The sequence below is a fragment of the Pseudophryne corroboree genome, unplaced genomic scaffold (genome assembly GCF_028390025.1).
Source record: "Pseudophryne corroboree isolate aPseCor3 unplaced genomic scaffold, aPseCor3.hap2 scaffold_326, whole genome shotgun sequence".
NCBI lineage: Eukaryota > Metazoa > Chordata > Amphibia > Anura > Myobatrachidae > Pseudophryne > Pseudophryne corroboree.
This window is the reverse complement of record NW_026969944.1, coordinates 61,178-130,068: the sequence shown is the minus strand read 5'-3', so window position 1 is coordinate 130,068 and position 68,891 is coordinate 61,178. Positions and strand designations below refer to the sequence as shown.

The following is a 68,891-nucleotide window of genomic DNA, read 5'->3' as shown; positions in this document are numbered from 1 at the left end:
CTGCAGTGTCACGCAGGATGTCCCTTCCAAAAAACCCTCCCCAATCAGCACATGACGCAAAGAAAAAAAGAGGCGCAATGAGGTAGCTGACTGTGTGAGTAAGATTAGCGACCCTAGTGGCCGACACAAACACCGGGCCCATTTAGGAGTGGCACTGCAGTGTCACGCAGGATGTCCCTTCCAAAAAACCCTCCCCAATCAGCACATGACGCAAAGAAAAAAAGAGGCGCAATGAGGTAGCTGACTGTGTGAGTAAGATTAGCGACCCTAGTGGCCAACACAAACATCGGGCCCATTTAGGAGTGGCACTGCAGTGTCACGCAGGATGTCCCTTCCAAAAAACCCTCCCCAATCAGCACATGACGCAAAGAAAAAAAGAGGCGCAATGAGGTAGCTGACTGTGTGAGTAAGATTAGCGACCCTAGTGGCCGACACAAACACCGGGCCCATTTAGGAGTGGCACTGCAGTGTCACGCAGGATGTCCCTTCCAAAAAACCCTCCCCAATCAGCACATGACGCAAAGAAAAAAAGAGGCGCAATGAGGTAGCTGACTGTGTGAGTAAGATTAGCGACCCTAGTGGCCGACACAAACACCGGGCCCATTTAGGAGTGGCACTGCAGTGTCACGCAGGATGTCCCTTCCAAAAAACCCTCCCCAATCAGCACATGACGCAAAGAAAAAAAGAGGCGCAATGAGGTAGCTGACTGTGTGAGTAAGATTAGCGACCCTAGTGGCCGACACAAACACCGGGCCCATTTAGGAGTGGCACTGCAGTGTCACGCAGGATGTCCCTTCCAAAAAACCCTCCCCAATCAGCACATGACGCAAAGAAAAAAAGAGGCGCAATGAGGTAGCTGACTGTGTGAGTAAGATTAGCGACCCTAGTGGCCGACACAAACACCGGGCCCATTTAGGAGTGGCACTGCAGTGTCACGCAGGATGTCCCTTCCAAAAAACCCTCCCCAATCAGCACATGACGCAAAGAAAAAAAGAGGCGCAATGAGGTAGCTGACTGTGTGAGTAAGATTAGCGACCCTAGTGGCCGACACAAACACCGGGCCCATTTAGGAGTGGCACTGCAGTGTCACGCAGGATGTCCCTTCCAAAAAACCCTCCCCAAACAGCACATGACGCAAAGAAAAATAAAAGAAAAAAGAGGTGCAAGATGGAATTGTCCTTGGGCCCTCCCGCCCACCCTTATGTTGTATAAACAAAACAGGACATGCACACTTTAACCAACCCATCATTTCAGTGACAGGGTCTGCCACACGACTGTGACTGATATGACGGGTTGGTTTGGACCCCCCCCAAAAAAGAAGCAATTAATCTCTCCTTGCACAAACTGGCTCTACAGAGGCAAGATGTCCACCTCATCATCACCCTCCGATATATCACCGTGTACATCCCCCTCCTCACAGATTATCAATTCGTCCCCACTGGAATCCACCATCTCAGCTCCCTGTGTACTTTGTGGAGGCAATTGCTGCTGGTCAATGTCTCCGCGGAGGAATTGATTATAATTCATTTTAATGAACATCATCTTCTCCACATTTTCTGGATGTAACCTCGTACGCCGATTGCTGACAAGGTGAGCGGCGGCACTAAACACTCTTTCGGAGTACACACTTGTGGGAGGGCAACTTAGGTAGAATAAAGCCAGTTTGTGCAATGGCCTCCAAATTGCCTCTTTTTCCTGCCAGTATAAGTATGGACTGTGTGACGTGCCTACTTGGATGCGGTCACTCATATAATCCTCCACCATTCTTTCAATGGTGAGAGAATCATATGCAGTGACAGTAGACGACATGTCCGTAATCGTTGTCAGGTCCTTCAGTCCGGACCAGATGTCAGCATCAGCAGTCGCTCCAGACTGCCCTGCATCACCGCCAGCGGGTGGGCTCGGAATTCTGAGCCTTTTCCTCGCACCCCCAGTTGCGGGAGAATGTGAAGGAGGAGATGTTGACAGGTCGCGTTCCACTTGACTTGACAATTTTCTCACCAGCAGGTCTTTCAACCCCAGCAGACTTGTGTCTGCCGGAAAGAGAGATCCAAGGTAGGCTTTAAATCTAGGATCGAGCACGGTGGCCAAAATGTAGTGCTCTGATTTCAACAGATTGACCACCCGTGAATCCTTGTTAAGCGAATTAAGGGCTCCATCCACAAGTCCCACATGCCTAGCGGAATCGCTCCGTGTTAGCTCCTCCTTCAATGTCTCCAGCTTCTTCTGCAAAAGCCTGATGAGGGGAATGACCTGACTCAGGCTGGCAGTGTCTGAACTGACTTCACGTGTGGCAAGTTCAAAGGGCATCAGAACCTTGCACAACGTTGAAATCATTCTCCACTGCGCTTGAGACAGGTGCATTCCACCTCCTATATCGTGCTCAATTGTATAGGCTTGAATGGCCTTTTGCTGCTCCTCCAACCTCTGAAGCATATAGAGGGTTGAATTTCACCTCGTTACCACTTCTTGCTTCAGATGATGGCAGGGCAGGTTCAGTAGTTTTTGGTGGTGCTCCAGTCTTCTGTACGTGGTGCCTGTACGCCGAAAGTGTCCCGCAATTTTTCAGGCCACCGACAGCATCTCTTGCACGCCCCTGTCGTTTTTTAAATAATTCTGCACCACCAAATTCAAGGTATGTGCAAAACATAGGACGTGCTGGAATTTGCCCATATTTAATGCACACACAATATTGCTGGCGTTGTCCGATGCCACAAATCCACAGGAGAGTCCAATTGGGGTAAGCCATTCCGCGATGATCTTCCTCAGTTGCCGTAAGAGGTTTTCAGCTGTGTGCGTATTCTGGAAACCGGTGATACAAAGCGTAGCCTGCCTAGGAAAGAGTTGGCGTTTGCGAGATGCTGCTACTGGTGCCGCCGCTGCTGTTCTTGCGGCGGGAGTCCATACATCTACCCAGTGGGCTGTCACAGTCATATAGTCCTGACCCTGCCCTGCTCCACTTGTCCACATGTCCGTGGTTAAGTGGACATTGGGTACAACTGCATTTTTTAGGACACTGGTGAGTCTTTTTCTGACGTCCGTGTACATTCTCGGTATCGCCTGCCTAGAGAAGTGGAACCTAGATGGTATTTGGTAACGGGGGCACACTGCCTCAATAAATTGTCTAGTTCCCTGTGAACTAACGGCGGATACCGGACGCACGTCTAACACCAACATAGTTGTCAAGGCCTCAGTTATCCGCTTTGCAGCAGGATGACTGCTGTGATATTTCATCTTCCTCGCAAAGGACTGTTGAACAGTCAATTGCTTACTGGAAGTAGTACAAGTGGGCTTACGACTTCCCCTCTGGGATGACCATCGACTCCCAGCAGCAACAACAGCAGCGCCAGCAGCAGTAGGCGTTACACGCAAGGATGCATCGGAGGAATCCCAGGCAGGAGAGGACTCGTCAGAATTGCCAGTGACATTGCCTGCAGGACTATTGGCATTCCTGGGGAAGGAGGAAATTGACACTGAGGGAGTTGGTGGGGTGGTTTGCGTGAGCTTGGTTACAAGAGGAAGGGATTTACTGGTCAGTGGACTGCTTCCGCTGTCACCCAAAGTTTTTGAACTTGTCACTGACTTATTATGAATGCGCTGCAGGTGACGTATAAGGGAGGATGTTCCGAGGTGGTTAACGTCCTTACCCCTACTTATTACAGCTTGACAAAGGCAACACACGGCTTGACACCTGTTGTCCGCTTTTCTGTTGAAATACCTCCACACTGAAGAGCTGATTTTTTTGGTATTTTCACCAGGCATGTCAACGGCCATATTCCTCCCACGGACAACAGGTGTCTCCCCGGGTGCCTGACTTAAACAAACCACCTCACCATCAGAATCCTCCTGGTCAATTTCCTCCCCAGCGCCAGCAACACCCATATCCTCCTCATCCTGGTGTACTTCAACACTGACATCTTCAATCTGACTATCAGGAACTGGACTGCGGGTGCTCCTTCCAGCACTTGCAGGGGGCGTGTAAATGGTGGAAGGCGCATGCTCTTCACGTCCAGTGTTGGGAAGGTCAGGCATCGCAACCGACACAATTGGACTCTCCTTGTGGATTTGGGATTTCGAAGAACGCACAGTTCTTTGCGGTGCTACTGCTTTTGCCAGCTTGAGTCTTTTCATTTTTCTAGCGAGAGGCTGAGTGCCTCCATCCTCATGTGAAGCTGAACCACTAGCCATGAACATAGGCCAGGGCCTCAGCCGTTCCTTGCCACTCCGTGTGGTAAATGGCATATTGGCAAGTTTACGCTTCTCCTCCGACAATTTTATTTTAGGTTTTGGAGTCCTTTTTTTACTGATATTTGGTGTTTTGGATTTGACATGCTCTGTACTATGACATTGGGCATCGGCATTGGCAGACGACGTTGCTGGCATTTCATCGTCTCGGCCATGACTAGTGGCAGCAGCTTCAGCACGAGGTGGAAGTGGATCTTGATCTTTCCCTAATTTTGGAACCTCAACATTTTTGTTCTCCATATTTTAATAGGCACAACTAAAAGGCACCTCAGGTAAACAATGGAGATGGATGGATACTAGTATACAATTATGGACGGACTGCCGAGTGCCGACACAGAGGTAGCCACAGCCGTGAACTACCGTACTGTACTGTGTCTGCTGCTAATATAGACTGGTTGATAAAGAGATGTCGTAGTATGTATGTATGAAGAAGAAAGAAAAAAAAACCACGGTTAGGTGGTATACAATTATGGACGGACTGCCGAGTGCCGACACAGAGGTAGCCACAGCCGTGAACTACCGTACTGTACTGTGTCTGCTGCTAATATAGACTGGTTGATAAAGAGATGTAGTAGTATGTATTTATAAAGAAGAAAGAAAAAAAAACCATGGGTAGGTGGTATACAATTATGGACGGACTGCCGAGTGCCGACACAGAGGTAGCCACAGCCGTGAACTACCGTACTGTACTGTGTCTGCTGCTAATATAGACTGGTTGATAAAGAGATGTCGTAGTATGTATGTATGAAGAAGAAAGAAAAAAAAACCACGGTTAGGTGGTATACAATTATGGACGGACTGCCGAGTGCCGACACAGAGGTAGCCACAGCCGTGAACTACCGTACTGTACTGTGTCTGCTGCTAATATAGACTGGTTGATAAAGAGATGTCGTAGTATGTATGTATAAAGAAGAAAGAAAAAAAAACCACGGTTAGGTGGTATACAATTATGGACGGACTGCCGAGTGCCGACACAGAGGTAGCCACAGCCGTGAACTACCGTACTGTACTGTGTCTGCTGCTAATATAGACTGGTTGATAAAGAGATGTAGTAGTATGTATGTATAAAGAAGAAAGAAAAAAAAACCACGGGTAGGTGGTATACAATTATGGATGGACTGCCGAGTGCCGACACAGAGGTAGCTACAGCCGTGAACTACCGTACTGTGTCTGCTGCGACTGGATGATAAATAATGATATAAAAAATATATATATATCACTACTGCAGCCGGACAGGTATATATATTATATAATGACGGACCTGCTGGACACTGTCTGTCAGCAGAATGAGTTTTTTATAGAATAAAAAAAAAAACACCACACAAGTGAAGTCACACGACGAGTGTTTAACTTTTTCAGGCAATCACAATATAGTATACTACTAACTATACTGGTGGTCAGTGTGGTCAGGTCACTGGTCAGTCACACTGGCAGTGGCACTCCTGCAGCAAAAGTGTGCACTGTTTAATTTTAATATAATATGTACTCCTGGCTCCTGCTATAACCTATAACTGGCACTGCAGTGCTCCCCAGTCTCCCCCACAATTATAAGCTGTGTGAGCTGAGCACAGTCAGATATATAATATATACATAGATGATGCAGCACACTGGGCTGAGCAGTGCACACAGATATGGTATGTGACTGTCTTGTACTCCTGGCTCCTGCTATAACCTATAACTGGCACTGCAGTGCTCCCCAGTCTCCCCCACAATTATAAGCTGTGTGAGCTGAGCACAGTCAGATATATAATATATACATAGATGATGCAGGCATGCAGCACACTGGGCTGAGCAGTGCACACAGATATGGTATGTGACTGAGTCACTGTGTGTACCGTTTTTTTCAGGCAGAGAACGGATATATTAAATAAAACAACTGCACTGCTGGTGGTCACTGTGGTCAGTCACTAAACTCTGCACTCTCTTCTACAGTATCAGCCTCAGGTCAATCTCTCTCTCTCTCTCTCCTAATCTAAATGGAGAGGACGCCAGCCACGTCCTCTCCCTATCAATCTCAATGCACGTGTGAAAATGGCGGCGACGCGCGGCTCCTTATATAGAATCCGAGTCTCGCGAGAATCCGACAGCGTCATGATGACGTTCGGGCGCGCTCGGGTTAACCGAGCAAGGCGGGAAGATCCGAGTCGCTCGGACCCGTGAAAAAAAACATGAAGTTCGTGCGGGTTCGGATTCAGAGAAACCGAACCCGCTCATCTCTAATTGTGGGTAATTCAGACCTGATCGCTAGGGTGTGTTTTTTGCATCCCTGTAATCAGGTAGTTGCCGCCTACAGCGGAAGGGAAAATTTGCTGTGCAGGTGTGTAATCACATGTGCACAAGAGCTGCACAGCTCAGCACTTACTCAGCCATTGAGGTGACGTCACAAATCCTCCCACAAAACGCCGGGTCCCTCCAGTGTTTTTCCGGACACTCCCTAGAAACATTCAGTTGCCACCCACACAAACACCCTCTTCTTGTCAATCTTCTTGTGATCTCCGGACCGTCGCACTTACGCATTGTGGCGCATACGCATGTGCAGTGCAGACCAGATTGCCCGCTGGGTGAAAATAAATTGAAGCGATCTGGTCTGAATAAGCCTCAATGTCTATTCACGGGAGACAGAGGGGCTGGGGCATGGCCAGCAGCTCACAGAGCACCTATAATGACAAAAATGGGAGACATGGCTCATGATCGCGATATACCTGCGAAGGTACGCCCTCTACTGATTGACAGGCAGAGGCATTCGCATTTTCTGCGGGGCACCCGGAGAAAATGTAGGCACACGCACAGGATGGACCCTGCGTATATGCCCCCATCCTCTTCATAGTTTTTGCGGTTGGAACGCGTATTACGATCCAAACTGAGTTAGGCCCTATATGTCTTATATACACGAGCAGTGTGAAAACATCAATCGATGGGGGTAATTCCAAGATGATCGCAGCAGGAATTTTGTTAGCAGTTGGGCAAAACCATGTGTACTGCAGGGGAGGCAGATATAACATGTGCAGAAAGAGTTAGATTTGGGTGAGTTATTTTGTTTCTGTGCAGGGTAAATACTGACTGCTTTATTTTTACACTGCAAATTAGATTGCAGATTGAACACACCACACCCAAATCTAACTCTCTCTGCACATGTTAAATCTGCCTTCCCTGCAGTGCACATAGGTGGTCATTCCGAGTTGTTCGCTCGGTAATTTTCTTCGCATCGCAGCGATTTTCCGCTTAATGCGCATGCGCAATGTTCACACTGCGACTGCGCCAAGTAAATTTGCTATGCAGTTAGGAATATTACTCACGGTTTTTTCATCGTTCTGGTGATCGTAATGTGATTGACAGGAAGTGGGTGTTTCTGGGCGGAAACAGGCCGCTTTAGGGGCGTGTGGGAAAAAATGCTACCGTTTCTGGGAAAAACGCGGGAGTGGCTGGAGAAACGGAGGAGTGTCTGGGCGAACGCTGGGTGTGTTTGTGACGTCAAACCAGGAACGACAAGCACTGAACTGATCGCACTGGCAGAGTAAGTCTCGAGCTACTCAGAAACTGCACAGAGATGTCTTATCGCAATATTGCAAATCTTTCGTTCGCAATTTTAAGATGCTAAGATTCACTCCCAGTAGGCGGCAGCTTAGCGTGTGCAATGCTGCTAAAAGCAGCTTGCGAGCGAACAATTCGGAATGAGGGCCAAGGGGGGTAATTCTGAGTTGATCGCAGCAGGGTTTTTGTTAGCAGTTGGGCAAAACCATGTGCACTGCATTTACGAACAGATGATTTTTTTATATAAATTTTAAAATGTTAGTAAATGTGTGTGTTTTTTTCAACCTGGAAGCCCAACATCGATTAAGATCGATCTTAAATAGACCCCTGGGTTTTAAGGATAACCATGGTTGAGTCCAATGGTTAATTCACATTGACCGAAGTTCTAATTAAGTCACCTGTGCTCAAGCATGATATCCTTAAAATCTGGATTGCAATGACAGCATTTTGGAACTATGCCTAAGGGTTTAATTTTTACATTTATCCACTGACAATAAATCTACCTACAATATCCCTGTAACTGTTATGATTACAGTATTTCACTAAATAATTTAATTTGCTGAACCTTCTGTAAAAAGAAATATTAAGCTGCTGTAATTCCCAGATGCAGCAAATTTGTTAGCTAGTGGGCAAAACCATGTGCACTGCAGGGATGGGGGGGGGGGGCAGATATAACATTTGCAGAGAGATTTAGGTGGGTTATATTGTTTGTGTGCAGGGTAAATACTGGCTGTTTTGTTTTTACACTGCAATTTAGATTTCAGTTTGAACACACCGCACCAAAATCTAACTCTCTCTGCACATATTATACACCCCCCCCCCTGCAGTGTACATGGTTTTAGCTAATAAATTTGCTGCTGTGATCAGATCTGAGTTAAGCCCTATGTATTTGGCACTGGCAAAGGGTTAGAGGCCTTGCTGTAGAGCTCACACCTTTCTTATCATGCATTGTAATATTTCCTATGTCCTGATGTTGTGCTCTCTGCTCCATCCAAGTAAACAGCAATGTAGCATGGCTATCAAAGAGCGTGAAGATTGCAGATTTCCTGGGATTAATGCTAAGGAATGCTATTCCAGAGGCTGCTGCTTTAATTCAAGTGTCACTGGGGTTAAATGGTGTTTTTACCTTAAAAACACAGGTAGAGTATATAGTACAGTGGTAAAGTGGGAGCATGTAGTGCTATTGATTACAGATTTGATGGAGCTTAAACATGGATAAGGTCCATGGCTCTAAGAGTTTATCTTGTGTATCCTTTATTCTTAGTCATGGTCAGATAAGATTAGAAAATACCATTTAAGTGGAAATTTCCTGTTAGCTGTTTTTCAGTTTGCTCAACTGTCTGATTAACTGGTCCTAAAAAAGGACCAAAGGAGCTAAATTGCCCTGTGATCTAGCTAAATTGCCCCAGTTAAAAAAAAAAAAAAAACTAAGCTGCTGTAATTCCTGGATGTTTCCTTACTGCATCAACAGGAAGTGACAAGAAACAATGTAATGTGGAACCGTACAGCAGAAGGGATTGCGGCTACCCCACAATAAGTGCAGCGGAATGTAAGAAGAGGAATTGTTGCTTTGACTGCAGCATTCCCGGGGTTAACTGGTGTTTCTTCAAGTCACAAGGTATGGAGCTGCTGTATAGTTACTCGCAAGTCAGTAGTTGTATGATGCTCACACCTGTTAAGCTGGATACACACAGAATGCCCTACACAGGGGGTGAAATGAGCGCCCCCCCCACCCCCCGTACGCTCAGCACACATCACGCTGTGCTGAGCGGGGGGAGAGATGTGTGCTGAGCAGTTCGCTCAGCACACATCTCTCCCCAAAATCGGGCCGTGAATACGGACCTTTAAACTGGATCCACACTTAGATTATCTGTCCAATTTTTTTTTCTAGTTGAAACAAAATTATGCTAATATGTGGCAGCAAATTACAATTGACCATTTGCTCACAAACACTGGAAAACATCCAAAAATGGTCATTTAGATAAATTGGTTAAATCCATTTCATTTAGCTAATTTATCCAAACTACCTTTATTGTATCTTTGTGGGTGAATGATGTGTGGGTCAGTGTTGAGGGTGGTGGAGGAGATGGGTAATAGGCACAGCAGGGTGTGGACAGTCAAATAGTGTGCTTAGAGGTTCAGAGTCATTGTATGAGACTCTGGCAACAGTGACTTGATGAGTCTGGTGTCCATAGGGTGGGACGCATTAACCTTTTTATGCTATTGAAATAGTTCTCCTCCTGACCGACGCAGTTCCTTGCTCCGAGGTTGGTGTATTGTCCTGTTGCAGCGCCTCTCCACTGTGGTCACAGTGAGCTGTGTGGTGTTGCTGGCGCATGCCAATCTCCCCCCAACCTCCCTCTTGCATTTCAGACCTACGTACGCATGATGGGATCTTGTATGATATGCGCGTGTGCTGTAGAGATGAAAGTGGGGGTGAGGAGGCAGATCGTGAGATGGGGAAACTTTGTGGACTGTTAGCGAAGGGGAGCACTGGGCAGTCTGAGTTGCAAAGAGGGCAGCAGAAGAGGTTATTGCATGTGCACTGGTGACAGGTCCATCCTTGGTGGCCAGCCTCAGTGGTAAAGGGGTACATGAGCTAGTGTCCCTTGGCCAGCCATGTACCATGGCCACCTCCCTACCTCCTATATATTCTCCCTGATCTGTCACTTTGTTACGGTCTGCTGCTGGCACTGGTGTATCGTCCTGCAGATGCCGTCTCCGCCCATTGCTGTGACTTCCCCCAGAGTTAGCCACACAGAGTGACAGATCTGGGAAAATATATAGGAGATCATTACTTTCACTTGCAGCCTACCTTATTTTTTGCAGCCTAGCATGCTCCTGACCCCTTCTCTCACTAATACTTATACAACATTCATGAACTCATCTTAAGGTTTCTTTATTATTCAGTCACACTGTCTTGGATCCAAACCATTCCCTGTGGCATTGCAGTCAAACAATTGAGCTATTTACCCTTGCATAGAAAGGTATAATCTAAGCTAGAGAATTCTATTTGGAGCTCACCTTGTACTTTGTGAAGAAATAATCAGCTTTGTGGCTGAGCAGATATATGGAGTGTGTGGCTGCACACTGCATTGATCTGCTGAGTTGCAATGCTAATAATTTTTTTTTTGCAAAGTACCAATAGCTTCATTGTGAAGGTGGAAAGAAGGGTGTTACGGCATGGAATGTACAAACTGCGAGACCCTGCTGGTAGCGCCTTTGTCTATTTAGTAGGAAGGGCACGTAACAGCCGGGGGGCAATGGAGGAAGCCCCTTTAGGGCTGGAGCCCGGCGGCAACTGACTCCGTTGTCTCTGGCAGTTCCGCCCCTGGACTAGAGGAATGGTCAAGAACATGGCAACATTTAATGCCAAAAAATGCAAAATCATACACGTCTCAAAAATGCAAAGGCTAACTATAATATTAAGGACATTATAATGGCAAGAGGAAAGCTATCTAAGTATTACTATTTCAGGTGAGCAATGTAACAAAGCAATAGGAAAGGCAAGTCAGATGCTTGTTTGCATAGGTTAAAGAACCAGTAGCAGAAAAAAGTAATACAGGTTGAGTATCCCATATCCAAATATTCCGAAATACGGAATATTCCGAAATACGGACTTTTTTGAGTGAGACTGAGATAGTGAAACCTTTGTGTTTTGATGGCTCAGTGTACACAAACTTTGTTTAATACTCAAAGTTATTAAAAATATTGTATTAAATGAACTTCAGACTGTGTGTATAAGGTGTATATGAAACATAAATGAATTCTGTGAATGTACACACACTTTGTTTAATGCACAAAGTTATAAAAAATATTGGCTAAAATGACCTTCAGGCTGTGTGTATAAGGTGTATATGAAACATAAATGCCTTCTGTGCTTAGATTTAGGTCCCATCACCATAATATCTCGTTATGGTATGCAATTATTCCAAAATACAGAAAAATCCGATATCCAAAATTCCTCTGGTCCCAAGCATTTTGGATAAGGGATACTCAACCTGTAATGCCACTGTATAGGTCCTTGGTACAGCCACATTTAGAATCCTGTGTTCAGTTCCAGAAGCCATATCTCCAGAAGGCTGTAAATACATTAGGGCAACTAAAATTGTGCATGGCCTACATCACAAAACTTACCTGGAAATACTAAAAAATGTTGATGTGTATAGTTTGGAGAAGGGAAGAGGGAACATACAGTAATAGAAACATTTAAATATATAGGGAGGAATGTAATAGGGTGTGAGAATCAGAAAGTGAGAGATTTTGTGTTTTTTCCTGTTGTTTTTTTTTTTTTTGTTTGATTGTTTGTTTTTAAAGTGGCAATCCTTTACATGGCAAAACCAGGTTGATATTTGCCATGTAAAGGATTGCCACCGTGGGCATGTGTAGAAGGGGCACTGCTACTGTTGGCATTATGTGTGTAAGCTGCACTGATGGTTATGTGTATAAAGGGCACTGCGACTGTGGGTATTATTATTATTATTATTATTATTATTATATGCGGTGTAATGACAATAAGATAGTGCTACTGTGTGGCGTATTTTGATTTGGGGTGCTATTGTGTGGCCATGCCCCTTCCTTGTGATACCACACCTTCTTTTTTTAAGAAGCGCACTGTCCCTTTATTAAGTATTGGAGAGAGGGCCCAAATTAATAGTTTGCAGGGAGGCGCCAAACACCCTAGCACTGGCCCTTTGGTAGGGGACAGGATTTGCTTCTGCTTGTGCACATATGTTATGATTGCCAGCCAACAGCACTGGTTTTGCCTATAACACTAACTATAAATATTTTGAATTGGTCCTGGACCACCAATCCAAGGCACCCCTGCAAGTGTCCTGAGGCACCCCAGGGTGCAGTTTGAGAACCACTGGTCTAGTGAGTACCCAGGATAATTATTGTAGCTGGTCTGCGGGTAACAGCTCTCAGATCCACTTCTAGAAAAAATGCAGCAATGTAATTTGAGTGACAAACTGCAGAGATGAACCCTTTCTGTGACTGCTGCACAGGGATCACACAAACTCTATTCATAGGGCTGACTTCACTTAGGGGAGATGTTCTCACCCCGCAAAGAAGTGCGAGTATATACCGCACTTACGGTACCATTGGATTTACAGATATTTTCTTGCAATACACTATGGGGGTCATTCTGAGTTGATTGCTCGCTAGCAGTTTTTAGCAGCCATGCAAACGCATTGTCGCTGCCCACTGGAGAGTGTATATTCACTTTGGAGAAGTGCGAACACTTGAGCAGCAGAGCGCCTGCAAAATCGTTTCAAAATAAGACCAGCACTGTAGTTACACTTCGTGTGCGTTGATTCTAACAACCGAGGGACGGCTTTTGATGTCACACACCCATCCAGCGAATGCCCAGCCACGTCTGCATTTCTTCTGCCACGCCTGCATTTTTCCAAGCACTCCCTGAAAACGGTCAGTTGCCACCCAGAAACGCCCTCTTTCTGTCAATCTCCTTGTGGCCTGTTCTGTGATTGGAATAATCGCTAGAACTAGTGCAAAACCACAATGGACTTTGTACCCGTATGATGCGCATGCACATTACGGAGCATGCGCATGCACAGATTAGCCATTTTTTTTCAACTGATTGCTACGCAGCGAACAACGGCAGCATGCGATCAACTCGGAATGACCCCCTATATACATAGAAACATGGATTTTTACTGCAGGAATTATGGTTAGTTTAGGGGTATCGGTTAGGGTCAACAGAGGTGTAGCTAGGGGTCCAAGCGCCCCTGGCAAAGTAAGGGACTGGCGCCCCCCCTTTCGATAAAGCATTGCAGTCCATTGGCGGTTACCATGTTGGAGCCACAGCAACTGACCCCCTCCCCCACACGCTGCCCTACATCATCGGCTGGGATTCACTGTTGGTGTGAAGCCACTGGGAACAGTCTGGTAGCATTAGCAGCAGTCTGTGTCATAGATAGGGAAGGCAGAAGGTTAACTAGCTAATAGCAGTCTGTTGGCAGCAGAGGCTGGGCGGGGGGCTGAGAATGAGCCAACGCTGATCAGTGTCCAGTCTGCTTAGACAAAAATATTTTGTGATCAGGGCTGGTTCTAGACCAAAGGAGCCAATGGCAAAAATTTCCTTTGGCACCCCCCCCCCCCACACACATACACACACACACACACACACACACACACACACCAAAAAAGAACATATCCCAGTTTAACATAACGCTATGTGGTGCAAGGTGTGGAGCTGGTTACTTGTATCAGACCTCTGACATTTGCCTTTTCACCCATATTGCATACTTTTTCTTGCAGGTTGTGTCTTAATTCAAGAAGTGTTCTAAGTACTTCAGCTTAGTATCTTTACTGACCCCTCTTTACCTCACACTACATAACTGACCCCTCTATACCCTACACTACATCACTGACCTTTCTATAACCATCACTGCATTACTGACCCCTCTATACAGTACACTGACCTCTATATACCTGCTAGTACATCCCTGATGCCTATATTCCCTAAGCTAAATCCCTGACGCCTCTATTCCCTACGCTACATCCCTGACGCCTCTATTCCCTATGCTACATCCCTGACGCCTCTATACCCTACGCTACATCCCTGATGCCTCTATTCCCTACGCTACATTCCTGATGCCTCTATAACCTACGCTACATCCCTGACGCCTCTATACCCTACGCTACATCCCTGACGCCTCTATACAGTACAATGCATTACTGATCCCTCTAGACCATACATCCTCATTACATCAGAGAGATAGTGAAACACTGGAAAAAATAAGGATAAAGTGGACTACAGAAACTGATGCTCTAAACAAAGGAGAGAGAGAGAGAGAAAAGCACAAGGGAAAGTGGGCAATCGGAACACCATAGAGAGAGGAGAGATAGAAATGCCTGAAAAAGTAAAGGGGGTTGGGTATGGCATCCGGCGCTCGGGATTCCAGCAGTCACATGATACCTAATCCTAACCCTCTGGGGGGGTGGCGGATAGGGCTAACCCTCAGGGGGTGGCAGCTAGGACTAACCCCCCCCCCCTCCTAGTGCCTTCCCTAACACCCGCTCCCCCGGTCCTAACCCTCCCTCCAATACTCGCCTTCGGGATGTTGGCTGTCTGTGTGCCGGCACCAGTCTCCCAAGTGGTGTCAGGATTCCAACATCGGTCAAATGACCGCCGGTATACCGTCTGCCGGGATGGTAAATGTATCCTGAGGACAGGTAGTGAGTGTGGAGGGATAGGTGGTTCAGTAAAATGTAACAGCTCAAACTGCGATCATTCACTGATAAATTGATTTATAGCTCTCCCTTTTTAACCATTGCAGTCATAAAAGCAATGTTTTTTAAACTTTTAAATAAAGCTTGTTAGCATCCCCAGCACACTGTATATGCTGGGAGATGTAGTTCTCAATATGAAAACATTTAATTACTGTATGAACTCTAATTCCCCAACTGAAACCTCTCACAAACACACACTCCTAAATCTAGTACACACACACACACACACACACACACACACACACACATTTCCCCAGTACTGACTCTCATCACTTCCACACACTGACAACTCCCTCCTGCTCCTCTCCCCACTGACACTGACAGCTCCCTCACAGTCACACACATCCTCCACCCCCCCACACACACACTGATAGCACACATGCACAGATCCCCCCCTCCTCGACACTAACTGTCAGGGACTGCTTGGGCAGCAGGGGGCAGGCTCTGACTTGAAGTGCTGAAATTCAACAGCTCTCTCGAACTTGCAAGGCATGGCTGTGCAGCTGTCTCCAGCCATCTCCTTGCCCACTGTGTAATTTGTGGCGTTCTCTGATGTTCCCCGCTCTGCCTCTACAACCGGCACATAATGTACAGCAGTGGTGACTCCTGAGTATGGGCCTGGAGAACTCCGCCTACCGGGGGGTAGGGATTAATAATTTCAAAGGGGCAGAGCTAGGAGTGAAGCAGTGGACAGCAGTTGAGGGGCGTTTCAAACTGTAACAGGGTTGGGACAATTTCAGTATCCTTCCCTCACCGTCTAATTGGTCAGTCCCACGCTGATTGCCATAGCGCCCTTTCGAGACTGCAGAACTCTATCCCTTAGCCACGGTTGGCACAGCTGGATGGTGCCCCTGGCAAGTGCCATCCTGGCCAAGTTGTAGATACGCCCCTGAGGGTCAGGGCCAGCAACAGAAATCTCGGGGCCCAGTGCACTGATATCTCTGGGGCCCCCTCAACCCCCCCTTAACTTGGCAGAGGGATCTTTAAAAAAAATGGAGCCTTTGACTCGGACCGTCAGTGAGGCCGGCAGGTGGTTTTCATACTGGGCTATCCAGCTCTTCGGTGGCGGTGGCAGGGACATTCAGAAAAGGGCCAGCACAGCAACATGCATAATAATGGCAATACAGTATGGACCACAGGGACTGGACAAAGTGATGGGGTAAAAGGAGGGGGGAGGGTTTAGTTGGCCTGTTAATTGTTTTCCTGCTTAAATTGAGCAGTTGGTGGATACACTTTAAAAAGCAATATTGGCACTGTGGCCCCATTATTTCTGTTCTTAATACTTGGAGCCCTGAACAAGTGTCCCCTTTGTCCCCCCTGTCACCGGGCCTGTTCAGGCGTTACCTATGGAGAAGCTGCGACATGACATCCTAGGACACGATACTGCACCATGCATCACCATTATATTTCAGTGTGCCTTGTCAATATTTAAATCTTGTTCTGTGTGACGTGAGTTGTAAATGGTTGAAAATCTCTGTGCTACAGTATCGTCACCATGTAGTTATAACAACACCGCAAAACCACCAAAAGACGTGTTTTGGTAGAGGGACTGCTGGAGGGGCCCATTGGGGCCCCCAGTTTGCTACCCCACCCCAGTATACCTGTGCTGTAGCCAGTGGAAGGGGCACTATCTTCCCGGTGATCTCTTCGGGAAGATGGTGCCGCACATAGAAAGCAAAGACTCTGGCTGCACTCTCCTGCCCTCGCTCTAAGCAAGGTGATCGGGCCACAAAAGGACCCCTGTCGGACCCCGGCCTGTGGGCCACAAAAGGATGCATTGGGGGCGGCATGCGGCCCATGGGATTGACACCCCTGCCCTAGAGTATCAAAATTTGTTTCACGGCACCCCTAGGCCAAAGTTTTTTTTATTGAGAAATTCAGAAAAAAATATAAAATTAAGTAAATTGTGTTTATAGCATGTCATCCTCAGGTTCAGTTATGTTGTGAGGGAATGGTTTTGCCAATTTAATAAAGTATAAATAATTTTAATTGGTCCTGGACCACCAAACTATGCTACCAGTGCAAGAACCCCAGTTTGGAAACTACTGCCATAAAATAAACCTTTTTTGTTTTTTTTAAACTACATGTAATACACCTTAGATCTCAGTTCCTAAAAGGTTTTAAACCCGTGCATACAGTAAACTACACATATTTAAAAATCCTACACCGGGCACAAGTGCTCACGGGCCAATTTCATGGCAGTCTCGGATAGGAGGGCATTGTGGATTCACCAAGGGAATGCTGATGCTGACTCCAAGAAGAAAGGGAGTCTCTTCCCTATGAAGGTGAAGCCTTGTTTGGCGACGGCCTAGTTAATTTGATCTCGGCAGCTCCCGCAGGTAAGTCATCCTTCTTGCCCTATGTTCCCTCTCAACGGATGAAGACGCATCATTATCTGACGCAGTCATTTCAGCCCAATAGATATGCAAGAAGTTAAGATTCCCCTTTCTTTGCAGGTAGAGGAAGGAAAAGAGAGAAGAGGTCTGTAGCCTCTTCAAGATCGCAGGAGCAGAGATCGTCCTCTGCTTCTGCCAAATCCACTGCATGACGCTGGGGCTCTCTTGCAGGAGCCCGCACCAGTGGGGGGCACGTCTAAAACTCTTCAGTCAGTTCTAGATTCATTTGGACCTGGACTCGTGGGTTTTACAAATAGTGTCCCAAGGGTACAAACTGGGGTTTCAAGACGTTCCCCCTCACCGATTGTTCAAATCAGCCTTAGTCAGCAGGGAGAAGGTTTTTATTCAAGCCTCTTCGTGGTCCAGAAGCCGGACGGCTCAGTCAGACCAATCTTAAATCTGAAATCCCTTAATTTCTACCTAAAGAAATTCAATTTCAAGATGGAATCTCTCAGGGTAGTGATCTCCAGTCCGGGGGATAAAGGAGATTTCATGGTTTTGGTAGACATAAAGGATGCCTACTTATATGTTCCCATTTAGCCACTGCATCAAGCTACCTGAGGTTTGCAATTCAGGATTGTCATTACCAATTTCAGACGTTGCCGTTTGGTATGTCCACGGCTCCGAGGATTTTCACCAGGGTGATGGCGGAAATGATGGTTCTCCTTCGCAAGCAAGGAGTCACAATTATCCCGTACTTGGATGATCTCCTGATAAAGGCGAGATCCAGGGACCAGTTGGTGCAAAACATCTACTCTCCCTGACAGTTCTTCAACAACATGGTTGGCTCCTAAACTTGCCAAAATCGCAGTTGGTCCCAATGACGCGGTTGTTGTTTTTGGGAGTGATACTGGACACAGAAGAGGTTTTCTTCTAGTGGAAAGGCTCTGGAGATCCAGAGTCTGGTCAAACAAATTCTGAAACCAGCAAGAGTGTTAATCCATCAATGCATTCAGTTGCTGGGGAAGATGGTTGCGGCCTACGAGGCCATTCAGTTTGGCAGGTTCCATGCCAGAGTGTTCCAGTGGGACCTGTTGGACAAGTGGTCCGGATCCCACCTACACATGCACCGGAGGATAATCCTGTCTTCCAAGACCAGAATCTCACTCCATTGGTGGCTGCACAGTTCTCACCACCTAGAGGGGCGATGGTTCGGGATCCAGGACGGGATCCTAGGGACCACGGATGCAACCCTCCGAGGCTGGAGAGCAGTCACACAGGGGGAAAACATCCAAGGAAGATGGTCAAGTCTTCCTTGGATGTTTTCATCTCCACATAAATGTTCTGGAGTTAAGGGCCATTTAATAACTGCAGACACAGTACGCACTGGGACGGGTGCCCAGCATCCTCTACGGACTAAGAGAAAAGGATTTACCGGTAGGTATTAAAATCCTATTTTCTCTAACGTCCTAGAGGATGCTGGGGACTCCGTAAGGACCATGGGGATAGACGGGCTCCGCAGGAGACATGGGCACTTTAAGAAAGACTTTAGTTCTGGGTGTGCACTGGCTCCTCCCTCTATGCCCCTCCTCCAGACCTCAGTTTGATACTGTACCCAGTGGAGACTGGGTGCTTTTCAGGAGCTCTCCTGAGCTTTCTGACAGAAAGTATTTTGTTAGGTTTTTAATTTTCAGGGAGCACTGCTGGCAACAGACTCCCTCATCGAGGGACTGAGGGGAGAGAAGCAGCCCTACTATCTGAGTTGCAAGGTCCTGCTTCTTAGGCTACTGGACACCATTAGCTCCAGTGGGATTGGTACGCAGGATCTCACCCTCGCCGTCCGTCCCAGAGCCGCGCCGCCGTCCCCCTCGCAGAGCCGGAAGATAGAAGCCGGGTGAGTATGAGAAGAAAAGAAGACTTCAGAGGCGGCAGAAGACTTCATGATCTTCACTGAGGTAACGCACAGCACTGCAGCTGTGCGCCTTTGCTCCCATACACCTCACATACTCCGGTCACTGTAAGGGTGCAGGGCGCAGGGGGGGCGCCCTGGGCAGCAATATAAACCTCTTTCGCAAAAATATAACATATATACAGCTGGGCACTTTATATATGTATAAGCCCCCACCAATTTTACAGTTTAATCGGGACAGAAGCCCGCCTCCGAGGGGGCGGGGCTTCTCCCTCAGCACTCACCAGCGCCATTTTTTCTCCACAGCACCGCTGAGAGGAAGCTCCCCGGACTCTACCCTGCTTATACCACGTTAGACAAGAGGGTTGAAAAGAGAAGGGGGGGGCACATAATTCGCAAATTACATACAGCAACACTACTGGGCAAACATTAAGTTACTGTTTTATTCCTGGGTTATATAGCGCTGGGGGGTGTGCTGGCATACTCTCTCTCTGTCTCTCCAAAGGGCCTTGTGGGGAAACTGTCTTCAGAAAAAGCATTCCCTGTGTGTGTAGTGTGTCGGTACACGTGTGTCGACATGTCTGAGGTAGAAGGCTATATTAGAGAGGAGCGGGAGCAAATGAATGTGGTGTCTCCGCCGACAGCTGATTGGATGGATATGTGGAATGTTTTAAATGCTAGTGTAAACTCATTGCACAAAAGATTAGACAAGGCAGAAGCTTTGGGACAGTCAGGATTTAAACCCATGCCTGATCCTATGTTGCAGGGACTGTCAGGGTCTCATAAGCGCCCACTATCCCAGATTGTTGACACAGATACCGACACGGATTCTGACTCCAGTGTCGATTACGATGATGCAAAGTTACAGCCAAAATTGGCAAAATCCATTAGATTTATGATTATGGCAATAAAAGATGTTTTGCACATCACAGAGTAACCCCCTGTCGCTGACAAGAGGGTACATATGTACAAGGGAAAGAAGCCTGAGGTAACCTTTCCCCCCTCACACGAGCTGAACGAGTTATGTGAAAAAGCTTGGGAATCTCCAGATAAAAGACTGCAGATTTCCAAAAGGATTCTTATGGCGTATCCTTTCCCATCAACGGATAGGTTACGATGGGAATCCTCCCCTAGGGTGGACAAAGCATTAACACGCTTATCCAAGAAGGTAGCCCTCCCGTCCCAGGATACGGCTACCCTCAAAGAGTGTGCTGACCGCAAACAGGAGATTACCCTGAAGTCCATTTATACACATTCAGGTACCTTACTCAGACCGGCAATTGCGTCGGCCTGGGTGTGTAGTGCTGTAGCGGCATGGACAAATACCTTATCTGAGGGGATGGATAGCCTAGACAAGGATACTATTTTATTGACCCTGGGGCATATAAGAGATGCTGTCCTATATATGTGTGTATGCAAACTACAGGTGGTGCTGCAGGGCCCACACCCTTTTACTTGTCTTGTAGAGCAGCTCTGAAGCTGTTACAGTGCCCAGCTGCTGCAAGAAATCAGCTTGAATGCTTCAGGGGCTTGGGCATGGCCAACATGAGCCCCACACCGAAGGAGGGTGGGGGTGTTTAATGCAAACTTGGGGTTATACAAGCGCCGCAAAAGGCCGCCATGCCCTGCATGCCCCTTTTCTCTTTTCATATACAGATGAGGGTTCCAGCCAACTTTGGCCCACTGCTTGGATGACATCACCGTATGCAAATCCGTCTGCTGCAGACCTTCCCCCAGGAATGCTTGCAATAGTTGTTGCATATGGTTTAATGTCTGAGGGTGCTTCAGTATTAGGCAGCCTTCTGCCCTCCCATGTTCATCTGAAAAGATGTGGTCTCCCTGCAGTTGTTGTCCCCAGACGAGAGTTCCCTTGTGCTTCCTCAGTTAAATCTCCTTAACTTGACGGGGGGGTGCCCGAGCAGCCGCCCTCCCCAGCCCTATCCCAACACATACTTATCTTGCATATGAGATCTCTTGATCATGAAGATAGTTCTCACAGGTTGAGGTTCATCCTGGCCCCGCTCCCCGCTGGAGATCGCTGATGGGGACAGCAGCGGGGCTTCAGCAGAAGGGTGAGTATGTGTGGCCAGAGACCTCCCTTCCCATGTGCAGGCCTGCAGAGTCTGCCGCGCAGGATGGGGCATGTGGCACTCTCCCTCCCAGGGGCTCTTCCAGATGTAGCTCCTCAGCAGTATTTTTCCCGGGCTGCGCGGCGCTCTCCCCGACTGGCATCCGCCCTGGAACACTGCCTTCCTCAACGCAACATCAGCAGGGGGCCCTGGCCTCATCACCATCCCAGGTCTTTCTCATGTATGTATCATGTATGTGTGTGTGATATATGTATGAATCATATATGTTTGTGATATATATATATATTCCATAGACAAAAAACCTTACGGTTTCACATGTCCCATTAAGGCTTCTTAGACATGATCGAAATTTCAGAAACCTGTTGTAACTCTTCCACTCAAACTCCAAAAAGCAATGAAATTCCGATCATTAAGGCTGACGCCTTAATGGACGTGTTCCTTGCGCAATACAGATATGGTATGCCATCACAGCCTGTGGGTAAGTGCAGATTCAGCACTCTCACAGAGTGAGATTGCTGTCACTCACACAATGGTGGAGCTGCTAATTCACAGATTTGTGTGCTCATTGGAATACACACATGCAGTCTATGCAACTGAAGGTCTGAGCAGTTTTGTGGTGCTCCCATCCCACACAGTGCCCACAACCATCCCATTCAGTCAACACAACAAAGCCACCTTGTTACAACATCCTTCTAACTCCATACATCCATCTCACTTAGTATACACATTTAGCTCCCTCAAACATCTTGGTTAATTGCTAAACTATAATACCCCATCTACGGTCTATGCATCTACACTTACTTCCCCTATACACCCCCATGCTGCCCGGTCTTCCCCAATCCCTACTGCTGTGTTCTCCCATCTGTGCTAGTCTGTACTAACTTATCTGTACCATCTGTCTTTCCCCACCTGTGCATTGTCTGTACCACCGTTTCCTTCTCTCTGTGCTGCTCAGTGTTTCATTCTTCAACGTCACTCTGCCTCCTCCAGTACATGGCACACTGTCTTCTCTCCCATCTGCACCAGTTTTCTACCCATCCATGCCAGTGTTTTCAACCCATCTGCACCATTTCCCCCATCTGCACCGCTCTGTCTCCCTTCCCATACTTGCTGCTTAATCTACCCCCTATCCACACCACTCTTACCCTATTCATGTAGCTGACATCCTGAAGGTAAATTTAGTGGATCCTGCGCTCTTGGCAGGGGGATAACCGCCACAGCCCACCCCCCAGTGGTCCGGAAACGCCTCCGTTGTGCAGACCATGCCCTGCCAATGGCATTCTAACGCTGTTTGCACGCCCCCCTCCTTCCCCGCAACCACCTCTGCCTATCAATCAGACAGGGTGATAGCATCTCACTGGGCTCCTGGGGTACGCACGCACCTCACAAACTAATTCAGACTGCAATCGCTGCTGCTGCGGTCTGAATTACCCCCTGTGTTTCTCTGTCCCCCCCATTAGTGCTGCTTAGTGTTCCCTCTATCCACACACTTCTGTTCCCCCATCCACACCGCTCTCCTCCCTCCAATCAACAACACTCTTACCTCATCTGAGCAGCTTTGTCTTCCGCTCAGACCTTCAGTTGCATAGACTGCATGTGTGTATTCCAATGAGCACACAAATCTGTGAATTAGCAGCTCCACCATTGTGTGAGTGACAGCAATCTCACTCTGTGAGAGTGCTGAATCTGCACTTACCCACAGGCTGTGATGGCATACCATATCTGTATTGCGCAAGGAACACGTCCATTAAGGCGTCAGCCTTAATGATCGGAATTTCATTGCTTTTTGGAGTTTGAGTGGAAGAGTTACAACAGGCTTCTGAAATTTCGATCATGTCTAAGAAGCCTTAATGGGACATGTGAAACCGTAAGGTTTTTTGTCTATAGAATTTCATCGCTTTTTTTAATTTTTTTTTTTTTTATTCAGAAATGTAAAATTTCACTAAAAGAATAAACATTTGATTTTTTAAATGTTTAATGAAAATGTTCGTATAACATCACTGTTCTGTGCAAAATTATTTTATTAACCAAACCAAATTGTTTAAGGTCCGTACACACTTAACGATTTAATGAGCGACGTCGCTCATTTTATCGTTAAGTGTGTATGCAGCCAGCGACAAACGATGCGCGGCCCCGCGGGTCGGCAACAATCTTCGCTGTCGGTAGGGCATGCAGGAAGGATGTGGACTGTCGTCCACGACCTTCATGCAGGGCTGGCGGGGGCGTGACGTCACTGAGCGATATGAGCGGTCATATCGCTCAGTGTGTACAGTCGGCCGCCGGCCGGCCCGGGAGGGGAAACATTAGACGATGTAGCTCACAGAGCGACATCGTTTAATGTGTACGGGCCTTTAGACTTTGGTCAAAATATTTTGCTGCCTTTGCAGCTGATGCAGGGAGGGGGGTAGGCGGCAGCAGCCTGTAACTGAGGCTGGAGGTAGGCGTGAAATGCATTGCTTGTACGTGTGAGTGCGTGGTGTCAGGTGCTGCGCGTGTATATGTGTGTGTGTGTCAGGTGCTGCCTGTGTATGTGTGTGTCAGCTCCTGTGTGTATGTGTGTGTCTGGTGCTGCGTGTATATATGAGTGTGTCTGATGGTGCGTGTGTATGCGTCAGCTGCCGCATGTGTGTGTGTGTGTGTGTCAGGTGTTGCGGGTGTATATGTGTGTGAGTATCAGGTTCTCCGCGTGTGTACAAGTGTATGTCTGGTGCTGTGCATGAATACGTATGTCTGTGTCAGGTGATGCGCGTGTACATGAGTGTGCGTCAGGTGCTACGCGTGTACATGAGTGTGCATTAGGTGCTGCGCGTGTACATGAGTGTGCGTCAGGTGCTGCGCGTGTACATGTGTGTGCGTCAGGTGCTGCGCGTGTACATGTGTGTGCCTCAGGTGCTGCACGTGTCTATGTGTGTGTGAGTAATGCACTGCGTGTGTATGTGTGTGTCTGATGGTGTGCGTGTATATGTATGTGTCAGGTGCTGCGTGTATATGCATGTGTCAGGTGCTGCGTGTATATGCATGTGTCAGGTGCTGCGTGTATATGCATGTGTCAGGTGCTGCGTGTATATGCATGTGTCAGGTGCTGCGTGTATATGCATGTGTCAGGTGCTGCATGTTTATTTTATTGTGTCTGATGGTACGTGTGTGTGTCAGGTGCCGCACGTGTATATGTGTGTGTGTCAGGTGTTGCGCGTGTATGTGTGGGTCAGGTGCTGCATGTTTATTTTATTGTGTCTGATGCTTCGTGTGTGTGTGTCAGGTGCCGCACGTGTATGTGTGTGTGTCAGGTGTTGCGCGTGTATGTGTGGGTCAGGTGCTGCATGTTTATTTTATTGTGTCTGATGCTACGTGTGTGTGTGTCAGGTGCCGCACGTGTATGTGTGTGTGTCAGGTGTTGCGCGTGTATGTGTGTGTCAGGTGCCGCGCGTGTATGTGTGTGTCAGGTGCCGTTCCCCTTCTTCCCATCCCAGCTCTCTCTGTAGAATACAGCTCTGCACCCAGAGAGAGGGAAAGACTAGGGGGCTGATCACTGCACTGCTCACTTTTTGGTCATGAGTTCGGCCTCCTGTTTCTTCCAGTGCTGTGTTCCTGCAGCCTAGCCCTCCCTGTTGTGCCAGAGAATCAGCCCTTCCTTCCCCTGACAGAGAGAGAGAGCCCGAGGCAGAGACACTCTTCCCGTAGCTGGCCTACCCCCAGTACTTCAGCACTGGCCATGCGGCAGTCAACAAAGGAGACCAGCAGGGGGTTCTGGCAGCATCAGCTGTGGCCGCAGCTGGATCGGGGAGGCCTGCAGTGTCTGAGGTGGGCAACACTTCCTCCGCCGCTGTCACCTTCCCCTGCCGGAGAGAAAGCCAGAGACATACCCTTCCCGCAGCTGGGATACCCCTAGTACCTCAGCGCTGGACAGGCAGAAGTCTATGGAGGGGACCGGCAGGGGTTTCGGGCCGCAGCAGTAGCAGCGGCCGCAGTCAGATCAGGGAGGCCTGCAGGGTCAGAACTAGGCAGCACTTCCACCAACACTGTCACCTCTGTGCTGGGCATGTACACCAGTCCGTACGGACGGAGGTGTCCACAACAGGCAGCAGTATAATGAGTCAGACAAACTCATTACACGCTGCCCACTGCTGCGCCGCATGCCCTCGATGGAGGAAGCCTAGATGCGGTCCCCAGCGGCAGCGAGGGAGAAGGGTGATCACATCACCCTTCAACCCGGCACCTCACAATCAGCTGGGGATCTGCAGTAGCTTCATCTCTCTCTTCCTCTCCCTCTCTGACAGCACAGCAGCCCCTCTGGGTCCCATGTAGCTCTGCCCCCCTGCTCACAGTTCACTCGGCCTCTCCTGATTAAAAAGAAAATAAGAGCCTGACCTGCTGCTCAGATGCGAGGGGACGGGTGGTAGGTCCTCTGTGAGTACACTACACAGTCAAAATTAACTCTGACTCCTCACAACAGTGTGGACTGCAGGCGACGTCAGATGCCAATTTGGGTGTGCTTGCCGCACTACCTGCCCATCAAGCCCAACGTGGCATTTTGTATTAGGAACCCTATAACAGCATTCCGACATCCCTCCCTATGACGCTGCCATCCATACACTGCCGCTCTCATACATCCGTACACCGCCACTCTCATACATCCGCACACTGCCGCTCTCACACAACTGTACACTGTTGCTCTCATACATCCATACACTGCCGCTCTCATACATCCGTACAACCCCGCTCTCATACATCCGTACAACCCCGCTCTCATACATCCGTACAACCCCGCACTCTTACAGCCGCACTCTTACAGCCGTGCTCTTACAGCCGCACACTGCCGCACTCTTACAGCCGCACACCGCCGCACGCATACAGCCGCACACCATCGCACTCATACAGCCGCACACCGACTCAGTTATACAGCCGTACATTGCCGCTCTCATACATCCGCACACTACCGCTCACATCTATACATACATAGCCTCCATACATCTACACATCCAATCCCCGCGCAAGGGAACACTGAAATCACTATCACTTTTCCCCGGGGTGTGACCACAGCCAGCCACTACTCCGGCCACCTTCTTGTGACACCAAAATGCATCTTACCTATCATCAGGGTGGTGCTGCTGCTGGGGGCAGGTTGCTGCCTCAGTCTCCTAGTTGGTGCTGCGATTGGAGGGGGTACTGCTTCCCTGTGCTGCCACTGTCTCCCGGATCATTGTGCCGCTGGCTGAATTGCAGCTTGACGCTACTGCTGCCGGGAGTAACAGCTTCCTGACTGTTGTTGCTGGTGGCTGCCTACTGCTCATTGCCGCCGGAACACTGACCGGCTCGGCAGTGATGCTGGCGGAGGAGTAGTGGCGGTGGGGTGGTGCCTGCTCCCTTCCCTCGAGCATGCCGCAGTGTAAAAAAATAAATAATAGAGAGCATACCAGGGTGAGAGTCTGTATGGATCACAGTGATTACACGGGGCACAGCATAAGGACACCTTGCTGTGAGGGGCTCTGCCCACACAGATTGCTGCACCCTCTCTGATGTCAGCCGCTGCCCTCTCGTTCTCTGGGCGGCCAGTTCCAGTGTGAGGTAGGAGAGGAAGAGAACACACAGGTGTTAGGCGCCGTGGTCCGCGATGTCCTCGCGGCCCGGCGCCTAGCAACTAGGGACGCCGAGCGTGCTAGCCGCCGGCTCCCTAGCAACGCTAGGACGCCGGGCGCGCTGAGCCGCCTGGACCCTAGCAACGGGGACGCCACGGACGGACTGCGCTCCCCTTGCAGGGTCAATCAAGTGAACTACACACACACACTTGTCTTCTGGTCGTGCAGCAAGGCAGCTGCACGGCATTGTGCTAATCAGGCTCTGAACTACTGATTGAAGGACTCCCTGCTAAATACCTTCTCAGTGCTTCACACAGACGCCGGTAATAGCTTCCTGCATGCTGCTTTGGTTTGCTGACGTCTGTTCCAGTTCTGCTGTGTCCGGTCATTCCTGTCCTCAGAGTTCCTGAATCTTAGTGTTGTCATCTCTTCCCAAGGAGTCTTCCAGTCCTCATTTACCCGCAACAGTCGCTAGAGGATCTCGTGTGATTTTCGTGAGTGGCGGCTCTGCCGCGTGCTGCGGCCTAGGCCGCTTTATTTTGTATTCTGTGTTGGTGCATTTGCGGAGGTTTACGCTCCCACACTCCTCTCCGGAACTCGCCGGTGCCGGCTAGAAGAGTGGACAAGTGGGTATTTTGGTTGTCCTTTTCCCTGGCGGTTTTCCGCACATACTCTAGTTTAAAGTTAGTTTTGAGCCCCTGGCTTTGTTGTTTAGTAGAGGGCCCCTTGTTATCACCCTGTCTCGGATTTCTCTTTGTCTCCCATTAAGACCTGAGGGGGCATCGGAGTTGGGCAGACGTAATCCGCCCTTCAAACGCGGCTGCCATGGGCCCAAGCAACCATAGTCTCGCAAGAGATTTCTGACAGCACGGGCGAGACAACGGAGATAGGGCGCCAGGGGCTATTCCCGTTCCCACTCCCTTTCCAAGCATTACGTTCCAGTACTCAGGTCCTTGCTATAAGATATCCCCAGACCAGAGTATTGGAATCATAACAGGAGAGCAGCCCTGATATATAACAGAGGTGGAAGTTCTATAGGCAGCAGAGACGGAGACCAGCCAGCCAGTCTCCCAGTGCCCTGATCACTACACGCCGCCAGCACAGCATTACAGGAGGGTCCTATAGAGCTGCCCTGAGCTAACAGGTGTGTGTACCAGTGTGCTGCGCCCTGGTGTCTCTGAGAGGGGTGAGGTCACCGTGCCGCTTTAGTATATGGCTTTTCCTTAGTACTGTAAGTTACAGCCCTGCACTAGTAGTGGCAACTCTGCCCTATGTGAACCTGTGAGGTTATTTTCCTATTTACAGAATAACCGGGGAGAAGGCGGCCATATTGCGGCTCTCAAGAGAAGGCACTCTAGTACACCCCCTGCTGGCGGCCACTGCGCAGGCACAACAAATTGAAATGCCCGATCTCTATAATGGGGCATATTTCTCTTAATTAAAAAAAACCTGTAACTTTCTGAAAAACCACAACCCCAAAAGGCACTTCACAGGGACATGCTCTATCTAATAAAACAAACCCCAAGTCATATATATATATATATATATATATAATAAGATTTTACTCACCGGTAAATCTATTTCTCGTAGTCCGTAGTGGATGCTGGGACTCCGTAAGGACCATGGGGAATAGCGGCTCCGCAGGAGACTTGGCACAACTAAAGAGAGCTTTAGGACTACCTGGTGTGCACTGGCTCCTCCCCCTATGACCCTCCTCCAGACCTCAGTTAGGATACTGTGCCCGGAAGAGCTGACACTAAGGAAGGATTTTGAATCCCGGGTAAGACTCATACCAGCCACACCAATCACACCGTACAACTCGTGATATTATACCCAGTTAACAGTATGACAACAACGGAGCCTCTGCACAGATGGCTCTCAACAATAACCCTTTTGTTAACAATAACTATGTACAAGTACTTGGGATGGGCGCCCAGCATCCACTACGGACTACGAGAAATAGATTTACCGGTGAGTAAAATCTTATTTTCTCTGACGTCCTAAGTGGATGCTGGGACTCCGTAAGGACCATGGGGATTATATCAAAGCTCCCAAACGGGAGGGAGAGTGCGGATGACTCTGCAGCACCGAATGAGCGAACTCTAGGTCCTCCTCAGCCAGGGTGTCAAACTTGTAAAATCTTGCAAATGTGTTTGACCCCGACCAAGTAGCAGCTCGGCAAAGTTGTAAAGCAGAGACCCCTCGGGCAGCCGCCCAAGAAGAGCCCACCTTCCTCGTGGAATGGGCTTTTACTGATCTAGAATGCGGCAGTCCCGCCGCAGAATGACAGTCCTGTACCACAAATCTGAGGTACTCCTGGTGAGGAGAGTAAATGGGGACATGCAGGTAAGCATCCTTGATGTCCAGTGATACCATGTAATCCCCTTCCTCCAGGCTTGAGATAACCGCCCTGAGCGATTCCATCTTGAACTTGAACCGTTTTATATACGTGTTCAAAGATTTAAAATTTAAAATGGGTCTCACCGAACCGTCCGGTTTCGGTACCACAAACATCGTGGAATAGTAACCCCTTCCTTGTTGAAGGAGGGGTACCTTGACTATCACCTGCTGCAAATACAGCTTGTGAATTTGCCTCTATCACAGCCTCCCTGTCCAAGGGAGATGTTGGCAAGGCAGATTTTAGGAAACGGCGAGGGGGAGACGTCTCGAATTCCAGCTTGAATCCCTGAGACACTACTTGTAGAATCCAGGGATCCACCTGTGAGCAAGCCCACTGATTGCTGAAGCACTTGAGACGGGCCCCCACCGCACCTGGCTCCACCAGTGGAGCCCCAGCGTCATGCTGTGGACTTAGCGGAAGCGGGGGAGGACTTTTGTTCCTGGGAACTGGCTGTATGTATATATATATATATATGCACACACACTCATGTATATACATGTATACACAAATACACGTATGTACATGTTTATGTATGTATAATACACTGAGTACATTATATTTATGAATTAATTGCTTCCCGATTCTGCAGCAGCATCATCAGCACCATCAGTGTTACTCACAGTCACTTCACACTGACTGCTGCACAACACATCACTTAATTTCCGGGCCGCCCGCCACCTGGTGAAGAGACATGGGAGATGAAGGACCAGCAGTGCCACGTTGAGCGGAAGTATTGTGAATTAGTTACCCACACACTCCTTGTGACACCTGCTCCCCGTCTGCCCTCCCACCCGCCGCCTGCCATCCGGAACCCGCACTGACAAGTAAGTCTCAGCAGAATGTGTCTGCCGGCGGCTCCCAGTCCCCCCTAGAGGAACACTGCCAGTGGTGTGGCAGCCGCGGCACACTAGGACTGAGAGACCGCAGCGGGAGGAAAGCACGGGTGGGCGGGAGGAGAGCATAGGCGGACATCACCACGTCACATTGCAAGGTGACACCAGTCCCCCCAGTGAGGCCGCCGACGAATGCACTCAGCATAGTATTAGCAGCAGGCAGAGGGGGGGCGGGCGCAGCGGTGGTGGGAGGTACGGAAATGAGCTACAGGCTAGGCTCCACCGATCACACACTCAGCGATCACTGTGCCACAGCAAGCGTGGCGTGCAGCGGTGCTGGACATTAGGGAGTGCCTGTGCGCACCAGGCACCCCCTGTACGCACGCCTATGCGCTACCACCCCCCATATGCCACACTACATCACTATGCTATAGCCCTCCCATATGCTGCACTTCATAGTTACACTATACCCCCCATACAACATACTACATCACCACACTACACTACTCACAATAAAATTAAAACATCCCAGTTCCTCATTCTTAATGAGCTCACGTGAGTTCTCTCCCCAACGGAGCTCCAGACCAAGTAACAATGAAGACACCAGCAGCGTGTAGGGGGCAGGCCTGGTCCACTTGTCAGGAGAGAGCAGTCACTGGAGGGTAAGAAGGGGGCGGGGCCTAGTACTACAGACGGGAGAGAGCACAGACAGGAGAGAGCAAGGTACAGGGGTAGAAGGGGACGGCTGATGTGAAGAAGGGGGCGGGGCCTATTCTTGCATCCTTTCAAAATTCGACTTTTTAAAATTCGACATTTGACAAATTCAACTTTTCTGCAATGGTACAAATGCGGCAATTCAACAAAAGTATATTCAATTGAAGTTTGTAAATTCGACAACAGTGCTTTTAAACAGTAAATTCGTCATTTTCAATCCGCCACACTTTGCAGGCGGAATCTAATAAAAAATAATATTTTTTTGGGGTAATAGCATATCTATTTATATTAGAAGGGATTAGGTACTTGGTTTGTCTTTTTTGGAGGCACAAGTATTATTTATATATTTTTTAAAAGATTATTATTTTTTATTTTTTTTAAATGGAATGTGAAAAACCCGGAAAAGAAAAATTGTGTGGGGTCCCCCCTCCAAAGCATAACCAGCCTCGGGCTCTTCGAGCCGGTCCTGGTTCTAAAAATCCGGGGGAAAAACGGACAGGGGATCCCCCGTATTTTTAAAACCGCATAATGTGTCGGGGGCATTACAGTGTGTGCATATTGTGTCGTGCATTATTGTGTGCGGCATAATGTCTAAGGGCCATTGCAGTATGTGGCATAATGTATACTGGGCATTACTATAAGGAGGAAAAATGACAAATAATGTAAGGGGCATGAATCAGGATTATTTTTCTTTCCTGTGGTGGCCAACGTATGGGCGTGCAGGTTGCAAAACTGGGGTATAAGGTAGTCTTTTCCTGCAATGCCACGCCCCTTTATGCGAAACCACGCCCACTCCAACAAAACCACGCCCCTTTTTTGACGCGCGCGCCTAAGGCGCGCGCATATTTATCCCTTTCTTGCTCCCAATTATGGAGCATGAAGGGGGGGGGGGGGGGGGGCGCCGAAGAATTTTTTGGCTTGGGGGAGAAAAATTTCTAGTTACGCCACTGGATTGGACATATCCAGTGTGATGCGGATGTAGATGATTTTTGCTGTTTCTAACTTCTACATCAATGAATAAGTTTCAAAATAGAATGCATCAAGAGAACGGTGTTGGTAGTATAAAACTACCTACAGCACCTGGTATTCCCAGGTGGTCTCACATCCAAGAACAAACCAGGCCTAAGATCAGGTGATATTGGGCATATACAGTGCCAATTTAATAAAGTATAAATAATTTTAATTGGTCCTGGACCACCAAACTATGCTACCAGTGCAAGAACCCCAGTTTGGAAACTACTGCCATAAAATAAACCTTTTTTGTTTTTTTTAAACTACATGTAATACACCTTAGATCTCAGTTCCTAAAAGGTTTTAAACCCGTGCATACAGTAAACTACACATATTTAAAAATCCTACACCGGGCACAAGTGCTCACGGGCCAATTTCATGGCAGTCTCGGATAGGAGGGCATTGTGGATTCACCAAGGGAATGCTGATGCTGACTCCAAGAAGAAAGGGAGTCTCTTCCCTATGAAGGTGAAGCCTTGTTTGGCGACGGCCTAGTTAATTTGATCTCGGCAGCTCCCGCAGGTAAGTCATCCTTCTTGCCCTATGTTCCCTCTCAACGGATGAAGACGCATCATTATCTGACGCAGTCATTTCGGCCCAATAGATATGCAAGAAGTTAAGATTCCCCTTTCTTTGCAGGTAGAGGAAGGAAAAGAGAGAAGAGGTCTGTAGCCTCTTCAAGATCGCAGGAGCAGAGATCGTCCTCTGCTTCTGCCAAATCCACTGCATGACGCTGGGGCTCTCTTGCAGGAGCCCGCACCAGTGGGGGGCACGTCTAAAACTCTTCAGTCAGTTCTAGATTCATTCGGACCTGGACTCGTGGGTTTTACAAATAGTGTCCCAAGGGTACAAACTGGGGTTTCAAGACGTTCCCCCTCACCGATTGTTCAAATCAGCCTTAGTCAGCAGGGAGAAGGTTTTTATTCAAGCCTCTTCGTGGTCCAGAAGCCGGATGGCTCAGTCAGACCAATCTTAAATCTGAAATCCCTTAATTTCTACCTAAAGAAATTCAATTTCAAGATGGAATCTCTCAGGGTAGTGATCTCCAGTCCGGGGGATAAAGGAGATTTCATGGTTTTGGTAGACATAAAGGATGCCTACTTATATGTTCCCATTTAGCCACTGCATCAAGCTACCTGAGGTTTGCAATTCAGGATTGTCATTACCAATTTCAGACGTTGCCGTTTGGTATGTCCACGGCTCCGAGGATTTTCACCAGGGTGATGGCGGAAATGATGGTTCTCCTTCGCAAGCAAGGAGTCACAATTATCCCGTACTTGGATGATCTCCTGATAAAGGCGAGATCCAGGGACCAGTTGGTGCAAAACATCTACTCTCCCTGACAGTTCTTCAACAACATGGTTGGCTCCTAAACTTGCCAAAATCGCAGTTGGTCCCAATGACGCGGTTGTTGTTTTTGGGAGTGATACTGGACACAGAAGAGGTTTTCTTCTAGTGGAAAGGCTCTGGAGATCCAGAGTCTGGTCAAACAAATTCTGAAACCAGCAAGAGTGTTAATCCATCAATGCATTCAGTTGCTGGGGAAGATGGTTGCGGCCTACGAGGCCATTCAGTTTGGCAGGTTCCATGCCAGAGTGTTCCAGTGGGACCTGTTGGACAAGTGGTCCGGATCCCACCTACACATGCACCGGAGGATAATCCTGTCTTCCAAGACCAGAATCTCACTCCATTGGTGGCTGCACAGTTCTCACCACCTAGAGGGGCGATGGTTCGGGATCCAGGACGGGATCCTAGGGACCACGGATGCAACCCTCCGAGGCTGGAGAGCAGTCACACAGGGGGAAAACATCCAAGGAAGATGGTCAAGTCTTCCTTGGATGTTTTCATCTCCACATAAATGTTCTGGAGTTAAGGGCCATTTAATAACTGCAGACACAGTACGCACTGGGACGGGTGCCCAGCATCCTCTACGGACTAAGAGAAAAGGATTTACCGGTAGGTATTAAAATCCTATTTTCTCTAACGTCCTAGAGGATGCTGGGGACTCCGTAAGGACCATGGGGATAGACGGGCTCCGCAGGAGACATGGGCACTTTAAGAAAGACTTTAGTTCTGGGTGTGCACTGGCTCCTCCCTCTATGCCCCTCCTCCAGACCTCAGTTTGATACTGTACCCAGTGGAGACTGGGTGCTTTTCAGGAGCTCTCCTGAGCTTTCTGACAGAAAGTATTTTGTTAGGTTTTTAATTTTCAGGGAGCACTGCTGGCAACAGACTCCCTCATCGAGGGACTGAGGGGAGAGAAGCAGCCCTACTATCTGAGTTGCAAGGTCCTGCTTCTTAGGCTACTGGACACCATTAGCTCCAGTGGGATTGGTACGCAGGATCTCACCCTCGCCGTCCGTCCCAGAGCCGCGCCGCCGTCCCCCTCGCATAGCCGGAAGATAGAAGCCGGGTGAGTATGAGAAGAAAAGAAGACTTCAGAGGCGGCAGAAGACTTCATGATCTTCACTGAGGTAACGCACAGCACTGCAGCTGTGCGCCTTTGCTCCCATACACCTCACATACTCCGGTCACTGTAAGGGTGCAGGGCGCAGGGGGGGCGCCCTGGGCAGCAATATAAACCTCTTTCGCAAAAATATAACATATATACAGCTGGGCACTTTATATATGTATAAGCCCCCACCAATTTTACAGTTTAAGCGGGACAGAAGCCCGCCTCCGAGGGGGCGGGGCTTCTCCCTCAGCACTCACCAGCACCATTTTTTCTCCACAGCACCGCTGAGAGGAAGCTCCCCGGACTCTACCCTGCTTATACCACGTTAGACAAGAGGGTTGAAAAGAGGGGGGGGGGCACATAATTCGCAAATTACATACAGCAACACTACTGGGCAAACATTAAGTTACTGTTTTATCTCCTTAACTTGACGGGGGGGTGCCCGAGCAGCCGCCCTCCCCAGCCCTATCCCAACACATACTTATCTTGCATATGAGATCTCTTGATCATGAAGATAGTTCTCACAGGTTGAGGTTCATCCTGGCCCCGCTCCCCGCTGGAGATCGCTGATGGGGACAGCAGCGGGGCTTCAGCAGAAGGGTGAGTATGTGTGGCCAGAGACCTCCCTTCCCATGTGCAGGCCTGCAGAGTCTGCCGCGCAGGATGGGGCATGTGGCACTCTCCCTCCCAGGGGCTCTTCCAGATGTAGCTCCTCAGCAGTATTTTTCCCGGGCTGCGCGGCGCTCTCCCCGACTGGCATCCGCCCTGGAACACTGCCTTCCTCAACGCAACATCAGCAGGGGGCCCTGGCCTCATCACCATCCCAGGTCTTTCTCATGTATGTATCATGTATGTGTGTGTGATATATGTATGAATCATATATGTTTGTGATATATATATATATTCCATAGACAAAAAACCTTACGGTTTCACATGTCCCATTAAGGCTTCTTAGACATGATCGAAATTTCAGAAACCTGTTGTAACTCTTCCACTCAAACTCCAAAAAGCAATGAAATTCCGATCATTAAGGCTGACGCCTTAATGGACGTGTTCCTTGCGCAATACAGATATGGTATGCCATCACAGCCTGTGGGTAAGTGCAGATTCAGCACTCTCACAGAGTGAGATTGCTGTCACTCACACAATGGTGGAGCTGCTAATTCACAGATTTGTGTGCTCATTGGAATACACACATGCAGTCTATGCAACTGAAGGTCTGAGCAGTTTTGTGGTGCTCCCATCCCACACAGTGCCCACAACCATCCCATTCAGTCAACACAACACAGCCACCTTGTTACAACATCCTTCTAACTCCATACATCCATCTCACTTAGTATACACATTTAGCTCCCTCAAACATCTTGGTTAATTGCTAAACTATAATACCCCATCTACGGTCTATGCATCTACACTTACTTCCCCTATACACCCCCATGCTGCCCGGTCTTCCCCAATCCCTACTGCTGTGTTCTCCCATCTGTGCTAGTCTGTACTAACTTATCTGTACCATCTGTCTTTCCCCACCTGTGCATTGTCTGTACCACCGTTTCCTTCTCTCTGTGCTGCTCAGTGTTTCATTCTTCAACGTCACTCTGCCTCCTCCAGTACATGGCACACTGTCTTCTCTCCCATCTGCACCAGTTTTCTACCCATCCATGCCAGTGTTTTCAACCCATCTGCACCATTTCCCCCATCTGCACCGCTCTGTCTCCCTTCCCATACTTGCTGCTTAATCTACCCCCTATCCACACCACTCTTACCCTATTCATGTAGCTGACATCCTGAAGGTAAATTTAGTGGATCCTGCGCTCTTGGCAGGGGGATAACCGCCACAGCCCACCCCCCAGTGGTCCGGAAACGCCTCCGTTGTGCAGACCATGCCCTGCCAATGGCATTCTAACGCTGTTTGCACGCCCCCCTCCTTCCCCGCAACCACCTCTGCCTATCAATCAGACAGGGTGATAGCATCTCACTGGGCTCCTGGGGTACGCACGCACCTCACAAACTAATTCAGACTGCAATCGCTGCTGCTGCTGCTGCGGTCTGAATTACCCCCTGTGTTTCTCTGTCCCCCCCATTAGTGCTGCTTAGTGTTCCCTCTATCCACACACTTCTGTTCCCCCATCCACACCGCTCTCCTCCCTCCAATCAACAACACTCTTACCTCATCTGAGCAGCTTTGTCTTCCGCTCAGACCTTCAGTTGCATAGACTGCATGTGTGTATTCCAATGAGCACACAAATCTGTGAATTAGCAGCTCCACCATTGTGTGAGTGACAGCAATCTCACTCTGTGAGAGTGCTGAATCTGCACTTACCCACAGGCTGTGATGGCATACCATATCTGTATTGCGCAAGGAACACGTCCATTAAGGCGTCAGCCTTAATGATCGGAATTTCATTGCTTTTTGGAGTTTGAGTGGAAGAGTTACAACAGGCTTCTGAAATTTCGATCATGTCTAAGAAGCCTTAATGGGACATGTGAAACCGTAAGGTTTTTTGTCTATGGAATTTCATCGCTTTTTTTAAAAAAAATTTTTTTATTCAGAAATGTAAAATTTCACTTAAAGAATAAACATTTGATTTTTTAAATGTTTAATGAAAATGTTCGTATAACATCACTGTTCTGTGCAAAATTATTTTATTAACCAAACCAAATTGTTTAAGGTCCGTACACACTTAACGATTTAATGAGCGACGTCGCTCATTTTATCGTTAAGTTTGTATGCAGCCAGCGACAAACGATGCGCGGCCCCGCGGGTCGGCAACAATCTTCGCTGTCGGTAGGGCATGCAGGAAGGATGTGGACTGTCGTCCACGACCTTCATGCAGGGCTGGCGGGGGCGTGACGTCACTGAGCGATATGAGCGGTCATATCGCTCAGTGTGTACAGTCGGCCGCCGGCCGGCCCGGGAGGGGAAACATTAGACGATGTAGCTCACAGAGCGACATCGTTTAATGTGTACGGGCCTTTAGACTTTGGTCAAAATATTTTGCTGCCTTTGCAGCTGATGCAGGGAGGGGGGTAGGCGGCCGCAAGCCACAATTTTTTTTCATAATTTTTTTATTATTATTATTTTTTATCATTATTATTTACCACCATATTTTTTTCTATTTTGTTCATTCTTTTCATTTATATTATATCATAATTTTTTCATTTATTTATTCATCACTACACTAACACAGCGCTTAGTCTCACCTATGTGGTAAATGTGTCAGTAAGTGGTGTGTGTGTGTGTGTGTCAGTAAGTGGTGTCTTGTGACATTTATGTCAGTAAGTGGTGTTTGTGTGTGTGTCAGTAAGTGGTTTCTGTGTAGTATGTGCATTTGTGTCAGTAAGTGCTGTGTGTGTCAGTAAGGTGTGTGTGTGTGTGTGTGTGTGTGTGTGTGTGTGTGTGTGTCAGTAAGCGTTTGTGTCGGTAAGTTGTGTCTGTGTATTGTGTGTCAGTAAGTTGTATCTTTGTCAGCAAGGGGTGTCTATGTACATGCCAGTAAGTGGCGTCAGTAAGGGGTGTACTGTATATCTGTAAGTAGTGTGTGTGTTAGTAAAGGGTATATGTCAGTAAGTATCTGTGTCAGTAAATTTGTGTCAGTAAGGTATGTATGTGCCAATAACTGGTGTCTATGTCAGGGGTATTTGTCACAGGGCCGGTTCAAGCCCGCTCGGCACCCCGGGCAGGAAACGGGGCGTGGCCTAATACAGGGGGCGTGGTCAGTTACGCCCCCTGTACATTACTAGCGCCGCTTGACTGCTGAGCGGTGCGCGATGACGTCATTGCGCACCGCTCAGCAAAGGTACACTCCACGAAGGGAAACTAGACGCTACGCGTCTAGTTCCCTTCACAGGAGGCGGGGACACAGCGGGCAGCGGGCAGCGGAGGCGGACGGGGGACACAGCGGGAAGCAGTGGCGGATCTTGCCACGGTGCGGCGCCCTCCGGAAGGCGGCGCCCCGGGCAAAAGTCCCGTGGCAAGATCCGCTACTGATTTGTCAGTAAGGGGCATCTGTGTCAGTAAGAGGTATCTGCCAGTAACTAGTGTCTATGTCATTTAGGGGGTGTCTGTCAGTAAGTATGTATGTGCCAACAAGTGATGTCTGTGTCAGTAAGTAGTGGTAGTCTATCTGTGTCAGTGTGTTTGTGTCAGCGGAATCTGTGTCAGTAAACTTTTTTTTTACATAGTTTTTTTTTTAGGGGACGGTCTCTTTTTGACAGCTGTGGAACTTCTAAGAAGCCACTGCCACACATTTACCTGCGGGGCGGGTGGGTCTGGGTAGTGTGAGGGGGGGGGGGGGCGGCAGTAGGCAGAAGTTTTGCCTAGGGTGCCGAGAAGCCTTGCACCGGCCCTGAGGCTACCTAATACTGAAGCACCCCCAAACAACAAACCAAATGCAACAACTAGTGCAAGCATTCCTGGGGAAGGCCTGCAGCAGATGGATTTGCATATGGTGATGTCATCCAAGCAGTGGGTCAAAGTTGGCTTCAACGCTCGTCTGCATATGAAAAGAGAAAAGGGGCGTGCAGGGCATGGCAGCCTTTTTCGGCGCTTGAATGACCCCTAGTTCGCATTAAACACCCCCACCCTCCTTCAGTGTGGGGCTCATGTTGGCTATGCCCCAGCCCCTGAAGCATTCAAGCTGATTTCTTGCAGCAGCTGGGCACTGTAACAGCTCCAGAGCTGCTCTGTAAGGCAAGTAAAAGGGTGTGGGCCCTGCAGCACTACCTGTAGTTTGCATTGTGCATTGTAAGGCACTAAGTAAGCAGACGGGAGGAGAAGTCAGGATAGTGCACAAGGGTCTAGAAGGGAGGGGCTCAAGAAAAAAGAAGTGGAAACAGACAGCAAACTAGGCTGGAGAGAGACCTGAGACAAAGAGATCTGAATTATATGAGAGCTGACCAGGGGAAACACAAATTATGCAGTCAAGTTCCCCACATTTGGGGAAATCGCAGGAGCAGCACACCCAGAGTGCAATGGGTGATCCTTGCCCTGGGAGAAGCAACTTCATAATCATAGTATCTCACCTGGCAGGTAAATAGGAGTTGGGCTAGAGCTGGGGAGGGTCGCTGCTCGGGCACCCCCCTGTCAAGTGAAGGAGATCCAACTGAGGCAGCACAAGGGAACTCTCGAAAGAAGAACAAGGCTAGAGGAAAATCTGAGACAAATAAATCTGACTTTTACCAGAGCTGACCAGAGGAAAGCACAAACACAGTCCCCCCCTACCACAAATAATGCAGTCGAGTTTCCCACATTTGGGGAAATCACAGGGGTCAGCATACCCAGAATGCAATGAATGAACCTAACCCTGGGAGAACAATCTTCATGACCATGGTATCTCCTATGCAAAATAAGTATGATTTGGGATAGGGCTGGGGAGGGCCGCTGCTCAGAAACATCTCTGTCAAGTAAAGGAGATTCAACTGAGGCAGCACAAGGGAACTCTCATCTGGGGACAACAACTCCAGGGAGAACACAAATTTTCAGATGAAAATGGGAGGGCAGAAGGCTGCCTAATACTGAAGCACCCCCAAACAACAAACCAAATGCAACAACTAGTGCAAGCATTCCTGGGGGAAGGCCTGCAGCAGATGGATTTGCATATGGTGATGTCATCCAAGCAGTGAGTCAAAGTTGGCTTCAACCCTCGTCTGCATATGAAAAGAGAAAACGGGCGTGCAGGGCATGGCGTCCTTTTGCGGCGCTTGGATGACCCCTAGTTCGCATTAAACGCCTCCACCCTCCTTCGGTGTGGGGCTCATGTTGGCTATGCCCCAGCCCCTGAAGCATTCAAGCTGATTTCTTGCAGCAGCTGGGCACTGTAACAGCTCCAGAGCTGCTCTGTAAGGCAAGTAAAAGGGTGTGGGCCCTGCAGCACTACCTGTAGTTCGCATTGTGCGTTGGAAGGCACAAATTAAGCAGACGGGAGAAGTCAGGATAGTGCGCAAGGGCATAGAAGGGAAAGGCTCAAGAAAAGAGAAGTGGAAACAGACAGCAAACTAGGCTGGAGAGAGACCTGAGACAAAGAGATCTGAATTATACGAGAGCCGACCAGGGGAAACACAAATTATGCAGTCAAGTTTGCCACATTTGGAAAAATCTCAGGAGCAGCAGACCCAGAGTGCAATGGGTGAGCCTTGCCCTGGGAGAAGCAACTTCATGATCATAGTATCTCACCTGGCAGGTAAATAGGAGTTGGGCTAGAGCTGGGGAGGGTCGCTGCTCGGGCACCCCCCTGTCAAGTGAAGGAGATCCAACTGAGGCAGCACAAGGAATCTCTCGAAAGAAGAACAAGGCTAGAGGAAGATCTGAGACAAATAAATTTGACTTTTACCAGAGCTGACCAGAGGAAAGAACAAACACAGTCCCCCACTACCACAAATAATGCAGTCGAGTTTCCCACATTTGGGGAAATCATACGGGTCAGCATACCCAGAATGCAATGAATGAACCTCACCCTGGGAGAACAATCTTCATGACCATGGTATCTTCTATGTAAAATAAGTATGATTTGGGATAGGGCTGGGGAGGGACCGCTGCTCAGGCACATCTCTGCCAAGTAAAGGAGATTCAACTGAGGCAGCACAAGGGAAATCTCATCTGGGGACAACAACTGCAGGGAGAACACATATTTTCAGATGAACATGGGAGGGCAGAAGGCTACCTAATACTGAAGCACCCCCAAACAACAAACCAAATGCAACAACTAGTGCAAGCATTCCTGGGGGAAGGCCTGCAGCAGATGGATTTGCATATGGTGATGTCATCCAAGCAGTGGGTCAAAGTTGGCTTCAACCCTCGTCTGCATATGAAAAGAGAAAAGGGGCGTGCAGGGCATGGCAGCCTTTTTCGGCGCTTGGATGACCCCTAGTTCGTATTAAACACCTCCACCCTCCTTCGGTGTGGGGCTCATGTTGGCTATGCCCCAGCCCCGAAGCATTCAAGCTGATTTCTTGCAGCAGCTGGGCACTGTAACAGCTCCAGAGCTGCTCTGTAAGGCAAATAAAAGGGTGTGGGACCTGCAGCACTACCTGTAGTTCGCATTGTGCGTTGGAAGGCACAAAGTAAGCAGATGGGAGAAGTCAGGATAGTGCGCAAGAGCATAGAAGGGAGCGGCTCAAGAAAAGAGAAGTGGAAACAGACAGCAAACTAGGCTGGAGAGAGACCTGAGACAAAGAGATCTGAATTATACGAGAGCCGACCAGGGGAAACACAAATTATGCAGTCAAGTTTCCCACATTTGGGGAAATCGCAGGAGCAGCACACCCAGAGTGCAATGGGTGAGCCTTGCCCTGGGAGAAGCACCTTCATGATCATAGTATCTCACCTGGCAGGTAAGTAGGAGTTGGGCTAGAGCTGGGGAGGGTCGCTGCTCGGGCACCCCCCTGTCAAGTGAAGGAGATCCAACTGTGGCAGCACAAGGGAACTCTCGAAAGAAGAACAAGGCTAGAGGAAGATCTGAGACAAAGAAATCTGACTTTTACCAGAGCTGACCAGAGGAAAGTACAAACACAGTCCCCCACTACCACAAACAATGCAGTCGAGTTTCCCACATTTGGGGAAATCTCAGGGGTCAGCATACCCAGAATGCAATGAATGAACCTCACCCTGGGAGAACAGTCTTCATGACCATGGTATCTCCTATGCAAAATAAGTATGATTTGGGATAGGGCTGGGGAGGGCCGCTGCTCAGGCACATCTCTGTCAAGTAAAGGAGATTCAACTGAGGCAGCACAAGGGAACTCTCATCTGGGGACAACAACTGCAGGGAGAACACATATTTTCAGATGAACATGGGAGGGCAGAAGGCTGCCTAATACTGAAGCACCCCCAAACAACAAACCAAATGCAACAACTAGTGCAAGCATTCCTGGGGGAAGCCTGCAGCAGATGGATTTGCATATGGTGATGTCATCCAAGCAGTGGGTCAAAGTTGGCTTCAACCCTCGTCTGCATATGAAAAGAGAAAAGGGAGTGCAGGGCATGGCAGCCTTTTGCAGCACTTGGATGACCCCTAGTTCGCATTAAACATCTCCACCCTCCTTCGGTGTGGGGCTCATGTTGGCCATGCCCCAGCCCCTGAAGCATTCAAGCTGATTTCTTGCAGCAGCTGGGCACTGTAACAGCTCCAGAGCTGCTCTGTAAGGCAAATAAAAGGGTGTGTGACCTGCAGCACTACCTGTAGTTCGCATTGTGCGTTGGAAGGCACAAAGTAAGCAGATGGGAGAAGTCAGGATAGTGCGCAAGGGCATAGAAGTGAGCGGCTCAAGAAAAGAGAAGTGGAAACAGACAGCAAACTAGGCTGGAGAGAGACCCGAGACAAAGAGATCTGAATTATATGAGAGCCGACCAGGGGAAACACAAATTATGCAGTCAAGTTTCCCACATTTGGGGAAATCGCAGGAGCAGCACACCCAGAGTGCAATGGGTGAGCCTTGCCCTGGGAGAAGCACCTTCATGATCATAGTATCTCACCTGGCAGGTAAGTAGGAGTTGGGCTAGAGCTGGGGATGGTCGCTGCTCGGGCACCCCTCTGTCAAGTGAAGGAGATCCAACTGAGGCAGCACAAGGGAACTCTCGAAAGAAGAACAAGGCTAGGGGAAGATCTGAGACAAAGAAATCTGACTTTTACCAGAGCTGACCAGAGGAAAGCACAAACACAGTCCCCCACTACCACAAATAATGCAGTCGAGTTTCCCACAATTGGGGAAATCACAGGGGTCAGCATACCCAGAATGCAATGAATGAACCTCACCCTGGGAGAACAATCTTCATGACCATGGTATCTCCTATGCAAAATAAGTATGATTTGGGATAGGGCTGGGGAGGGCCGCTGCTCAGGCACATCTCTGTCAAGTAAAGGAGATTCAACTGAGGCAGCACAAGGGAACTCTCATCTGGGGACAACAACTGCAGGGAGAACACATATTTTCAGATGAACATGGGAGGGCAGAAGGCTGCCTAATACTGATGCACCCCCAAACAACAAACCAAATGCAACAACTAGTACAAGCATTCCTGGGGGAAGGTCTGCAGAAGACGGATTTGCATATGGTGATGTCATCCAAGCAGTGGGCCAAAGTTGGCTGGAACCCTCATCTGCATATGAAAAGAGAAAAGGGGTATGCAGGGCATGGCGGCCTTTTGCGGCGATTGGATGACCCCTAGTTCGCATTAAACACCCCCACCCTCCTTCGGTGTGGGGCTCATGTTGGCCATGCCCCAGCCCCTGAAGCATTCAAGCTGATTTCTTGCAGCAGCTGGGCACTGTAACAGCTCCAGAGCTGCTCTGTAAGGCAAGTAAAAGGGTGTGGGCCCTGCAGCACTACCTGTAGTTCGCATTGTGCGTTGGAAGGCACAAAGTAAGCAGACGGGAGGAGAAGTCAGGATAGTGCACAACGGTATAGAAGGGAGGGGCTCAAGAAAAAAGAAGTGGAAACAGACAGCAAACTAGGCTGGAGAGAGACCCGAGACAAGGAGATCTGAATTATATGAGAGCCGAACAGGGGAAACACAAATTATGCAGTCAAGTTTCCCACATTTGGGGAAATCACAGGGGCAGCACACCCAGAGTGCAATGGGTGATCCTTGCCCTGGGAGAAGCAGCTTCATGATCATAGTATCTCACCTGGCAGGTAAGTAGGAGTTGGGCTAGAGCTGGGTAGGGTCGCTGCTCGGGCACCCCCCTGTCAAGTGAAGGAGATCCAACTGAGGCAGCACAAGGGAACTCTCGAAAGAAGAACAAGGCTAGAGGAAGATCTGAGACAAAGAAATCTGACTTTTACCAGAGCTGACCAGAGGAAAGCACAAACACAGTCCCCCACTACCACAAATAATGCAGTCGAGTTTCCCACATTTGTGGAAATCACAGGGGTCAGCATACCCAGAATGCAATGAATGAACCTCACCCTGGGAGAACAGTCTTCATGACCATGGTATCTCCTATGCAAAATAAGTATGATTTGGGATAGGGCTGGGGAGGGCCGCTGCTCAGGCACATCTCTGTCAAGTAAAGGAGATTCAACTGAGGCAGCACAAGGGAACTCTCATCTGGGGACAACAACTGCAGGGAGAACACATATTTTCAGATGAACATGGGAGGGCAGAAGGCTACCTAATACTGAAGCACCCCCAAACAACAAACAAAATGCAACAACTACTGCAAGCATTCCTGGGGGAAGGCCTGCAGCAGATGGATTTGCATATGGTGATGTCATCCAAGCAGTGGGTCAAAGTTGGCTTCAACCCTCGTCTGCATATGAAAAGAGAAAAGGGGCGTGCAGGGCATGGCAGCCTTTTGCGGCGCTTGGATGACCCCTAGTTCGCATTAAACACCTCCACCCTCCTTCGGTGTGGGGCTCATGTTGGCTATGCCCCAGCCCCTGAAGCATTCAAGCTGATTTCTTGCAGCAGCTGGGCACTGTAACAGCTCCAGAGCTGCTCTGTAAGGCAAATAAAAGTGTGTGGGACCTGCAGCACTACCTGTAGTTCGCATTGTGCGTTGGAAGGCACAAAGTAAGCAGACGGGAGAAGTCAGGATAGTGCGCAAGGGCATAGAAGGGAGCGGCTCAAGAAAAGAGAAGTGGAAACAGACAGCAAACTAGGCTGGAGAGAGACCTGAGACAAAGAGATCTGAATTATATGAGAGCTGACCAGGGGAAACACAAATTATGCAGTCAAGTTTCCCACATTTGGGGAAATCGCAGGAGCAGCACACCCAGAGTGCAATGGGTGATCCTTGCCCTCGGAGAAGCAACTTCATGATCATAGTATCTCACCTGGCAGGTAAGTAGGAGTTGGGCTAGAGCTGGGGAGGGTCGCTGCTCGGGCACCCCCCTGTCAAGTGAAGGAGATCCAACTGAGGCAGCACAAGGGAACTCTCGAAAGAAGAACAAGGCTAGAGGAAGATCTGAGACAAAGAAATCTGACTTTTACCAGAGCTGAGCAGAGGAAAGCACAAACACAGTCCCTCACTACCACAAATAATGCAGTCCAGTTTCCCACATTTGGGGAAATCACAGGGGTCAGCATACCCAGAATGCAATGAATGAACCTCACCCTGGGAGAACAATCTTCATGACCATGGTATCTCCTATGCAAAATAAGTATGATTTGGGATAGAGCTGGGGAGGGCCGCTGCTCAGGCACATCTCTGTCAAGTAAAGGAGATTCAACTGAGGCAGCACAAGGGAACTCTCATCTGGGGACAACAACTGCAGGGAGAACACATATTTTCAGATGAACATGGGAGGGCAGAAGGCTGCCTAATACTGAAGCACCCCCAAACAACAAACCAAATGCAACAACTAGTGCAAGCATTCCTGGGGGAAGGCCTGCAGCAGATGGATTTGCATATGGTGATGTCATCCAAGCAGTGGGTCAAAGTTGGCTTCAACCCTCATCTGCATATGAATAGAGAAGAGGGGCGTGCAGGGCATGGCGGCCTTTTGCGGCGCTTGGATGACCCCTAGTTCGCATTAAACACCTCCACCCTCCTTCGGTGTGGGGCTTATGTTGGCTGTGCCCCAGCCCCTGAAGCATTCAAGCTGATTTCTTGCAGCAGCTGGGCACTGTAACAGCTCCAGAGCTGCTCTGTAAGGCAAGTAAAAGGGTGTGGGCCCTGCAGCACTACCTGTAGTTCGCATTGTGCGTTGGAAGGCACAAAGTAAGCAGACGGGAGGAGAAGTCAGGATAGTGCACAACGGTATAGAAGGGAGGGGCTCAAGAAAAAAGAAGTGGAAACAGACAGCAAACTAAGCTGGAGAGAGACCTGAGACAAAGAGATCTGAATTATATGAGTGCCGACCAGGGGTAACACAAATTACGCAGTCAAGCTTCACACATTTGGGGAAATCGCAGGATCAGCACACCCAGAGTGCAATGGGTGATCCTTGCCCTGGGAGAAGCACCTACATGATCATAGTATCTCACCTGGCAGGTAAGTAGGAGTTGGGCTAGAGCTGGGGAGGGTCGCTGCTCGGGCACCCCCCTGTCAAGTGAAGGAGATCCAACTGAGGCAGCACAAGGGAACTCTCGAAAGAAGAACAAGGCTAGAGGAAGATCTGAGACAAAGAAATCTGACTTTTACCAGAGCTGACCAGAGGAAAGCACAAACACAGTCCCCCACTACCACAAATAATGCAGTCGAGTTTCCCACATTTGTGGAAATCACAGGGGTCAGCATACCCAGAATGCAATGAATGAACCTCACCCTGGGAGAACAATCTTCATGACCATGGTATCTCATATGCAAAATAAGTATGATTTGGGATAGGGCTGGGGAGGGCCGCTGCTCAGGCACATCTCTGTCAAGTAAAGGAGATTCAACTGAGGCAGCACAAGGGAACTCTCATCTGGGGACAACAACTGCAGGGAGAACACATATTTTCAGCTGAACATGGGAGGGCAGAAGGCTACCTAATACTGAAGCACCCCCAAACAACAAACAAAATGCAACAACTAGTGCAAGCATTCCTGGGGGAAGGCCAGCAGCAGATGGATTTGCATATGGTGATGTCATCCAAGCAGTGGGTCAAAGTTGGCTTCAACCCTCGTCTGCATATGAAAAGAGAAAAGGGGCGTGCAGGGCATGGCAGCCTTTTGCGGCGCTTGGATGACCCCTAGTTCGCATTAAACACCTCCACCCTCCTTCGGTGTGGGGCTCATGTTGGCTATGCCCCAGCCCCTGAAGCATTCAAGCTGATTTCTTGCAGCAGCTGGGCACTGTAACAGCTCCAGAGCTGCTCTGTAAGGCAAATAAAAGTGTGTGGGACCTGCAGCACTACCTGTAGTTCGCATTGTGCGTTGGAAGGCACAAAGTAAGCAGACGGGAGAAGTCAGGATAGTGCGCAAGGGCATAGAAGGGAGCGGCTCAAGAAAAGAGAAGTGGAAACAGACAGCAAACTAGGCTGGAGAGAGATCTGAGACAAAGAGATCTGAATTATATGAGAGCTGACCAGGGGAAACACAAATTATGCAGTCAAGTTTCCCACATTTGGGGAAATCGCAGGAGCAGCACACCCAGAGTGCAATGGGTGATCCTTGCCCTGGGAGAAGCAACTTCATGATCATAGTATCTCACCTGGCAGGTAAGTAGGAGTTGGGCTAGAGCTGGGGAGGGTCGCTGCTCGGGCACCCCCCTGTCAAGTGAAGGAGATCCAACTGAGGCAGCACAAGGGAACTCTCGAAAGAAGAACAAGGCTAGAGGAAGATCTGAGACAAAGAAATCTGACTTTTACCAGAGCTGACCAGAGGAAAGCACAAACACAGTCCCTCACTACCACAAATAATGCAGTCCAGTTTCCCACATTTGGGGAAATCACAGGGGTCAGCATACCCAGAATGCAATGAATGAACCTCACCCTGGGAGAACAATCTTCATGACCATGGTATCTCCTATGCAAAATAAGTATGATTTGGGATAGAGCTGGGGAGGGCCGCTGCTCAGGCACATCTCTGTCAAGTAAAGGAGATTCAACTGAGGCAGCACAAGGGAACTCTCATCTGGGGACAACAACTGCAGGGAGAACACATATTTTCAGATGAACATGGGAGGGCAGAAGGCTGCCTAATACTGAAGCACCCCCAAACAACAAACCAAATGCAACAACTAGTGCAAGCATTCCTGGGGGAAGGCCAGCAGCAGATGGATTTGCATATGGTGATGTCATCCAAGCAGTGGGTCAAAGTTGGCTTCAACCCTCATCTGCATATGAATAGAGAAGAGGGGCGTGCAGGGCATGGCGGCCTTTTGCGGCGCTTGGATGACCCCTAGTTCGCATTAAACACCTCCACCCTCCTTCGGTGTGGGGCTCATGTTGGCTATGCCCCAGCCCCTGAAGCATTCAAGCTGATTTCTTGCAGCAGCTGGGCACTGTAACAGCTCCAGAGCTGCTCTGTAAGGCAAGAAAAAGGGTGTGGGCCCTGCAGCACTACCTGTAGTTTGCATTGTGCGTTGGAAGGCACAAAGTAAGCAGACGGGAGAAGTCAGGATAGTGCGCAAGGGCATAGAAGGGAGCGGCTCAAGAAAAGAAAAGTGGAAACAGACAGCAAACTAGGCTGGAGAGAGACCTGAGACAAAGACATCTGAATTATACGAGAGCCGACCAGGGGAAACACAAATTATGCAGTCAAGTTTCCCACATTTGGGGAAATCACAGGGGCAGCACACCCAGAGTGCAATGGGTGAGCCTTGCCCTGGGAGAAGCACCTACATGATCATAGTATCTCACCTGGCAGGTAAGTAGGAGTTGGGCTAGAGCTGGGGAGGGTCGCTGCTCGGGCACCCCCCTGTCAAGTGAAGGAGATCCAACTGAGGCAGCACAAGGGAACTCTCGAAAGAAGAACAAGGCTAGAGGAAGATCTGAGACAAAGAAATCTGACTTTTACCAGAGCTGACCAGAGGAAAGCACAAACACAGTCCCCCACTACCACAAATAATGCAGTCGAGTTTCCAACATTTGGGGAAATCACAGGGGTCAGCATACCCAGAATGCAATGAATAAACCTCACCCTGGGAGAACAATCTTCATGACCATGGTATCTCCTATGCAAAATAAGTATGATTTGGGATAGAGCTGGGGAGGGCCGCTGCTCAGGCACATCTCTGTCAAGTAAATGCGATTCAACTGAGGCAGCACAAGGGAACTCTCATCTGGGGACAACAACTCCAGGGAGAACACAAATTTTCAGATGAACATGGGAGGGCAGAAGGCTGCCTAATACTGAAGCACCCCCAAACAACAAACCAAATGCAACAACTAGTGCAAGCATTCCTGGGGGAAGGCCTGCAGCAGATGGATTTGCATATGGTGATGTCATCCAAGCAGTGAGTCAAAGTTGGCTTCAACCCTCGTCTGCATATGAAAAGAGAAAAGGGGCGTGCAGGGCATGGCGGCCTTTTGCGGCGCTTGGATGACCCCTAGTTCGCATTAAACGCCTCCACCCTCCTTCGGTGTGGGGCTCATGTTGGCTATGCCCCAGCCCCTGAAGCATTCAAGCTGATTTCTTGCAGCAGCTGGGCACTGTAACAGCTCCAGAGCTGCTCTGTAAGGCAAGTAAAAGGGTGTGGGCCCTGCAGCACTACCTGTAGTTCGCATTGTGCGTTGGAAGGCACAAATTAAGCAGACGGGAGAAGTCAGGATAGTGCGCAAGGGCATAGAAGGGAGCGGCTCAAGAAAAGAGAAGTAGAAACAGACAGCAAACTAGGCTGGAGAGAGACCTGAGACAAAGAGATCTGAATTATATGAGAGCCGACCAGGGGAAACACAAATTATGCAGTCAAGTTTGCCACATTTGGAAAAATCACAGGAGCAGCACACCCAGAGTGCAATGAGTGAGCCTTGCCCTGGGAGAAGCACCTTCATGATCATAGTATATCACCTGGCAGGTAAGTAGGAGTTGGGCTAGAGCTGGGGAGGGTCGCTGCTCGGGCACCCCCCTGTCAAGTGAAGGAGATCCAACTGAGGCAGCACAAGGAATCTCTCGAAAGAAGAACAAGGCTAGAGGAAGATCTGAGACAAATAAATCTGACTTTTACCAGAGCTGACCAGAGGAAAGAACAAACACAGTCCCCCACTACCACAAATAATGCAGTCGAGTTTCCCACATTTGGGGAAATCATACGGGTCAGCATACCCAGAATGCAATGAATGAACCTCACCCTGGGAGAACAATCTTCATGACCATGGTATCTTCTATGCAAAATAAGTATGATTTGGGATAGGGCTGGGGAGGGCCGCTGCTCAGGCACATCTCTGTCAAGTAAAGGAGATTCAACTGAGGCAGCACAAGGGAACTCTCATCTGGGGACAACAACTGCAGGGAGAACACATATTTTCAGATGAACATGGGAGGGCAGAAGGCTACCTAATACTGAAGCACCCCCAAACAACAAACCAAATGCAACAACTAGTGCAAGCATTCCTGGGGGAAGGCCTGCAGCAGATGGATTTGCATATGGTGATGTCATCCAAGCAGTGGGTCAAAGTTGGCTTCAACCCTCGTCTGCATATGAAAAGAGAAAAGGGGCGTGCAGGGCATGGCAGCATTTTTCGGAGCTTGGATGACCCCTAGTTCGCATTAAACACCTCCACCCTCCTTCGGTGTGGGGCTTATGTTGGCTATGTCCCAGCCCCGAAGCATTCAAGCTGATTTCTTGCAGCAGCTGGGCACTGTAACAGCTCCAGAGCTGCTCTGTAAGGCAAGTAAAAGGGTGTGGGCCCTGCAGCACTACCTGTAGTTTGCATTGTTCATTGTAAGGCACTAAGTAAGCAGACGGGAGGAGAAGTCAGGATAGTGCACAAGGGTATAGAAGGGAGGGGCTCAAGAAAAAAGAAGTGGAAACAGACAGCAAACTAGGCTGGAGAGAGACCTGAGACAAAGAGATCTGAATTATATGAGAGCTGACCAGGGGAAACACAAATTATGCAGTCAAGTTTCCCACATTTGGGGAAATTGCAGGAGCAGCACACCCAGAGTGCAATGGGTGAAACTTGCCCTGGGAGAAGCACCTTCATGATCATAGTATCTCACCTCGCAGGTAAGTAGGATTTGGGATAGAGCTGGGGAGGGTCGCTGCTCGGGCACCCCCCTGTCAAGTGAAGGAGATCCAACTGAGGCAGCACATGGAAACTCTCGATAGAAGAACAAGGCTAGAGGAAGATCTGAGACAAATAAATCTGACTTTTACCAGAGGAAAGAACAAACACAGTCCCCCACTACCACAAATAATGCAGTCGAGTTTCCCACATTTGGGGAAATCATAGGGGTCAGCATACCCAGAATGCAATGAATGAACCTCACCCTGGGAGAACAATCTTCATGACCATGGTATCTCGTATGCAAAATAAGTATGATTTGGGATAGGGTTGGGGAGGGCCGCTGCTCAGGCACATCTCTGTCAAGTAAAGGAGATTCAACTGAGGCAGCACAAGGGAACTCTCATCTGGGGACAACAACTGCAGGGAGAACACATATTTTCAGATGAACATGGTAGGGCAGAAGGCTGCCTAATACTGAAGCACCCCCAAACAACAAACCAAATGCAACAACTAGTGCAAGCATTCCTGGGGGAAGGCCTGCAGCAGATGGATTTGCATATGGTGATGTCATCCAAGCAGTGGGTCAAAGTTGGCTTCAACCCTTGTCTGCATATGAAAAGAGAAAAGGGGCGTGCAGGGCATGGCGGCCTTTTGCGGCGCTTGGATGACCCCTAGTTCGCATTAAACACCTCCACCCTCCTTCGGTGTGGGGCTATGCCCCAGCCCCTGAAGCATTCAAGCTGATATCTTGCAGCAGCTGGGCACTGTAACAGCTCCAGAGCTGCTCTGTAAGGCAAGTAAAAGGGTGTGGGCCCTGCAGCACTACCTGTAGTTTGCATTGTGCGTTGGAAGGCACAAAGTAAGCAGACGAGAGAAGTCAGGATAGTGCGCAAGGGCATAGAAGGGAGCAACTCAAGAAAAGAGAAGTGGAAACAGACAGCAAACTAGGCTGGAGAGAGACCTGAGACAAAGAGATCTGAATTATACGAGAGCCGACCAGGGGAAACACAAATTATGCTGTCAAGTGTCCAACATTTGGGGAAACCGCAGGAGCAGCACACCCAGAGTGCAATGGGTGAGCCTTGCCCTGGGAGAAGCACCTTCATGATCATAGTATCTCACCTGGCAGGTAAGTAGGAGTTGGGCTAGAGCTGGGGAGGGTCGCTTCTCGGGCACCCCCCTGTCAAGTGAAGGAGATCCAACTGAGGCAGCACATGGAAACTCTCGAAAGAAGAACAAGGCTAGAGGAAGATCTGAGACAAATAAATCTGACTTTTACCAGAGCTGACCAGAGGAAAGCACAAACACAGTCCCCCACTACCACAAATAATGCAGTCGAGTTCCCACATTTGGGGAAATCACAGGGGTCAGCATACCCAGAATGCAATGAATGAACCTCACCCTGGGAGAACAATCTTCATGACCATGGTATCTCCTATGCAAAATAAGTATGATTTGGGATAGGGCTGGGAAGGGCCGCTGCTCAGGCACATCTCTGTCAAGAATTTATAAAGTCTATACATATATATAACCAAATGTCAATATATATATATATAGAACCCAGCGCTCCTATCAAAACTTATCTATTTCACCAATTTGTTGCTTATTTAATCTTTATACATCTATTAATTTTCACCATATATTATAAAATGCTGCTCCCATAGGTAGTACTGTTTTACCAATAATAAACCAAATTTTAAAGATAATCACACTTGTTATCAAGGGAGCGCAAAAAATAAAATATACAAGCTCTTTATTTTTAAAAAATATATATAGACAGAAGAAACCCACATTCAATAAAATACAATGGAGTCAACATATATAGGCACCACTATCCATATCTAAATGTAATCAGGATCTATTTCATATTGCCCTTGATGAAAACGGAATGTTTATTAAAGTGTCCAAAAAATCCTCCTGGATACAGCTGTTGTTATTTAATCGTTACTTTCCAATTGTAATTGATACATTAAATTCCTTCTTGTGGATGAACAGCAACAGTTGTAACCAACGCCTCTTATTTACTGCAGTTAAAGTTCATATGTAACTCACGTGAGTAATGAAAGAAAACAGGGGGAGAGCGCTGTGATGGTTGGTGAAACACAGCGGTATGCTACGACCCCCGTTAACCGTGGCTGGATCTTATTGGCACTCGCGGTCGGGATATTTCTCCCTGCCGTGGGGTAGAGACCTCCTTTTGCTCGGTCTCAAATTGCTTTTTCCCCTTCACCGCTGCCTTTACATCAGACGTCCGCCGTGATGTAGCTCGTTCATGAACGGGCTTATATCTCAGCAATCAGAGTGTCCGGTAATCACCTTTCTTACGCGTTTCTCCGCTGTTATCCAAGAGCGGTTTCGTCAGAGGATACATCAGCAGCCTAGCAGGCTCTTTTTAAAATGCACCGGACCAATAGCATTACTAATTAGTTGATTGGATACATACATGTACTAATTGGATGCATACATGTAATGACTCACATATGGAACAACTTTCTAATTGCAATTGCACATATAAAGGCATTTCATAATATAAAAATAAGCAACATGGTGATTAAAAATAATAATAAAATAAGCAACAAGGTGGTTTAAAAAATAACAGAAAATATATAATCTATATACAGATTAACCTATAATCTTTCAATCAATACCTCATATCTATAATCACATATACATAATTCAGAGACTCAGCACTAAGGATCCCCATTTACTTATATAAAACCTTTTAGGGTAACATAAATCCATGCCACTACTAAAGCAGTTCTTGTGGCGCAGGGGAAACATCACCTGCACTCTATGCAGCTAGTCCCATGTTCGAATCCAACCCGCTCAGCTTAACATCCATATTATTTATTTACTTTTAATGGGATCATTCGATCAATTCATTTTTACCTTTAATTTTTGTTAATATTATTTCTATATTTCATTATTTTAACCCCTGGAATAATTACATTGCTGTTTAAACAACAAAAAGAATTGAAGAAAAAATAAATATTAAACAGACAATTTAAGGATTCGAAGATTTAAAGATTTAAAGATTTTAAAATTTAAAACAGGGAGGGGGGGAGGGAGGGGGGCCTTTTGGGAGAATGAGGGAAAAAAATAAAAATAGAAAAAAAAATATATATATATAGAACCAAGAGAAAGTGTAAAAAGAGGATGGAGGAAGAAATCTGATGTTCATCATTACTAGTGGATTTTACTAAAGAACTTTAAAGGAACACACACAACAGGATTATACAGTTTCATCCTAAGAGGAAAGCTGTTTCCAAAATAGCTACTTCTAATAATTTTGTTTATTTATTAAACATACAATAAATGGATATTCAATAAATAATATATTAGGTAAATCAATAGATAAAATCTTCAGAGACTGCCAATGTTGTTCAGTTCGATGCTCTCATTCAGACCATCAGGTGTAAGGGTACCCAATGAAAAAATCCAAAATGCCTCCCTTGTCAAGTAAAGGAGATTCAACTGAGGCAGCACAAGGGAACTCTCATCTGGGGACAACAACTGCAGGGAGAACACATATTTTCAGATGAACATGGGAGGGCAGAAGGCTACCTAATACTGAAGCACCCCCAAACAACAAACCAAATGCAACAACTAGTGCAAGCATTCCTGGGGGAAGGCCTGCAGCAGATGGATTTGCATATGGTGATGTCATCCAAGCAGTGGGTCAAAGTTGGCTTCAACCCTCATCTGCATATGAATAGAGAAGAGGGGCGTGCAGGGCATGGCAGCCTTTTGCGGCGCTTGGATGACCCCTAGTTCGCATTAAACACCTCCACCCTCCTTCGGTGTGGGGCTCATGTTGGCTATGCCTCAGCCCCTGAAGCATTCAAGCTGATTTCTTGCAGCAGCTGGGCACTGTAACAGCTCCAGAGCTGCTCTGTAAGGCAAGTAAAAGGGTGTGGGCCCTGCAGCACTACCTGTAGTTCGCATTGGGCGTTGGAAGGCACAATGTAAGAAGACGGGAGAAGTCAGGATAGTGCGCAAGGGCATAGAAGGGAGCGGCTCAAGAAAAGAGAAGTGGAAACAGACAGCAAACTAGGCTGGAGAGAGACCTGAGACAAAGACATCTGAATTATACGAGAGCCGACCAGGGGAAACACAAATTTTGCAGTCAAGTTTCCCACATTTGGGGAAATCACAGGGGCAGCACACCCAGAGTGCAATGGGTGAGCCTTGCCCTGGGAGTAGCACCTACATGATCATAGTATCTCACCTGGCAGGTAAGTAGGAGTTGGGCTAGAGCTGGGGAGGGTCGCTGCTCGGGCACCCCCCTGTCAAGTGAAGGAGATCCAACTGAGGCAGCACAAGGGAACTCTCGAAAGAAGAACAAGGCTAGAGGAAGATCTGAGACAAAGAAATCTGACTTTTACCAGAGCTGACCAGAGGAAAGCACAAACACAGTCCCCCACTACCACAAATAATACAGTCAAGTTTCCCACATTTGGGGAAATCACAGGGGTCAGCATACCCAGAATGCAATGAATGAACCTCACCCTGGGAGAACAATCTTCATGACCATGGTATCTCCTATGCAAAATAAGTATGATTTGGGATAGGGCTGGGGAGGGCTGCTGCTCAGGCACATCTCTGTCAAGTAAAGAAGATTCAACTGAGGCAGCACAAGGGAACTCTCATCTGGGGACAACAACTGCAGGGAGAACACATATTTTCAGATGAACATGGGAGGGCAGAAGGCTGCCTAATACTGAAGCACCCCCAAACAACAAACCAAATGCAACAACTAGTGCAAGCATTCCTGGGGAAGGCCTGCAGCAGATGGATTTGCATATGGTGATGTCATCCAAGCAGTGGGTCAAAGTTGGCTTCAACCCTCGTCTGCATATGAAAAGAAAAAAGGGATGTGCAGGGCATGGCGGCCTTTTGCGGCGCTTGGATGACCCCTAATTCGCATTAAACATCTCCACCCTCCTTCGGTGTGGGGCTCATGTTGGCTATGCCCCAGCCCCTGAAGCATTCAAGCTGATTTCTTGCAGCAGCTGGGCACTGTAACAGCTCCAGAGCTGCTCTGTAAAGCATGTAAAAGGGTGTGGGCCCTGCAGCACTACCTGTAGTTTGCATTGTGCGTTGGAAGGCACAAAGTAAGCAGACAGGAGAGGTCAGAATAGTGTGCAAGGGCATAGAAGGGAGCGGCTCAAGAAAAGAGAAGTGGAAACAGACAGCAAACTAGGCTGGAGAGAGACCTGAGACAAAGAGATCTGAATTATACGAGAGCCGACCAGGGGAAACACAAATTATGCAGTCAAGTTTCCCACATTTGGGGAAATCACAGGGGCAGCACACCCAGAGTGCAATGGGTGAGCCTTGCCCTGGGAGAAGCACCTACATGATCATAGTATCTCACCTGGCAGGTAAGTAGGAGTTGGGCTAGAGCTGGGGAGGGTCGCTGCTCGGGCACCCCCCTGTCAAGAGAAGGAGATCCAACTGAGGCAGCACAAGGGAACTCTCGAAAGAAGAACAAGGCTAGAGGAAGATCTGAGACAAAGAAATCTGACTTTTACCAGAGCTGACCAGAGGAAAGCACAAACACAGTCCCCCACTACCACAAATAATACAGTCAAGTTTCCCACATTTGGGGAAATCACAGGGGTCAGCATACCCAGAATGCAATGAATGAACCTCACCCTGGGAGAACAATCTTCATGACCATGGTATCTCCTATGCAAAATAAGTATGATTTGGGATAGGGCTGGGGAGGGCTGCTGCTCAGGCACATCTCTGTCAAGTAAAGAAGATTCAACTGAGGCAGCACAAGGGAACTCTCATCTGGGGACAACAACTGCAGGGAGAACACATATTTTCAGATGAACATGGGAGGGCAGAAGGCTGCCTAATACTGAAGCACCCCCAAACAACAAACCAAATGCAACAACTAGTGCAAGCATTCCTGGGGAAGGCCTGCAGCAGATGGATTTGCATATGGTGATGTCATCCAAGCAGTGGGTCAAAGGTGGCTTCAACCCTCGTCTGCATATGAAAAGAAAAAAGGGATGTGCAGGGCATGGCGGCCTTTTGCGGCGCTTGGATGACCCCTAATTCGCATTAAACATCTCCACCCTCCTTCGGTGTGGGGCTCATGTTGGCTATGCCCCAGCCCCTGAAGCATTCAAGCTGATTTCTTGCAGCAGCTGGGCACTGTAACAGCTCCAGAGCTGCTCTGTAAAGCATGTAAAAGGGTGTGGGCCCTGCAGCACTACCTGTAGTTTGCATTGTGCGTTGGAAGGCACAAAGTAAGCAGACAGGAGAGGTCAGAATAGTGTGCAAGGGCATAGAAGGGAGCGGCTCAAGAAAAGAGAAGTGGAAACAGACAGCAAACTAGGCTGGAGAGAGACCTGAGACAAAGAGATCTGAATTATACGAGAGCCGACCAGGGGAAACACAAATTATGCAGTCAAGTTTCCCACATTTGGGGAAATCACAGGGGCAGCACACCCAGAGTGCAATGGGTGAGCCTTGCCCTGGGAGAAGCACCTACATGATCATAGTATCTCACCTGGCAGGTAAGTAGGAGTTGGGCTAGAGCTGGGGAGGGTCGCTGCTCGGGCACCCCCCTGTCAAGTGAAGGAGATCCAACTGAGGCAGCACAAGGGAACTCTCGAAAGAAGAACAAGGCTAGAGGAAGATCTGAGACAAAGAAATCTGACTTTTACCAGAGCTGACCAGAGGAAAGCACAAACACAGTCCCCAACTACCACAAATAATACAGTCAAGTTTCCCACATTTGGGGAAATCACAGGGGTCAGCATACCCAGAATGCAATGAATGAACCTCACCCTGGGAGAACAATCTTCATGACCATGGTATCTCCTATGCAAAATAAGTATGATTTGGGATAGGGCTGGGGAGGGCCGCTGCTCAGGCACATCTCTGTCAAGTAAAGAAGATTCAACTGAGGCAGCACAAGGGAACTCTCATCTGGGGACAACAACTGCAGGGAGAACACATATTTTCAGATGAACATGGGAGGGCAGAAGGCTGCCTAATACTGAAGCACCCCCAAACAACAAACCAAATGCAACAACTAGTGCAAGCATTCCTGGGGGAAGGCCTGCAGCAGATGGATTTGCATATGGTGATGTCATCCAAGCAGTGGGTCAAAGTTGGCTTCAACCCTCGTCTGCATATGAAAAGAGAAAAGGGGCATGCAGGGCATGGCGGCCTTTTGTGGCGCTTGGATGACCCCTAGTTCGCATTAAACACCTCCACCCTCCTTCGGTGTGGGGCTCATGTTGGCTATGCCCCAGCCCCTGAAGCATTCAAGCTGATTTCTTGCAGTAGCTGGGCACTGTAACAGCTCCAGAGCTGCTCTGTAAGGCAAGTAAAAGGGTGTGGGCCCTGCAGCACTACCTGTAGTTCGCATTGTGCGTTGCAAGGCACAAAGTAAGCAGATGGGAGAAGTCAGGATAGTGCGCAAGGGCATAGAAGGGATGCGGCTCAAGAAAAGAGTAGTGGAAACAGACAGCAAACTAGGCTGGAAAGAGACCTGAGACGAAGAGATCTGAATTATACGAGAGCCGACCAGGGGAAACACAAATTATGCAGTCAAGTGTCCCACATTTGGGGAAATCGCAGGAGCAGCACACCCAGAGTGCAATGGGTGAGCCTTGCCCTGGAAGAAGCACCTTCATGATCATAGTATCTCACCTGGCAGGTAAGTAGGAGTTGGGCTAGAGCTGGGGAGGATCGCTGCTCAAGCACCCCCCTGTCAAGTGAAGGAGATCCAACTGAGGCAGCACAAGGGAACTCTCAAAAGAAGAATAAGACTAGAGGAAGAAATGAGACAAAGAAATCTGACTTTTACCAGAGCTGACCAGAGGAAAGCACAAACACAGTCCCCCACTACTACAAATCATGCAGTCAAGTTTCCCACATTTGGGGAAATCACAGGGGTCAGCATACCCAGAATGCAATGAATGAACCTCACCCTGGGAGAACAATCTTAATGACCATGGAATCTCCTATGCAAGATAAGTATGATTTGGGATAGGGCTGGAGAGGGCCGCTGCTCAGGCACATCTCTGTCAAGTAAAGGAGATTCAACTGAGGCAGCACAAGGGAACTCTCATCTGGGGACAACAACTGCAGGGAGAACACATATTTTCAGATGAACATGGGAGGGCAGAAGGCTGCCTAATACTGAAGCACCCCCAAACAACAAACCAAATGCAACAACTAGTGCAAGCATTCCTGGGGGAAGGCCTGCAGCAGATTGATTTGCATATGGTAATGCCATCCAAGCAGTGGGTCAAAGTTGGCTTTAACCCTCGTCTGCATATGAAAAGAGAAAAGGGGCGTGCAGGGCACGGCGGCCTTTTGCGGCGCTTGGATGACCCCTAGTTCGCATTAAACACCTCCACCCTCCTTCGGTGTGGGGCTCATGTTGGCTATGCCCCAGCCCCTGAAGCATTCAAGCTGATTTCTTGCAGCAGCTGGGCACTGTAACAGCTCCAGAGCTGCTCTGTAAGGCAAGAAAAAGGGTGTGGGCCCTGCAGCACTACCTGCAGTTTGCATTGTGCATTGGAAGGCACAAAGTAAGCAGACGGGAGAAGTCAGGATAGTGCGCAAGGGCATAGAAGGGAGCGGCTCAAGAAAAGAGAAGTGGAAACAGACAGCAAACTAGGCTGGAGAGCTCTTCTGTCTATATTTTGCAAACCTGCTCTTGTCCTCTCCAGCTGCTCCATGTAGATTTGACGTCTGGAAAGGTGCATTACCCACTGACAAGCAAACACACTCCTGCATGAGTTTTCTCTCTCACTAGCTGGATGATACACAATTATTTGCATGTGCTCCACCTCTGACACACCACCCACCCAACCACCCAGTGACCAGAGCCACCCACAAGCCAACTGGCTACGTGATTTAATTTGCACAGTGTAGTCATCCAGGCAGCATGTCCTTCTCAATGGAAGGATCTCTGGTTCCATGGAATCTTCCACATTGGAATGCTGCGGAACAAAAAGGATTTAAATATTCAGCTTGCTAGCATTCAATGTACCTGCGGCTTGGCTCTAGCACATGGGTCTTCATCCTGTGGCCCTCCAGCTGCTGTGAAACTACACATCCCAGCATGCCCTGCCACAATTTTGCTATTAAGGTATGCTAAAACTGAGGCAGGGCATGCTGGCATGTGTAGTTCCACAGCAGCTGGAGGGTCGCAGGTTGAAGACCCATGTTCTAGCATGCCTGTTCTATGATGCATGTACCGTGATGTCACAATCAGCTTGGAATGGGGTATCTAGCAGGCATTTGCTGACAGCCACTTGAGGGAGACACACATCAGGAGATGCAGCATATCGGAGGTCTTCGATGCCTTTCCAGCAAATGCACACCACCTGCTGCTGGTCTGGACACAAAACAATACCCACAATCGAAGTCCCAAAATGCCCAACTACTGGATTCATGTAAGTAGTGAATTTAGGAATGAATTTAGAAGTAGGAAATTAAGTTAGTTCACAAGTACATTCAAATTCAGATCTAAAGTCTAGGTAGGCCTCACATCCTGGCAGCCCCCAGCACTTAAAAATGCCTTGATTAGAGGTAGAGAATTAAATGTAGATAAAAAGTAGACACAAAATAAGACTCCACAGAGCAGTTATCAGGTGTCTTTATCAATTGTTGCATTTAAAAAATCAAGCAATTAGGGAACACAATGTTGCAACAATGTAACCCTATTTGCAAAATAGTACTAAATAAGTTTGTCGATGTAAGACATTTGCAAAGGCGCATCCAAAACACGCTGGAAAATGCAACTGAATCTGTTTTTGGAGGCTAGAATAGGAAATGTGCATCGGTCCTACAAGTACTGAAAGCTCTTCTACCATCTCCCTTTTCTGAAAAGCCATTTAATATATGGTTCCCAGATAGGGGACATATCAGATATTGCCTTTCAAAAGCAGCAAATATCATACCACTTCTATTGCCATCAAAGATAAAAATTGATTGTTTTCAGATATTGGATTGAAAAAGCAGTCTTTATTGACATAAAGAAGCAAAAAAACATACATAAACATTACACACATAAGTACTGTGTTGCAGCACAGATAAAACACAATACAAATGCTGTCGGTATAGTACAGTTCAAGAACTACAGCACAGGCCAGCCTACACTATAAATCATGAACTGCACTATACATTTAAACAATACAATAATACAACAGTTAATAAGGCTATGGGTGTGGAATGTAAGAGGGTGAGGGAATCACAAGCCCGAAGCTTTATTGAAAGACAGACACATATAAAGGGAGGATTAATAAATACAAAGATATCCTTTACTATAGAATGTAGTCCAATCCGGTCTTTCAACTCTTCCACAACTTAAAAACGGATAGTGTTCCCAAGCCTTGTATCCTGGAATATCTTCAGTCTCTCGCCAATGAAGAAAACAATCCCTCCAGCAGACTCTTCAACCACGATACAAGATCGCAGCCAAAAGGGCGAAAAGCAACTACACTTGCGTTTAACCAAAATAGCTAAAACTTAGTGGAGGAAAGTGCAGTGCACCAAAACATAAGCTGACACAATCATGGAGAATGCGCCAGCATATATGCTCTTCTATCTATATTTTGCAAACCTGCTCTTGTCCCCTCCAGCTGCTCCATGTAGATTTGACGTCTGGCAAGGTGCATAACCCACTGACAAGCAGGCACACTCCTGCATGAGTTTTCACTCTCACTAGCTGGATGATACACATTCATTTGCATGTGCTCCACCTCCGACACACCGCCCACCCAACCACCCAGTCACCAGAGCCACCCACAAGCCAACTGGCTCCGTGATTTTATTTGCACAGTGCAGTCATCCAGGCAGCATGTCCTTCTCAATGGAATAATCTCTGGTTCCATGGAATCTTCCGCATTGGAATGCTGCGGAACAAAAAGGATTTAAACATTCAGCTTGCTAGCATTCAATGTACCTGCGGCTTTGCTCTAGCACATGGGTCTTCATCCTGTGGCCCTCCAGCTGCTGTGAAACTACACATCCCAGCATGCCCTGCCACAGTTTTGCTATTAAGGTATGCTAAAACTGAGGCAGGGCATGCTGGGATGTGTAGTTCCACAGCAGCTGGAGGGTCGCAGGTTGAAGACCCATGTTCTAGCATGCCTGTTCTATGATGTATGTTCCGTGATGTCACAATCAGCTTGGAATGGGGTATCTAGCAGGCATTTGCTGACAGCCACTTGAGGGAGACACACATCAGGAGATGCAGCATATCGGAGGTCTTCGATGCCTTTCCAGCAAATGCACACCACCTGCTGCTGGTCTGGACACAAAACAATGCCCACAATCGAAGTCCCAAAATGCCCAACTACAGGATTCATGTAAGTAGTGAATTTAGGAATGAATTTAGAAGTAGGAAATTAAGTTAGTTCACAAGTACATTCAAATTCAGATCTAAAGTCTAGGTAGGCCTCACGTCCTGGCAGCCCCCAGCATTTAAAAATGCCTTGATTAGAGGTAGGGAATTAAATGTAGATAAGAAGTAGACGCAAAATAAGACTCCACAGAGCAGTTATCAGGTGTCTTTATCAATTGTTGCATTTAAAAAATCAAGCAATTAGGGAACACAATGTTGCAACAATGTAACCCTATTTGCAAAATAGTACTAAATAAGTTTGTCGGTGTAAGACATTTGCAAAGGCGCATCCAAAACACGCTGGAAAATGCAACTGAATCTGTTTTTGGAGGCTAGAATAGGAAATGTGCATCGGTCCTACAAGTACTGAAAGCTCTTCTACCATCTTCCTTTTCTGAAAAGCCATTTAATATATGGTTCCCAGATAGGGGACATATCAGATATTGCCTTTCAAAAGCAGCAAATATCATACCACTTCTATTGCCATCAAAGATAAACATTGATTGTTTTCAGATATTGGATTGAAAAAGCAGTCTTTATTGACATAAAGAAGCAAAAAAACATACATAAACATTACACACATAAGTACTGTGTTGCAGCACAGCCAAAACACAATACAAATGCTGTCGGTATAGTACAGTTCAAGAACTACAGCACAGGCCAGCCTACACTATAAATCATGAACTGCACTATACATTTAAACTATACAATAATACAACAGTTAATAAGGCTATGTGTGTGGAGTGTAAGAGTGTGAGGGAATCACAAGACCGAAGCTTTATTGTAACACAGACACATATAAGGGGAGGGGCAATAAATAGAAAGGTATCCTTTACTATAGAATGTAGTCCAATCCGACCTCTGTGCTCTTGCACAACTGAAAAACGGATAGTGTTCCCAAGCCTTCCATCCTGGAATATCTTTGGTCTTTCGCCAATGAAGAAAACAATCCCTCCCTCCAGCAGACCCTTCAACCACGATACAAGATCACAGCCAAAAGGCCGAGAAGCAACTACACTTGAGCTTAACAAAAATGGCTAAAACTTAGTGGAGGAAAGTGCAGTGCACCAAAACATAAGCTGACACAATCATGGAGAATGTGCCAGCATATATGCTCTTCTATATATATTTTGCAAACCTGCTCTTGTCCCCTCCAGCTGCTCTATGTAGATTTGACGTCTGGCATGGTGCATAACCCACTGACAAGCAGGCACACTCCTGCATGAGTTTTCTCTCTCACTAGCTGGATGATACACAATCATTTGCATGTGCTTCACCTCTAACACACCACCCACCCAACCACCCAGTCACCAGAGCCACCCACAAACCAACTGGCTCCGTGATTTAATTTGCACAGTGTAGTCATCCAGGCAGCATGTCCTTCTCAATGGAAGGATCTCTGGTTCCATGGAATCTTCCACATTGGAATGCTGCGGAACAAAAAGGATTTAAATATTCAGCTTGCTAGCATTCAATGTACCTGCGACTTGGCTCTAGCACATGGGTCTTCATCCTGTGGCCCTCCAGCTGCTGTGAAACTACACATCCCAGCATGCCCTGCCACAGTTTTGCTATTAAGGTATGCTAAAACTGAGGCAGGGCATGCTGGGATGTGTAGTTCCACAGCAGCTGGAGGGTCGCAGGTTGAAGACCCATGTTCTAGCATGCCTGTTCTATGATGTATGTTCCGTGATTTCACAATCAGCTTGGAATGGGGTATCTAGCAGGCATTTGCTGACAGCCACTTGAGGGAGACACACATCAGGAGATGCAGCATATCGGAGGTCTTCGATGCCTTTCCAGCAAATGCACACCACCTGCTGCTGGTCTGGACACAAAACAATGCCCACAATCGAAGTCCCAAAATGCCCAACTACAGGATTCATGTAAGTAGTGAATTTAGGAATGAATTTAGAAGTAGGAAATTCAGTTAGTTCACAAGTACATTCAAATTCAGATCTAAAGTCTAGGTAGGCCTCACGTCCTGGCAGCCCCCAGCATTTAAAAATGCCTTGATTAGAGGTAGGGAATTAAATGTAGATAAGAAGTAGACGCAAAATAAGACTCCACAGAGCAGTTATCAGGTGTCTTTATCAATTGTTGCATTTAAAAAATCAAGCAATTAGGGAACACAATGTTGCAACAATGTAACCCTATTTGCAAAATAGTACTAAATAATTTTGTCGATGTAAGACATTTGCAAAGGCGCATTTAAAACACGCTGGAAAATGCAACTGAATCTGTTTTTGGAGGCTAGAATAGGAAATGTGCATCGGTCCTACAAGTACTGAAAGCTCTTCTACCATCTTCCTTTTCTGAAAAGCTATTTAATATATGGTTCCCAGATAGGGGACATATCAGATATTGCCTTTCAAAAGCAGCAAATATCATACCACTTCTATTGCCATCAAAGATAAACATTGATTGTTTTCAGATATTGGATTGAAAAAGCAGTCTTTATTGACATAAAGAAGCAAAAAAACATACATAAACATTACACACATAAGTACTGTGTTGCAGCACAGCCAAAACACAATACAAATGCTGTCGGTATAGTACAGTTCAAGAACTACAGCACAGGCCAGCCTACACTATAAATCGAAATCGCCTAGGATAATGGTGGGAATGTCAGAAGAGAGGAAGTGAGGAAGCCAGGAAGCAAAGTTGTCGATTAATTTGGAAGCAGTGCCAGGGGGGCGGTAAATGACAGCTACTTGTTGGAAGAGGCATATGGCGTGGACCTCAAATGTAGAGAATATAAGGGATGGTTCTGGTGGTATGAGTTGGTAGGAGTAACTAGAAGGTAAAAGGACCCCAACACCACCCCCATGGCGACCCCCAGGTCGGGGTGTGTGTGGGAATGTAAGGCCCCCAGCAGAGAGAGCAGCAGCAGAAGTAGTGTCAGAGGGCGTAATCCAAGTTTCAGTAATGGCTAGTAGGTGTAGGGAGTTGGAAATGAAAAGGTCATGAGTGGGGACCAGTTTGTTATAAACAGATCTGGCATTCCAGAGGGCACAGGATAGGGGGTATGAGTTTGTGGGAGAGATGTGAATTAGATTTTCAGGGTTGCTGTAGCGATGAGGTGGGATTAACTTTGAGGGCAGGGATGATGAGAGAGTAGTGATGGTACGGGTGCCTGAGCTAGGTGGGGAAACTGCAGGAGGTGGGCAGGGAGGGAGGTCAGTATGATGTGGATGGGGGTGTGGGGAGGTGACAGGGAAGGGAGAGAGGGAGCAGGGCTGAGTTGTGGGGTAGCAGGACCATGGGGCAGAGGTGAATGAAAGTGGGGTAACAGGAAAGGTGGGGGAAGGAAACAGAGGGATGGAGGGGAGACAGAGGAGGGGAGAGAGGAGGAGGTGGAGGAGACTAGGGGGGAAGGCTAAAGATACATTATTAGGTAGACACTGAGTGATGTGGGGAGTATAAGAAAACCTTGACATAGTGTTAAGTAGGTAAATAGGTTGAGGGAAAGTGGAAGTAGGAGAGGAGACTGTTAGGCAATCCGAGCAGAAGAATTGCAGAAATGCAGGTGAGAAAAGCAGTGTAGGCTCAAGGGGTGTAGATTTAGTATGAAATGAGTCAAAAGCGTAGATAAAGTGGGTGCAGAAAAGTATTTGGAGTGTAAGAAATGAAAGGATTGTGAGAGGTTTAAGAAGCAATGGTAATTATGTTAGATGTTTTAAGTGTTTGCAGGTAAAATTGCATTGGTGCAGCTGTGCTTAAAAAACAAAATTACAATAATACAGATACAGGCATTTGTAGGTGAAATGGATGGTTTATGAAATGTCCAAGTAAGGTAGTTCTGTGCTATGTAATCAGATGCAACAATCAGGAGGTGAGTGATCTGAGGAGTAAGTGACTCACATTTGTTATTAGTTCTTCAGTTTTCTTTGTTTTGTTAGATTGGTGTGCTTCTGTTTTCCTTCTTTTTCACTTCGATTGAACGCTGATTGAACACTGCTGTTATGTGTCAATTTTATCACGCTTTGATAAAAATGCACGCTTAGATCAATAAATGCACAGCCAAACGGCTTTGCACAGCCTACACCATTGGACTTAAGTAGAAGACTATTACAAGTGAAACCAATAATTGAAATCTGTAACCACACCCACCCCCTCAAATGCCAGGCAATAAATTACCTTAAAAACAACAACCAGGCATTCCACAAAGATTAAACTGGGTCTATATCATTCAAAACTTCAAAAAAGTACTTCAAAATCACATACTATGCAATAATGTTTCAATTTGCATTACCCAGCAGAATTAGCTTTGCATATATAGATATAGTGCAGCAGAATATATTGGTGGTTGTAGTCAATTGTAATTACCTGTAGGTGACAAGAAGAGAAGAAACGTCAATTCACAATCGATATCAGCTGAAGATAAATTAATGCTGATTGAACACTGCTGTTATGTGTCAATTTTATCACGCTTTGATAAAAATGCATGCTTAGATCAATAAATGCACAGCCAAACGGCTTTGCACAGCCTACACCATTGGACTTAAGTAGAAGACTATTACAAGTGAAACCAATAATTGAAATCTGTAACCACACCCCACCCCCTCAAATGCCAGGCAATAAATTACCTTAAAAACAACAACCAGGCATTCCACAAAGATTAAACTGGGTCTATATCATTCAAAACTTCAAAAAAGTACTTCAAAATCACATACTATGCAATAATGTTTCAATTTGCATTACCCAGCAGAATTAGCTTTGCATATATAGATATAGTGCAGCAGAATATATTGGTGGTTGTAGTCAATTGTAATTACCTGTAGGTGACAAGAAGAGAAGAAACGTCAATTCACAATCGATATCAGCTGAAGATAAATTAATGCTGATTGAACACTGCTGTTATGTGTCAATTTTATCACGCTTTGATAAAAATGCATGCTTAGATCAATAAATGCACAGCCAAACGGCTTTGCACAGCCTACACCATTGGACTTAAGTAGAAGACTATTACAAGTGAAACCAATAATTGAAATCTGTAACCACACCCCACCCCCTCAAATGCCAGGCAATAAATTACCTTAAAAACAACAACCAGGCATTCCACAAAGATTAAACTGGGTCTATATCATTCAAAACTTTAAAAAAGTACTTCAAAATCACATACTATGCAATAATGTTTCAATTTGCATAACCCAGCAGAATTAGCTTTGCATATATAGATATAGTGCAGCAGAATATATTGGTGGTTGTAGTCAATTGTAATTACCTGTAGGTGACAAGAAGAGAAGAAACGTCAATTCACAATCGATATCAGCTGAAGATAAATTAATGCTGATTGAACACTGCTGTTATGTGTCAATTTTATCACACTTTGATAAAAATGCACGCTTAGATCAATAAATGCACAGCCAAACGGCTTTGCAGAGCCTACACCATTGGACTTAAGTAGAAGACTATTACAAGTGAAACCAATAATTGAAATCTGTAACCACACCCCACCCCCTCAAATGCCAGGCAATAAATTACCTTAAAAACAACAACCAGGCATTCCACAAAGATTAAACTGGGTCTATATCATTCAAAACTTTAAAAAAGTACTTCAAAATCACATACTATGCAATAATGTTTCAATTTGCATAACCCAGCAGAATTAGCTTTGCATATATAGATATAGTGCAGCAGAATATATTGGTGGTTGTAGTCAATTGTAATTACCTGTAGGTGACAAGAAGAGAAGAAACGTCAATTCACAATCAATATCAGCTGAAGATAAATTAACGCTGATTGAACGCTGCTGTTATGTGTCAATTTTATCACGCTTTGATAAAAATGCACGCTTAGATCAATAAATGCACAGCCAAACGGCTTTGCACAGCCTACACCATTGGACTTAAGTAGAAGACTATTACAAGTGAAACCAATAATTGAAATCTGTAACCACACCCCACCCCCTCAAATGCCAGGCAATAAATTACCTTAAAAACAACAACCAGGCATTCCACAAAGATTAAACTGGGTCTATATCATTCAAAACTTTAAAAAAGTACTTCAAAATTACATACTATGCAATAATGTTTCAATTTGCATTACCCAGCAGAATTAGCTTTGCATATATAGATATAGTGCAGCAGAATATATTGGTGGTTGTAGTCAATTGTAATTACCTGTAGGTGACAAGAAGAGAAGAAACGTCAATTCACAATCGATATCAGCTGAAGATAAATTAATGCTGATTGAACACTGCTGTTATGTGTCAATTTTATCACGCTTTGATAAAAATGCACGCTTAGATCAATAAATGCACAGCCAAACGGCTTTGCACAGCCTACACCATTGGACTTAAGTAGAAGACTATTACAAGTGAAACCAATAATTGAAATCTGTAACCACAACCCCACCCCCTCAAATGCCAGGCAATAAATTACCTTAAAAACAACAACCAGGCATTCCACAAAGATTAAACTGGGTCTATATCATTCAAAACTTTAAAAAAGTACTTCAAAATCACATACTATGCAATAATGTTTCAATTTGCATAACCCAGCAGAATTAGCTTTGCATATATAGATATAGTGCAGCAGAATATATTGGTGGTTGTAGTCAATTGTAATTACCTGTAGGTGACAAGAAGAGAAGAAACGTCAATTCACAAT

At 47.5% G+C, this 68,891-nt stretch overlaps 25 non-coding genes and 7 pseudogenes across 25 annotated transcripts; all 32 read right to left on the bottom strand.

The window, feature by feature from the left end:
* Positions 1-39,250: 39,250 nt before the first annotated feature.
* Positions 39,251-39,392, bottom strand: LOC135018682 (U1 spliceosomal RNA; annotated as a pseudogene).
* A 152-nt stretch (positions 39,393-39,544) lies between these two features.
* On the bottom strand, positions 39,545-39,708 carry LOC135018697 (U1 spliceosomal RNA). Its single transcript, XR_010216339.1, has one exon. It is a non-coding gene; the product is annotated as a U1 spliceosomal RNA (small nuclear RNA).
* A 671-nt stretch (positions 39,709-40,379) lies between these two features.
* On the bottom strand, positions 40,380-40,542 carry LOC135018689 (U1 spliceosomal RNA). The gene has a single exon (XR_010216331.1). It is a non-coding gene; the product is annotated as a U1 spliceosomal RNA (small nuclear RNA).
* A 152-nt stretch (positions 40,543-40,694) lies between these two features.
* LOC135018646 (U1 spliceosomal RNA) lies at positions 40,695-40,858 on the bottom strand. Its single transcript, XR_010216303.1, has one exon. It is a non-coding gene; the product is annotated as a U1 spliceosomal RNA (small nuclear RNA).
* A 671-nt stretch (positions 40,859-41,529) lies between these two features.
* LOC135018647 (U1 spliceosomal RNA) lies at positions 41,530-41,692 on the bottom strand. The gene has a single exon (XR_010216304.1). It is a non-coding gene; the product is annotated as a U1 spliceosomal RNA (small nuclear RNA).
* A 152-nt stretch (positions 41,693-41,844) lies between these two features.
* On the bottom strand, positions 41,845-42,008 carry LOC135018704 (U1 spliceosomal RNA). Its single transcript, XR_010216346.1, has one exon. It is a non-coding gene; the product is annotated as a U1 spliceosomal RNA (small nuclear RNA).
* Positions 42,009-42,698: 690 nt separating this feature from the next.
* Positions 42,699-42,840, bottom strand: LOC135018649 (U1 spliceosomal RNA; annotated as a pseudogene).
* Positions 42,841-42,992: 152 nt separating this feature from the next.
* LOC135018693 (U1 spliceosomal RNA) lies at positions 42,993-43,156 on the bottom strand. The gene has a single exon (XR_010216335.1). It is a non-coding gene; the product is annotated as a U1 spliceosomal RNA (small nuclear RNA).
* A 701-nt stretch (positions 43,157-43,857) lies between these two features.
* Positions 43,858-43,993, bottom strand: LOC135018673 (U1 spliceosomal RNA; annotated as a pseudogene).
* A 152-nt stretch (positions 43,994-44,145) lies between these two features.
* LOC135018706 (U1 spliceosomal RNA) lies at positions 44,146-44,309 on the bottom strand. Its single transcript, XR_010216348.1, has one exon. It is a non-coding gene; the product is annotated as a U1 spliceosomal RNA (small nuclear RNA).
* A 692-nt stretch (positions 44,310-45,001) lies between these two features.
* Positions 45,002-45,143, bottom strand: LOC135018674 (U1 spliceosomal RNA; annotated as a pseudogene).
* Positions 45,144-45,295: 152 nt separating this feature from the next.
* On the bottom strand, positions 45,296-45,459 carry LOC135018709 (U1 spliceosomal RNA). The gene has a single exon (XR_010216351.1). It is a non-coding gene; the product is annotated as a U1 spliceosomal RNA (small nuclear RNA).
* A 674-nt stretch (positions 45,460-46,133) lies between these two features.
* Positions 46,134-46,296, bottom strand: LOC135018680 (U1 spliceosomal RNA). Its single transcript, XR_010216325.1, has one exon. It is a non-coding gene; the product is annotated as a U1 spliceosomal RNA (small nuclear RNA).
* A 152-nt stretch (positions 46,297-46,448) lies between these two features.
* LOC135018723 (U1 spliceosomal RNA) lies at positions 46,449-46,612 on the bottom strand. Its single transcript, XR_010216365.1, has one exon. It is a non-coding gene; the product is annotated as a U1 spliceosomal RNA (small nuclear RNA).
* A 692-nt stretch (positions 46,613-47,304) lies between these two features.
* LOC135018663 (U1 spliceosomal RNA) lies at positions 47,305-47,446 on the bottom strand (annotated as a pseudogene).
* A 152-nt stretch (positions 47,447-47,598) lies between these two features.
* Positions 47,599-47,762, bottom strand: LOC135018708 (U1 spliceosomal RNA). Its single transcript, XR_010216350.1, has one exon. It is a non-coding gene; the product is annotated as a U1 spliceosomal RNA (small nuclear RNA).
* Positions 47,763-48,433: 671 nt separating this feature from the next.
* Positions 48,434-48,596, bottom strand: LOC135018657 (U1 spliceosomal RNA). The gene has a single exon (XR_010216312.1). It is a non-coding gene; the product is annotated as a U1 spliceosomal RNA (small nuclear RNA).
* A 152-nt stretch (positions 48,597-48,748) lies between these two features.
* Positions 48,749-48,912, bottom strand: LOC135018691 (U1 spliceosomal RNA). The gene has a single exon (XR_010216333.1). It is a non-coding gene; the product is annotated as a U1 spliceosomal RNA (small nuclear RNA).
* A 692-nt stretch (positions 48,913-49,604) lies between these two features.
* On the bottom strand, positions 49,605-49,746 carry LOC135018683 (U1 spliceosomal RNA; annotated as a pseudogene).
* Positions 49,747-49,898: 152 nt separating this feature from the next.
* On the bottom strand, positions 49,899-50,062 carry LOC135018639 (U1 spliceosomal RNA). Its single transcript, XR_010216296.1, has one exon. It is a non-coding gene; the product is annotated as a U1 spliceosomal RNA (small nuclear RNA).
* Positions 50,063-50,756: 694 nt separating this feature from the next.
* Positions 50,757-50,898, bottom strand: LOC135018677 (U1 spliceosomal RNA; annotated as a pseudogene).
* A 142-nt stretch (positions 50,899-51,040) lies between these two features.
* Positions 51,041-51,204, bottom strand: LOC135018721 (U1 spliceosomal RNA). The gene has a single exon (XR_010216363.1). It is a non-coding gene; the product is annotated as a U1 spliceosomal RNA (small nuclear RNA).
* A 661-nt stretch (positions 51,205-51,865) lies between these two features.
* LOC135018681 (U1 spliceosomal RNA) lies at positions 51,866-52,028 on the bottom strand. The gene has a single exon (XR_010216326.1). It is a non-coding gene; the product is annotated as a U1 spliceosomal RNA (small nuclear RNA).
* A 152-nt stretch (positions 52,029-52,180) lies between these two features.
* On the bottom strand, positions 52,181-52,343 carry LOC135018696 (U1 spliceosomal RNA). Its single transcript, XR_010216338.1, has one exon. It is a non-coding gene; the product is annotated as a U1 spliceosomal RNA (small nuclear RNA).
* A 2,628-nt stretch (positions 52,344-54,971) lies between these two features.
* On the bottom strand, positions 54,972-55,134 carry LOC135018671 (U1 spliceosomal RNA). The gene has a single exon (XR_010216321.1). It is a non-coding gene; the product is annotated as a U1 spliceosomal RNA (small nuclear RNA).
* Positions 55,135-55,286: 152 nt separating this feature from the next.
* LOC135018701 (U1 spliceosomal RNA) lies at positions 55,287-55,450 on the bottom strand. The gene has a single exon (XR_010216343.1). It is a non-coding gene; the product is annotated as a U1 spliceosomal RNA (small nuclear RNA).
* A 670-nt stretch (positions 55,451-56,120) lies between these two features.
* On the bottom strand, positions 56,121-56,283 carry LOC135018656 (U1 spliceosomal RNA). The gene has a single exon (XR_010216311.1). It is a non-coding gene; the product is annotated as a U1 spliceosomal RNA (small nuclear RNA).
* Positions 56,284-56,435: 152 nt separating this feature from the next.
* LOC135018700 (U1 spliceosomal RNA) lies at positions 56,436-56,599 on the bottom strand. The gene has a single exon (XR_010216342.1). It is a non-coding gene; the product is annotated as a U1 spliceosomal RNA (small nuclear RNA).
* A 670-nt stretch (positions 56,600-57,269) lies between these two features.
* Positions 57,270-57,432, bottom strand: LOC135018655 (U1 spliceosomal RNA). Its single transcript, XR_010216310.1, has one exon. It is a non-coding gene; the product is annotated as a U1 spliceosomal RNA (small nuclear RNA).
* A 152-nt stretch (positions 57,433-57,584) lies between these two features.
* On the bottom strand, positions 57,585-57,748 carry LOC135018702 (U1 spliceosomal RNA). The gene has a single exon (XR_010216344.1). It is a non-coding gene; the product is annotated as a U1 spliceosomal RNA (small nuclear RNA).
* A 672-nt stretch (positions 57,749-58,420) lies between these two features.
* LOC135018652 (U1 spliceosomal RNA) lies at positions 58,421-58,583 on the bottom strand. The gene has a single exon (XR_010216307.1). It is a non-coding gene; the product is annotated as a U1 spliceosomal RNA (small nuclear RNA).
* A 152-nt stretch (positions 58,584-58,735) lies between these two features.
* On the bottom strand, positions 58,736-58,899 carry LOC135018714 (U1 spliceosomal RNA). The gene has a single exon (XR_010216356.1). It is a non-coding gene; the product is annotated as a U1 spliceosomal RNA (small nuclear RNA).
* Positions 58,900-68,891: the final 9,992 nt, after the last annotated feature.